The sequence below is a fragment of the Moschus berezovskii genome, chromosome 9 (assembly GCF_049115385.1).
Source record: "Moschus berezovskii isolate FMDL1 chromosome 9, NW_MosBer_1.0, whole genome shotgun sequence".
Taxonomy (NCBI): domain Eukaryota; kingdom Metazoa; phylum Chordata; class Mammalia; order Artiodactyla; family Moschidae; genus Moschus; species Moschus berezovskii.
The window spans coordinates 97515973-97578145 of NC_142468.1; the positions used below are offsets into that span (position 1 = coordinate 97515973).

General features: G+C 44.9%; 2 protein-coding genes and 2 pseudogenes across 4 annotated transcripts in view; 2 read left to right on the forward strand and 2 right to left on the reverse strand.

Annotated features, from left to right (window-relative positions):
* Positions 1–6158: 6158 nt before the first annotated feature.
* OR6J1 (olfactory receptor family 6 subfamily J member 1) lies at positions 6159–7039 on the forward strand (annotated as a pseudogene).
* Positions 7040–12377: 5338 nt separating this feature from the next.
* On the reverse strand, positions 12378–14555 carry LOC129562525 (elongation factor 1-beta pseudogene; annotated as a pseudogene).
* A 9445-nt stretch (positions 14556–24000) lies between these two features.
* On the reverse strand, positions 24001–35361 carry ABHD4 (abhydrolase domain containing 4, N-acyl phospholipase B). 2 transcript variants are annotated; one of them, XM_055436445.2, is made up of 7 exons: positions 35282–35361; positions 31760–31848; positions 30037–30409; positions 29736–29890; positions 27870–27981; positions 25148–25334; positions 24001–24343 (listed from the first exon to the last, which is right to left on the reverse strand). In XM_055436445.2, exons 1-7 carry the CDS (start codon positions 35341–35343, stop codon positions 24254–24256), a joined length of 1068 nt encoding a protein of 355 aa, XP_055292420.1. In that variant the 5' UTR covers positions 35344–35361; the 3' UTR covers positions 24001–24253. The 2 variants fall into 2 exon arrangements, with proteins under 2 accessions (XP_055292420.1, XP_055292421.1); XM_055436446.2 differs by having other exon boundaries at positions 35172–35306.
* A 17044-nt stretch (positions 35362–52405) lies between these two features.
* The window catches only part of DAD1 (defender against cell death 1), a 22723-nt gene continuing 12955 nt past the window's right edge, over positions 52406–62173 (forward strand). The window contains exon 1 of one of the 2 annotated variants that reach the window (XR_016038297.1): positions 52406–52723. Coding sequence is in view for 1 of the 2 variants with exons in the window: in XM_055436292.2 (XP_055292267.1) it covers positions 52513–52723 (211 nt within the window). In the remaining variant the exon portion in view is untranslated. The remainder of the gene's footprint in view (positions 52724–62173) is intronic. The other variant, XM_055436292.2, reaches the window with a different exon arrangement.

A 62173-nucleotide genomic window follows, 5' to 3' on the forward strand; every position in this document is an offset into this window, starting at 1 on the left:
AAGCTAGTTGACAGAAGGGTCATGTGTACATATGTGAGAGGATGAAATGTTATATGGCAACAAAAACAAGTCGCATGCGGCACTCCTGAACCTTACAAATGCAAGGTTAAGCAGAAGATGCCAGATGTAGGGCAATACCTACTACATGGATCCATTTATATGAATTTCAGAAACAGGCGAAACTAACCCATGATGTTAGGAACCAGGATAAAGGTTACCTTTAGAATGTAGGGAAGGAGCTAGAGAGGGTCTTCTGGGGTGTTAGTATTGTTCTGTCTCTTGACCTGGGTGGTGGTTACAGGCATGTGTTCAGTTCATAACAATTCATGGAGCTTGTGATTTGTGTGCTTGTCTGTGTATGTATTATATTAAAGTTTTAAATGTGAAAAATGCTTGAGCTCTACACTGTAGATTCCTGATTCCAAGTGCAAGGAAAGTATGTCTAGGTAGGGAGAACCCAGTGTAGGTGAGAGCAGGGGGGCACAAGAACTGAGCTCTGGAAATGAGGTGTGTGGAGAAGGCATTCCAGTTGGGCTAGCAGTGGGCAGAGTGAAGAAAGTGGTTAGATTGAAGTAAAAGGCCTGTACCAGAGTGTGTAAGGTGGGAGCTGAGGCTGGGAGGTAATTCTGGGAAAGGCTGTGGGTGGGGCTTTGAGTACCTAGCTGAGCAGCTTGGTTTCTTCTTTTGGATGGTGGAAGATCGTGGATGATTTGGCGGATTGATAGCAGAACTTTAGGATGCTGGAAAGGAGGGGAGTCCAGAGCACTGGGTGGGAGGGGTGGACACAGTTGTCACGATGGGACTGGAGGGGGTGGACGAGGGCTCTGAACTCTGAGACTCTCTGAGATGTGTCTGGTGGCGTTGACTTTGGCTCGTGTGCCAACTCCAGTTCTTGCTAGTGTAGACGTGTTTGGGTTTGCATCCTTTCCTAAGTGGGCTTCAGGGGCATCAGGCTGAGGCTTGGTGTCCAGGGACAGCTTGGTGAATTGCGCCCCTGAGGACTCCCCTCAGGATGATTGGATCCTTCTCGGAAAGTGTGTGCTCTCACCTGAGCCAAGCCTGCCCGCCCCACCTCAGTGAGAGCAACCATGGGATCCTTATGTGAGACCCTTGCATTGTATTGCCCCTCTCAGCCTTTATTGTGCAAGTAGTAGAAGCCTCCATATGACAGTGCCCAAGCCTGAGGCTTCCTTGAGGGCAGGACATGCTGGAAACTGGCCAGTGTGCCTCATTTAGGCTAATGTGAGTATTGCTGAGCCCCCTCTGTAGAATGCAGACAGTGGAAGACAGTTCATTCCAGGAACCGCAGGCACAAAGGGTTCAGCAAAATTCTCATCTTCCATTGAGAAGAACCATCTTCCATTGTCTTCATTCTTTGTAGACAACCAGATATGCTGTCCAAGGAGAAAACAATAGATTAAAGCAGAACTGTGATCTGATGAGATGTATTCCAGGGCCAGAAGTGATAGTGTTTCAAGGTGGAATGATTACTATCTCATAAAAACACTCCTTGGAAGAAAAGCTATGACAAACCTAGACAGCATACTAAAAACCAGACACATTACTTTGCCAACAAAAGTCTATATCGTCAAAGCTATGGTTTTTCCAGTAGTCATGTATGGATGTGAGAGTTGGATCATAAAGAAGGCTGAGCGCTGAAGAATTGATGCTTTTTAACTCTGGTGTTGGAGAATACTCTTGAGAGTCCCTTGGACAGCAAGGAGATCAAACCAGTCAATCCTAAAGGAAATCAACCCTGAATATTCATTAGAAGGACTGAAGCTGAAACTTCAATACTTTGGCCACCTGATGTGAAGAGCCGACTCATCTGAAAAGACCTTGATGCTGGGAAAGATTGAGGACAAGAGAAGAAGGGGGAGGCAAAGGATGAGATGGTTAGATAGCATCACTGACTCAATGGACATGAGGGACAGGGAAGCCTGGCACGCTGCAGTTCATGGAGTTGCCAAGAGTTGGACATGACTTAGCAACTGAAACAACAATAGCAAAAAAGACAAGGAAAACAGGAATTGTTCTTTGTCAATATTACAGGGTAGCAGAGCTTCTTGAAAGAACAGCAACATTTGATTATGGTATGTTTATGATTTAAAAGACGCTTACTCCTTGGAAGGAAAGTTATGACCAACCTAGACAGCATATTAAAAAGCAGAGACATTACTTTGCCAACCAAGGTCTGTCTAGTCAAGGCTATGGTTTTTCCAGTGGTCATGTATGGATGACAGAGTTGGACTGTGAAGAAAGCTGATTGCCGAAGAATTGATGCTTTTGAACTGTGGTGTTGGAGAAGACTCTTCAGAGTCCCTTGGACTGCAAGGAGATCCAACCAATCCATTCTAAGGGAGATCAATCCTGGGTGTTCATTGGAAGGACTGACGCTAAAGCTGAAACTGCAATACTTTGGCCACCTCATGCGACAAGTTGACTCACTGGAAAAGACTCTGATGCTGGAAGGGATTGGGGGCAGGAGGAGAAGGGGATGACGGAGAATGAGATGGCTGGATGGCATCACCGACTCGATGGACATGGGTTTGAGTGAATTCCAGGAGCTGGTGATGGACAGGGAGGCCTGGCGTGCTGTGATTCATGGGGTTGCAAAGAGTCAGACATGACTGAGTGACTGAACTGAAGGCACTTCATGGGAATTATCTTTTTTTCCATTTTGAGCTTCTCAACCAGGCTGTGAAAAAGATAGGGAAAAGAGCCCTGCTTATCATATGAGGATTTATGTGCAGATGTCTGGAAAGGTGAGATGATTTGTCCAGTCTCAAAGGTGGTAAGAAGTAGAATTTGAAACCAGGTCTTTTGGCTCCAGGTCCAGATTCTTCTCAGTACACTAGCTGACAGGATTCAGCTGTCCTGCAGTAATCCTAGGAGACGTTTAGCCCTGGGAACACTTGGACTAGCAGTATCTGAAAACAACTGATGGGAAGGTGGTATGTGTTGGGTTGAGGGGACAGAGGAGAAGAAAATGAGAGAAGCAGGATAATGATTGCTGCCCATCAGGTGAGTGCAGTGTTCCTTTTCTTGGGACTGGGATATGGGCATTGAGAGGGCTGGAGAGGGAGCAAGGAAGATGGCAGCATGAGAGGGGGCAAACCACCGTCCGGCAGCTTGCTGGTGAGGCTACCCCCTGACTCCTTAGCCGGGTCAAATGTATAGACAGCATGGGAGGCACCAGTTGGCCAGTGGATGGCCCAGCTGGACTGATGGCTACTTACTGGAATAGATGAGCCCAGTATTGGAATGGATGCCACTCCCTGTAACTTCATAAAGAATATAAAAATCCAACAGACTAAACCTTCCAGCTGTCTACACCATGTTCATGCTCATTAGAGACAACTTTACAGCCAGGACAGAAGTCCAGATGAGTGGAAAATGAAAGCGTTAGTCGCTCAGTCGTATCAGACTCTTTGCAACCCCATGGACTGTAGCCCACTAGGCTCCTCTGTCCATGGGATTTCCCAGGCAGGAATACTAGAGTGGGTTGCTGTTTCCTTCTCCAGAGGATCTTCCCAACCCAAGGATGGAAACTAGCTCTCCTGTATTGCAGGCAGAGTGTTTACCACTTGAGGCACCAGGGAGGGGTTCATTTCACCTGTTAGGTACTACTGGTCTGATGTGGAGCTCACTGTGGCTTTCGATCAAGGTTATTACTATAGAAGGTTCTGCTGCTGCTGCTAAGTTGCTTCAGTCGTGTCCGACTTTGTACAACCTCATAGACGGCAACCCACCAGGCTCCCCTGTCCCTGGGATTCTCCAGGCAAGAACACTGGAGTGGGTTGCCATTTCCTTCTCCAATGTGTGAAAGTGAAAAGTGCAAGTGAAGTCGCTCAGTCGTGTCTGACTAGTAGCAACCCCATGGACTGCAGCCTACCAGGCTCCTCTGTCCATGGGATTTTCTAGGCAAGAGTACTGGAATGGCTTGCCATTGCCTTCTCCGATAGAAGGTTCTAGGTGGCTGCAAAACCTGGATGAGCAGATCTGAGCTTAGAGGTAGCATGAATTAGCTGAATGCAGAACAACCATCTGGCTTTTCTGGATTGCCTAAAGTGCAGAAGATCCTATTACAATCTGATGCATGTATCTTTGTCTTCATTAAACTTTTTCTTTTTTCTAATTTGGCCATGCCCATGTGGCACGTGGGCCCTGAGCTCCCTGAACAGGGTTCCAGGACTAGAGATTGAACCCAAGTCCCCTGCATTGCAAGATGGATTCCTAAACACTGGACCACTTCCCTTCCTACTGAAGGGGAGTCCCCTTCAATAACATTTTTTAAAAATTAAAAAAAAAAGATTTTATATGGATTCACCATCTCTTCAACATTTTTTTTTAAATCGTATTTCTATTGTTTTTCAATATGTGTGTGTGTTAGTCACTCAGTCGTGTCCAACTCTTTGTGACCCCATGGACTATATATAGCTCACCAGGCTCCTCTGTCCATGGGATTCTCCAGGCAAGGATACTGGAGTGGGTTGCCATTTCCTTCTCCAGGGGATCTTCCTGACCCAGGGATTGAACCCGGGTTTCCTGCATAGCAGGCAGACTCTTTACCAATATAGGGGGTATAAGAATAGTATCTTGTTACTGTCTTAATTTGAACATCCCTAATTACTAATGACATCAAGCATCTTTTGGTACATTATTCTGTATTTCCTCCTTCTGAAGTGTAATTCAGGTCAAATGTTTTGTCTACTTTTTATTAGATGGCTTATCTATTTTTTATGGCTTTGTAAAAATCAATATATTGATTCTATATTATTCATACTAAACATTTGTGCATTATCTCTGTCACAAATATGTTCTCCCTGTTTGTGGTTTGCCTTTAACTTTACTTTGGGGTCATTTAATAAACAGGAACTCTTAACTGAATTTTATATATATATACATACACATATACATACATACATACATATATATATATATATATATATATATATATATATATATATTTTGGCCACATGCTATGCGATTTGTGGTATCTTAGTTCCTCAGGAGTGAGAGCTCAGACTGTCAGGAAATTCCCAAAAAACTCTCAATTGTAATGTAGCTTAATTTATCAATGTTTTCTTTTTTATTTAGAAATTTTCTGTTCTTTAGTAAACTCTTTTGTATGCTAGGGCCCAAAACAATATTCTTCTCTCTTTTCTTCTGAAAGTTTTGATTTTTACTTTTAACTTTTTTGTCCATCTAAAATGGATGTTAATGTCTGATATGAGGTAGGGAATCCAATTTTACTTTTTCCCCATACAGACACTCAGCAATACCAGCTTCCGTTCATCTCTGACGTAGAGCACTGTGCCATATTTGTGTGGGGTTGCTTCTTGGTTCATTTTGCTCTGCTGGTCTTTTTGCGTCTATTCGAGTCATGACCACCTTGCCTTAATCATTCTTGTTTGATGTCCTGTTATCTGCCTGGGCAAGTCCTCCCTGCCATCTTCTTTAGCAGTGTCTTGACTATTCTAGAATCTTTGCTGATTTACATTTTGCTCCCCACATGGGATCATAATGTTATTACTGGTTGGTAACTTGCTTAAAAAAAACCAACCTTAATAAATATTGTGAATATTTTGGAATTACATAATGCTGTAAAATATAATTTTAATAACTACATGATATATTATTATTTAGATATTCTATAATTTACTCATTTCATCCCCCATTCTTGATATTGAAGTTGTTGCCAAATTTTCCTTGTTATAAGCAGTTTTGTGGTGAATATTCCTGCCTATTCATGGTAAAATATTCATGCCTATTTTCTCAAGATGGAAGTAGGATGTCTAAGGATTTGCTCAATTTTAAGGTTTTTTGATAGAAATTACTATGTTGTTTTTTAGGAAGTTCATATGAACTGTGTGATAGTGAGGTCTCAGGGCAGGCACCCTCACTAAAAAGGAACATTATCATTCCCAAAACAAAAAGCAAAAAGAACCCTCACGTTTTCCAGCTCCACGGGCAAATAATTTAAAACCAGGTTAAATTTGGTTTACAAATCTAATCTGGATTAGCGCATTCTGTGTATTTTTCTAGTGGACAGCCCTGGGATTTCGAACAGTGAACACGTACCTAAATATCATTTCCCTTTGTCCCATTAGAGGAACTGAGCTGGTGGATGGCCCATGGAGAAGCAGAGTGCCCCGATGGAGTTTATCTTGCTGGGATTTCCTCTCAGCTGGCAGGTGGAGCTGCTGTTCCTGGTGCTCCTGCTGCCCACATGCCTGCTGACGCTCCTGGGAAACCTGCTCATCATCTCCGTGGTGCTGTCCTACGCCTGCCTCCACACCTCCATGAACTTCTTCCCGCGCAACCTCTCCATCCTGGACATCCTCTTCACCTCTGTCATGTCCTCAAAGCACTGGCCAACTTAGTATCCGGTGATAAGACCATCTCCTTTGCTGGCTGTATCACCCCGTCCTATTTCTACTTCTGGGCACGGTAGAGATTCTCCTGCCGACAGTCATGTCCTATAAACTGCTGCGCCACCATCTGCTACCCGCTGTGGTACAGCAGCATCATGAGCCCCCTGCCTGCATCAGGACAGTTGTGTTCTCTTGGGTGGGAGGCTTTGTATCTGTGCTCTTTTCAACCATCCTCATCTCCCAGCTGCCCTTCTGTGACTCCACCATCTTTGACCACTTCTTCTGTGACAGTGGACTCTGCTGGCCCCAGCCTGTGCAGACGCCACCGCCACTGAGCTGATGGATTTTATGCTTTCCTCCACGGTCATCCTCTGCTGCATAGTCCTCGTGGCCTTTTCCTATATGTACATCATCCTGACGATAGTAAGCGTCCCTTCTGCAAGTGGAAGAAAGAAGGCCTTCAAACCTGTGCTTCCACTTGACCATAGCTGTGGTTTCCAGCAGCATCATGGTGTTTATCTATGTGACCCCCTCCCAGAAAGAATATCTGGAGGTCAACACGGTCCCTTCCAGTCCTGAGCAGTGTTATGACTCCATTCCTCAGCCCCTTCATATATACTCTGAGGAGTGATGCAGTGTTGAGGGTCCTCAGGGATGTGTGACTGGGTTTGAGCAGGTTTGGAAGGGGATGAGGACAGCGCTGAGGAGAGGCGTGTCCTCCATCAGTGAGCACAGAGGAGAGGGATAGTTCCTCCTCCCCTTCACTACCAGGTACCCATTGTGAAAACTCCCAGTATTAAAAAAGAGGAATTTTTTAGGAAAGAAAAAGAAAGGGACTTCCCAGGTGATCCAGTGGTTAAGACTCTGTGCTTCCACTGCAAGGGGAGTGGGTATGATCTCTGGTCCAGGAATTAAGATCCCATATTCCATGCGGCATGGCCAAAAAGCAAAAATTAAAGGAATAAATGAAAAGAGAGGACTTGCCTTAGCAAAAGAGTGAGCTAGCTGAGGGATCCTGAGTGGTCTATAGCAGAAAGAAGTTGAGCTTGGAGTCAGGGACTTGGACTCTGGCCTTGGTTCTAACTCTAACTGTGGCCACAAGTGTGTCACCGTGTCATCTGCCACTCTGGCCCTCAGTGCTCTCCTCTTAAGTGCATCAGGGCTGGACTTGATAATATCTAAGTTCTGACAACACTAAATATTCCAAGAATTGCAGAAGGGTCTACAGCCTGTGTGTGTCTGGTGAAGTCCCAACATATTTGACCCCCTTTCCTCATGGATCCTGAATACAAGTCTTCTATCAACTTGATGCAACATCTTTCCTAGTTCTTTATCCATGGATGCCCTTTCCTTCTGTTTTCTCTAGGAATCTTTCTAGGAATGATCTTCATTATTCTCCAGGCCACTGTCATATCCTGTGACCCACTGTCTTCCCTCAGTGGAGATTTGTAATGACTGTGGTGGATAAATGTAGTCCACGTTATTTAATAACACTGCTTTCTGTACTGGAACACGTTCATAACATCCAACATGCTTGCATTCTTATGTGAGACATGCCCTGTTCCCTCAGCTTCCAAGGACTGACCCACGGATGGATAATTTGACTAAAGTCACAATCCATTGCCTGGCCAGTGATCTATGACCTGTGTGGCTTGGCTAGGACAGATAAATTGTACAAACAAATGTTTCTTTTTTGAGAGTTTGAACTAAGAGATGTAGTGATTTTACCAGACAATGGTGATGTTCCTTTTGGAAGCTCAAGTAGACTTGGTGCCTGGAGTGGCCATTTGGGGCAGGTACAAGCTGATGAGTAATTACTTTGGTGGGGGCAGGGGTTCCTACATCTCTTCTTTTTTGTGTGTGTGTGATTGAAATGTAGTTGATTTACAATTTGTGTTAGTTTCAAGTGTATACCAAAGTGATTCAGTTACACATATTCATGTATATTCACATATGTGTATATATGATTATATATTCTTTTTCAGACACTTTCCATTATAAGTTATTGCAACAAGCTGATGAGTAATGAGGATCCCAGTCTGCCCATCACAGAGAATAATAGAGAACATAGAAAACAGAGAAGAGATGGATGAAAGTCAACTCAGTTGCAGAGACATAAGAGTGGAGGGCCCTCCTCTGTAATGACTTCCCAGGTCAAGATGCTGACAGTTTTATTTCCTATTCCTGGATTTGATGAGGTTGCCAGTACCCATATATCAAACCCCTCTTTATTGAGCACTTTTGAGAAGGTCATTATTTCTCATGACTAAAAACAGTTTGACTAAAGCTCTCTCTCTGCACCAAGTGTAACCCGTCCCCCTTTCTGAGGAATTAGAAAGATGTCTATTTCTAACTAAATTTTTTGAATTCTTGGTGCCCAAACACTGCCTGAGATATTTGACTGGCACCATGTAGGTCTATGGATCAGGTCAGTGCAAGCCAGATTATTTTCAATGTCACCAGAAACACTAAAGTTTACATTCCTGTCCTTCTTGACCTCTAGCACTGTGGTATCCACCTTGCCTGAATTAGTTCAGTTCAGTTCAGTTCAGTCACTTAGTCGTGTCCGACTCTTTGCGACCCCATGAACCACAGCACGCCAGGCCTCCCTGTCCATCACCAACTCCCGGAGTTCACTCAAACTCGTGTCCATCGAGTCGGTGATGCCATCCAGCCATCTCATTCTCTGCCGTCCCTGTCTCCTCCTACCCCCAATACCTCCTAGCATCAGACTCTTTTCCAGTGAGTCAACTCGTCGCATGAGGTGGCCAAAGTATTGCAGTTTCAGCTTTAGCATCAGTCCTTCCAATGAACACCCAGGATTGATCTCCTTTGGAATAGACTGGTTGGATCTCCTTGCAGTCCAAGGGACTCTCAAGAGTCTTCTCCAGCACCACACTTCAAAAGCATCAATTCTTCGGCGCTCAGCTTTCTTCACAGTCCAACTCTCACATCCATACATGACCATGGGAAAAACCATAGCCTTGACTGGACAGACCTTGGTTGGCAAAGTAATGTCTCTGCTTTTTAATATGCTATCTAGGCTGGTCATAACTTTCCTTCCAAGGAGTAAGCGTCTTTTAATTTCATGGCTGCTATCAGCATCCGAAGTGATTTTGGAGCCCCCCCAAAAATAAAGTCTGACACTGTTTCCACTGTTTCCCCATCTATTTCCCATGCAGTGATGGGACTAGATGCCATGATCTTTGTTTTCTGAATGTTGAGCTTCAAGCCAACCTTTTCACTCTCCTCTTTCACTTTCATCAAGAGGCCTTTGAGTTCCTCTTCACTTTCTGCCATAAGGGTGGTGTCATCTGCATATCTGAGGGTACTGATATTTCTCCCAGCAATCTTGATTCCAGCTTGTGCTTCTTCCAGCCCAGCGTTCCTCATGATGTACTCTGCATATAAGTTAAATAAGCAGGGTGACAATATACAACCTTGACATACTCCTTTTCCTATTTGGAACCAGTCTGTTGTTCCATGTCCAGTTCTAACTGTTGCTTCCTGGCCTGCATACAGGTTTCTCAAGAGGCAGGTCAGGTGGTCTGGTATTCCCATCTCTTTCAGAATGTTCCACAGTTTATTGTGATCCACACAGTCAAAGGCTTTGGCATAGTCAATGAAGCAGAAATAGATGTTTTTCTGGAATTCTCTTGCTTTCTCCATGATCCAGCGGATGTTGGCAATTTGATCTCTGGTGCCTCTGCCTTTTCTAAAACCTGCTTGAACATCTGGAAGTTCACGATTCACATATTGCTGAAGCCTGGCTTGGAGAATTTTGAGCATGACTTTACTAGTGTGTGATATGAGTGCAATTGTGCGGTAGTTTGAGCATTCTTTGGCATTGCCTTTCTTTGGGATTGGAATGAAGACTGACCTTTTCCAGTCCTGTGGCCACTGCTGAGTTTTCCAAATTTGCTGGCATATTGAGTGCAGCACTTTCACAGCATCATCTTTCAGGATTTTAAATAGCTCAATTGGAATTCCATCACCTCCACTAGCTTTGTTCGTAGTGATGCTCTCTAAGGCCCACTTGACTTCAGATTCCAAGATGTCTGGTTCTAGGTGAGTGATCACACCATCATGATTATTTTCATCGTGAAGATCTTTTTTGTACAGTTCTTCTGTGTTTTCTTGCCACCTCTTCTTAATATCTTCTGCTTCTGTTAGGTCCATATCATTTCTGTCCTTTATGGAGCCCATCTTTGCATGAAATGTTCCCTTGATATCTTTAATTTTCTTGAAGAGATCTCTAGTTTTTCCTATTCTGTTGTTTTCCTCTAATTCTTTGCACTGATCGCTGAGGAAGGCTTTCTTATCTCTCCTTGCTATTCTTTGGAACTCTGCATTCAGATGCTTATATCTTTCCTTTTCTCCTTTGCTTTTCGATTCTCTTCTTTTCACAGCTATTTGTAAGGCCTCCTCAGACAGCCATTTTGCTTTTTTTGCATTTCTTTTCCATGGGGATGGTCTTGGTCCCTGTCTCCTGTACAATGTCACAAACCTCTGTCCAGAGTTCATCAGGCACTCTATCAGATCTAGACCCTTAAATCTATTTCTTACTTCCACTGTATAATCATAAGGGATTTGATTTAGGTCATATCTGAATGGTCTAATGGTTTTCCCTACTTTCTTCAATTTAAGTCTGAATTTGGCAATAAGGAGTTCATGATTTGAGCCACAGTCAGATCCTGGTCTTGTTTTTGCTAACTGTATAGAGCTTCTCCATCTTTGGCTGCAAAGAATATAATCAATCTGATTTTGATGTTGACCATCTGGTGATGTCCATGTGTAGAGTCTTCTCTTGTTTAATTAACACCTGTGCTTTTCATGGAACACACACCTAAGGCAACTCTGTAGAGTGCTGTGGAAACAAAGGCCACTCGAATGAGAATAGGGGCTATGGACTTCCCTGGTGATCCAGTGGTTACGGCTCTGTGCTTCTGATGCAGGGGGCCCAGGTTCCATCACTGGTCAGGGAACTAGAACGCAAATGGTGACAAATGGTGTGGTCAAAACCTCTTACATTTGTCACAGGTAATATCCTAATTTCATCTGGTAATTGCATAGCCATCTGTTAGCTAATTAGCTTTATCCAGAGGAAAATAAACTTCTCATATCTTTATAACAGAAGGTAGTTTGAGAGTGAGATGTCCTCCAAGCTAGGTTCCTATTCTCCCGTGGAGACTGGGAGAAAGAGTGCTATCTTTCTTGATTCTACTTCAAAGAGATGGTTCCAAGGTCCTGAAGAAAGACTTGCTGGGTCACAAATCTGGCCAGAGGCTGATTTAAAATTTAAAACTAAAGATTTATGTACATTTAAGATTTATATATAAAAATACTTTAATATTTATGTACCTTTCAAAGAACAGACAGAACTCACAAGTTTTCTAAAGTATATGTCTCAGAAAAGGGAAAGAGACAGCTCTTCTCTTATTTTCAACAGGGAGAATTCAGCCTTGTAGGTGAAAAATTGATCAGTCAATCTAATAAACGAATGGAAACTTTTATTTGAGCTGACTTTGAGGATTATAATCCAGGAGGAGCGTCTCAGAAAGCTCTGAGACTTGTTGAACCAGTAAGAAGTCAAGACACAGTCATATGAGTTTCTTGGCATATGACATATGACAGAGAGTTGTATATCAAATGACATATTATTGGCAGTTTATGTAATCCAGATCTAAACTTCATTATGGGCTTCCCTGGTGGCTCAGATGACAAAGAATCTGCCTGCAATGCGGGAGACCTGGGTTCAATCCCTGGATTGGGAAGATCCCCTGGAGAAAGGAATGGCAACCCACTCCAGAATTCTTGCCTGGGAAATCTCATGGACAGAGGAGTCTGGCAAACTACAGTCCATTGGGTTGCAGAGAGTCTGACACGACTGAGCTACTAACACGCGCGCGTGCGCGCGCACACACACACACACACACACACACACACACATGCTTCATCATGGTAGATCAAGTTACACCTTATAAGATCAAAAAGAAATGTTATCTTTTGGGGGTGTGACCTCCCTATATGGCAAGTGGGATCTTCCCTGAACAGTGATAGAACCCATGTACCCTGCATTGGGAACCCAGAGTCTTAACCACTGGACAACCAGGGAAGTCCAGAAATGCTATCTTTAAGATGTCCTGTTGATTCTAAGAGAATGTTGCTTTTTATATTTGAGCAGGTATTCCTGCCAACTGGGGAGGTTTGGTTGATGCATAATTCAGATAAAGAATGCACAATGGGGAAGAGAGGAGGCTAAAGGGCAGAGAAGAAATTTTTCTGTTTAAATTTTTCTTGTCTTGCTATAAAATATGAATTTTACCTCACAGCCTCTTACTTTACTTCTATTTGACCTTACATAGCCCTCTGGGAGTCCATTCCTGCAATGCTTTTTGCTTCTCCAAGCTTTGTCAACTATTAGGTAAATACCTGTGCTGGGCTAGGTGGGAATCAAAGTGAGCACACCTGATTCCTGTCTGATAATGACAGATGAATATAAATAAAAATGAGGATCACCTTTGACTAGAGAGCTTTTTTGTTTCTGATCTTTAATTTTTAACTATAAAAATACACATTCATTGTAAAATTTCAGCCAGTACTGAAAATAAACCATGAGAATTTTATCAGCCAATTCTACTCTTCAGCAGCAGACATTATTAATTAAGCAATTTGTGCTTTGAGACTGTGCACCTCAGATGGGTCTTGAACCCACATCTTTTAACTGAGATCATACACTTGGTCTTAGGACTTAATAAAGCTTAGGTTCTTGATGTCTTGTCACAGAAAGAATTCAGTTAGAGAGAGTGATAGGTAAGGAGTGGACTTAGGAGAAGCACATTCCACAGACAGAGTGGACTGTCAGAAGGTGAGAGGCCCTAAAACATGGGGTGGTTAGTTTGTATGCGTTGGGTGATTTCATAGGCTAATAAGTGGGAGATTTCCAGGAATTAGGCCACTGCCCACTTTTTGGCCTCTCATGATTGGCCTCAGAACTGTCATGACACTGGTGGGTGTGTCATTTAGCATGCTAATGAATTATAATGAATGTATAATGAGTCTCAAGGTCCACTGGAATTTGAATCTTCTTTCGTCTTGAGCTGCGTTGGTTCTAACCAGTTTTTTGGAATTTTTTTGGTCTTTCAAACTTTTATTTAAGGGCACTGAACCAGTCCATTCTAAAGGAGATCAGTCCTGGGTGTTCATCGGAAGGACTGATGTTGAAGCTGAAACTCCAATACTTTGGCCACCTGACATGAAGAGCTGACTCATTTGAAAAGACCCTGATTCTGGGAAAGATTGAGGGCAGGAGGAGAAGGGGACAACAGAGGATGAGATGGTTGGATGGCATCACTGACACAATGGACATGAGTTTGGGTGGACTCTGGGAGTTGGTGATGGACAGGGAGGCCTGGCGTGCTGCGGTTCATGGGGTCGCAAACAGTTGGACGTGACTGAGCGACTGAACTGAATTGAACTGATCCATGATGGATTTTAGATCTTGTTGAATGCAGCCACGTCCATAGACTGTACATACTTGTTGAAAGCGGTGATCTGCTCCTCCAGCATGTCTGTTCCAAGTTTGTCGTCTTCAACTACACATTGTATTTGAAGTTTTTTAATGCCATACCCAACCGGAACTAGTTTAAAAGAGCCCCAGACCAAGCCGTCTGCTTGAATGCTTCTGACGCATTCCTCTAGTTTTGTCATATCAGTCTCATCATCCCAAGGTTTCATGTCTAATAAGATGGAAGACTTGGAGACAAGAGCTGGTTTTCTGACTTTCTTTGACTCATACTGGGCAAGGTGTTCTTCTCTTAGCCTCTTGGCTTCTTCACTTTCCTCCTCCTCCTCAGATCCAAAGAGATCAATGTCATCATCATCTTTACTATCTGTAGCTCCTCTTTCCACATTAACAGGACCATACTTGCCCAAAGCCTTCTTCACTCCTGGCAGGCTGGCCTTTTCCTTCTCTTAAGATTTGATATGATTATACCAATGCAGGGCATGGCCCGAGTCGGCAGGTGATGGGCCAGAGATGGCTTCAAATACTGCCACATCTGCTTGTGATGGCACATACCCCTCGATGGAACTCTTGTCCTCCAAGTAGTCGTTGAGCACCTGGAGGCCAGCAGGGCTTTTCAAGTCTCCAAAACCCATGGCGATGGCTAATCTAGAACTGGGAGGCAGCGGAGGAAAACAGGTGAGCAACCGGTCAACCCCAAGCGCTAACAGGAAAAAAGGTGGTTCTAACCAGTTTTTGTCATGTCCTACCACTGTGCCTTTCTTTTAAAGCTTGTTCCCTGCCCCTTTCCTTCCTGTTTCACTTGTAGAACATGCACATATTTATTTACACAAACTTTTATTTTACAAACCTGGGATGACATTATATGAATTGTCTGCATATTGATATTCTAAAATGTCATTCCATGTCAATACCAACAAAACTACACAATTTACTTTAAGATGTCACATTTATAAACTATGGACACTGAGATTTCTAGAATATTGTTAATGGTGCTAAAATTTATTAGCATAAATTCCTACTCTTAGTTGTTGTTTAGTCACTAAGTTGTGTCCAACTCCTTTGCAACCCCATGGACTGTAGCCTGTCAGGCTTCTCTGTCCGTGGGATTTCCCAGGCAAAAACACTGGAGTGGGTTGCCATTTCTTCTCCAGGGGATCTTCCTAACCCAGCGATTGAACCTGCATCTCTTGCATTGCAGGCAGGAATTTTTACTGCTGAGCCACTAGGGAAGCCCTGGTTATCTTGTAATAGAATACAAAAGTTTCTTCCTTATTACAGGGTGACTGCATTTTTATACTCTATATTTATTGATATAGAAAAAATACATGTATACATGCATACGTGTTTAAAAATGTTTAATGCGGTTATTTCTAAATAGTGTAATTATGGATGATTTTTAAAAAGTATTTTAATTAATTACTGTATTTATTTATTTTTGGCTGCACTGGGTCTTTGCGGCTGCTCTTGAGCTTTCTCTAGTTGTGGCGAGTGGGGGCTACTCTCTAGTTGCGGTTCGTGGGCTTCTCATAGTGGTAGCTTCTCTTGTTGTGGTTCAGTTCAGTTCAGTCACTCAGTCGTGTCCGAATCTCCGCGACCCCATGAATCACAGCACGCCAGGCCTCCCTGTCCCTCACCAACTCTCGAAGTTCACTCAAACTCATGTCCACAGAGTCGGTGATGCCATCCAGCCATCTCATTCTCTGTCGTCCCCTTCTCCTCCCGCCCCCAACCTTTCCCAGCATCAGAGTCTTTTCCAGTGAGTCAACTCGTCGCATGAGGTGGCCAAAGTATTGCAGTTTCAGCTTTAGCATCAGTCCTTCCAATGAACACACAGGACTGATCTTCTTTAGAATGAACTGGTTGGATCTCCTTGCAGTCCAAGGGACTCTCAAGAGTCTTCTCCAACACCGCAATTCAAAAGCATCAATTCTTCGGCGATCAGCTTTCCTCACAGTCCAACTCTCACATCCATACGTGACCACGGGAAAAACCATAGCCTTGACTAGACGGACCTTTGTTGGCAAAGTAATGTCTCTGCTTTTTAATATGCTATCTAGGTTGGTCATAACTTTCCTTCCAAGGAGTAAGCGGTACTCGGCCTTTATGTGCATGGGCTGCAGTACAGTAGTTGCACTCACAGGCTTAGTTGCTCCAAGGCATGTGGAATCTTCCCGGACCACCGATATAACTGATGTCCCCTGTATTGGCAGGCAGAATCCCATCCACTGGACCACCTGAATGATTTTTTAAAAGTCCCGCTTCTCCTTATTTCTTTAAAATGAAAATGTTTTGTTCACACAAAAAAGGAAACATTTCCCAGAACTGAACTTCTGCTCAGGTCAGAGTCCAGTGGAACTGTCGCATCTACCTAGGAACGCAAGGAATGAGTCCTAACATTGCATTAGTTTTTTTGGCAGCCTCATCCTTTACCCGGAGAAGGCGATGGCAAGCCACTCCAGTACTCTTGCCTAGAAAATCCCATGGATGGAGGAGCCTGGTAGGCTGCAGTCCATGGGGTCACTCAGTTGGACATGACTGAGCGACCTCACTTTCACTTTTCACTTTCACGCATTGGAGAAGGAAATGGCAACCCACTCCAGTGTTCTTGCCTGGAGAATCCCAGGGACAGGGGAGCCTGGTGGGCTGCCGTCTATGAGGTCGCACAGAGTCGGACACGACTGAAGCGACTTAGCAGCAGCAGCAGCATCCTTTACCACTTCAAATTGACTTTTCAGTCCACTAAAACCTTCACATTGGTTTAACATTTTCACATGAACTGTGTCCTTGCTTTACTTGTTTGGTTCATTTTTTAGTGTAAGAGATTTCTCATTTGTCCCTGCTCATAGTTTGATCACATCAGAAGACAACCAGTGCAGTTTTCTAATTGGTGAAGGCTGTTTTTTTTCCTCAGCAGGATCCTTTGGGGAAACACAATACTGGAGCTTCACACATGAGAACAAGCTGTCCCCTTTGAGCCCCTCAGGTAATTTTTCTTGGAACATTTTGAAATCTGACTTGAAATCTATAAAAGTTATGTCTGACCATCTTTCTTTGACATTCCAGGAAGTGACAAAGACAGAATAGAAACACTCAGACCCAGACCCAGAGAACAAAGGAGTGGTAGCCAGAGGGGACAGGGGTGAGGGAGCAGGTGAAACGGGTGAATGGGATTAAGACGCACAGACTCCTAGTTTTAAAATAAACAAGTCATGGGGATGTAACGTACAGCACAGGGACTAAGGTCGATAATATTGTAATAACTGTGCTGGTGACAGATGGTTACTAGGCTTATCATGGTGATAATTATATAATGTATAAAAATATCAACACTGTGTTGTATACCTGAAACTAGTATAATATATCAATTATAATTCAATGTGAAACATTCTAGGAAGTTAAATTGTCAATAGGGCAAGAATATACTAGGTGCTCTGCTTCCAGCAGAGGGAGACTTGGAGTTGATGCCCTGATTCTGGGACCTCTGGCACCTTAGCATCTTGCCTTGGAACAGTTTTGCAACCTGAATTTAAAAAGCATCATCACTCCATGTCTTCCTTTCATCTTAACATCTATTCTGTAACTCCTGCCAGGTATTATTTTCCTGTTATCCAAATGCTTTCACTTACAGTTTTGTGATTTCCTTTCGGACTTAAACACTAACTGTTGAATCTTTAATTAGATCTGCTTCCTCTGAACACTGTTATTTTTCCATGGTCATCCTCCAATCATGAGTTCTATATCAACTGTTTGTCTTCTTTGAAAAGATTCAAGTTCCTGTCCCATTCTGGTCTTCTCTGATGAAGCACTTCCAGGCTTTAGGATTTTATTAAAATTAACTAATTACAGGGGAAAAATCCCTTGAAATTGATAAAAAAGAAATGATATTCCCTCTTATTCCAAACAATTGTAGAATGTCATCATTTTTTTTCATAAAAGAACATAGCTTAATCTTTGTAGGGTTAGAAAGGATATAATTTCAGAATTAAAAAGTATTGAAAAAATATTTCATTTTAGACCAGAAATCCTTTGTCACTGTCCAGCTCCAGTCTGCAGACTCATGCAGGAAACCACTACTGTAATACCTGTTTGTTTGCTTGTTTGTTTTTAATTTATTTTTAAATTAAGGATAATTGCTTTACAGAATTTTGTTTTCTATCAAACCTCAACATGAATCGGACATGGTTATACATAAGTCCCCTCCCTCTTGAACCTTCCTCCCTTCTCCCTCCCCATCCCACTCCTCTAGGTTGATGCAGAGCCCCTGTTTGAGTTCCCTGAGACATACAGTAATTCCCACTGGTTATCTATTTTACACATGGTAATGTAAGCTTCCATGTTACTCTCTCCATACATCTCACCCTCTCCTCCCCTCTCCTTGTGTCCATAAGTCTGTTCTCTATGTCTGTTTCTCCATTTTAATATCAATTCATTTATTTGGTTCTCCCAGGTCTTAGTTTGGCTTCCCAGGTGGTCCAGTGGTAACGAATCTGCCTGTCAATGCAGGAGATATAAGAGACACAGGTTTGATCCTTGGGTTGGGAAGATCTCCTGGAGAAGGAAAGGGCAACCCACTCCAGAATTCTTGCCTGGAAAACTCGATGGGCAGAGGAGGCTGGTGGGCTACAGTCTATGGGTCACAAAGAGTCGGACATGACTGAGTGACTGAACACACACACACACACACACGTCTTAGTTGCAGCCCTCAGGCTGGGATCTTTAGTTGAGTCATGTGAACTCTTAGTTGCGGCATGTAGGATCTAGTTCCTTGACAGGGATTGAACCCTAGTCCCCTGCATTGGGAGCCCAGAGTCCTAGCCACTGGACCACCAAGGAAGTCCCTGTAATACATATTTAGGCAGGTTTATTTGGACACTTTTCTCTTTCCTTGAAAATTTTGGGAAGTACATGGCGCCCATTTTTTTAGTTACCATATAATTTACCAGAGGTCCATAAATCTTTGTTATAAGTCATAAGCCCTCCCCCAAATCCTGTTCTCTGGCCCCATGTCAATTATCAGGTGTCAGCCTTGTACTCTTTCTTTTCCAAAGTCAGACTCTTCACACAGAGATGCAAATACCATCCACAATCCTACGTCCTTCAGAGTTGTCTTTGTCCCAGGCTTCTTAAGGTTGTATAACTTATTATCACATGTATCAACTCAAATACGAGATTGCCCAATTATAACAGATTCCACATCAGGCCTCAGAACACACTGGAGGAAGGAGTATCATTAGCAAGGTCAGGTTTGCAGAGCGTTCCTCCTACCCCTTTACAGAATCACCAACCAACAGACTGGGGTCTTGTCTTCCTGGGCTGGAGGAGGGCTCTGTGCATCTGTTGGCATCAATGGAGCCTCCTTAATCTAGGAATTCATTATACTTACAAGTGTCAAGCTAGGATTGTCTTTCCTCCTCAACCCCAGTGAAGAGTGGTATTTAGTAGGATAAAGGTAAAGACTTCTCTGGTATAGCAATGGTGAACTTATGCTATGGAAAACAGTCAACATGAGCAAATGAAGAAATGGTCTGTCTTGAGCTATTTCCCCTGGATGGTGTTGGGACTGACCCTCAAAAATCTCAGGTGCCTCACTTGCTTCTTTCCTCTAGACCAGGACCCTGGGGACTTCCCCGGTGGTCTAGTGGTGAGAGTCTACCTTGCAATGCAGGGGATGTGGGCCTGATCCTTGGTCAGGGAACTAGGATCCCACATGCTGTGGGGCAACTAAGCCCATGCACTGCCATAACTGAAGAGAAGCCCATGTACTAAAATTAAGACCTGACACGGCAAATAAATATTTTAAAAAAGAGAGTTAGAGATCGACCAGGACCCTGGTAGAGAGGGTGGAGCTCAGAGGGAAAGGACCCTCTGGACCCCATCTAAGGAGGATTCAGTGTGAACTGATAGGCCACATGATGAGAAAAGTGACGTTTTGCACCAATTATTGCACATTATTATCAGTCAGCGGGATTATTTTCTATCTGGTTACAAACTGTACCTGCAGCTGTGGGCTTTCGGTATGACATGCCAGAGTGGAGAGAGGTATTCATCAAAATTTCACCACCCTTTTGGCAATGAAATCAGGCTGCATTTTTAGCACACATATTTTGGTGTCTATCCCTGAGGAGGAAGTTATATTTAGCACATTTCCTGCTAGCCACCGACCAGTGCAAGACCTTCTGAGTCTGGAGTTAGTCACAGTCCTAAATGTCTATCTGTGGAAGGTCTCCTTATAAACTGCTAGGCCTGTGAGGAGCCTGAATTTATAGCGTGAACTGTAACCACAAATCCTTAGATCCCACCAGGAAAGGTGCCGATTGGGTGGTATGTTCGTAGTGATTTCTTAGTCCCTGCTGTGGGAAGGTTAGGAAGGCCCCAATCAGATAGAGTGTGTGTGTGTGTACACGCTGGCATGCGTTCATGTGCTGGGTGTGGTAGTGTAAACAGGGCACTCTGAGTGACCTTCCTGAGACTTAAAAAAATTTTTTTTAACTGGAGTATCGTTGATTTACAATGTGTTACTTTCTGTTGTACAGCAAAGTCAATCAGTTATACATATACATGTATCCATTTTTTTTAGATTCTTTTCCCATACAGGTTATTACAGAGTATTGAGAAGAGTTTCCTGTATAACTAGTGTATAACTATACATTAGTCAATCTATTTTATATATCAATTACAATCTCCCAATTTATCCCCTCCCTCTTTTCTCCCCTGGTAGCCCTAAGTTTGTTTTCTACCTCTGTGACTCTATTTCTGTTTTGTAAATAGGTTCATTTGTACCCTCAGATCCTTCTTGTACCTGCTTCTGAGCAATGTGTTTGCACTGTGTTGGAAAATCAGGTCAGTATGTTATGCAGCCTCCCAAAGAGAAGTGGTTCTGGAGCAAACAGGGGATGGACTTTCAGGGCCATAGGACCCACTTCTCCATGTGGATCTTCTGTGTCAAGGGTCAGAGACACAAAATCCCTTAGATCAGTGCCTGCAGACAGTGGGCATCAGAATCTCCCAGGGCATGTGTTTAAATGCAGATGTCACAGTCTAACTCCGCACAGGTAGACTGAGTCAAACTCTGGGGTATACAGTCTGGGAATCTATATTTTAAAAAGTATCCCAAGTTGTTTTGTGATGTGAGCAGGTTTGCTGACTACTGTCTCACTTGGCCTTTTCTCCAAGGGGATGGTAGCAGCACTCTGTTGACATCAAGTCCTTTTGACTTTACGTCTTAAACATATCTTGCATCTTCTATGTGTCCACCAGTTCCTGGCCAAGTCCAAGCTCCCAGCATCTCTGGCCTGGACCACTGCAGTGGCCTCCAAGCTTCCCCTGCAGGGACTCATCCTCCACCAGTCAGTATTCCACATAGCAGCAGTGAGAGTGGTCATTTCCAGTCTCAGATTCTGTCACACTCCCCCAGATTCTGACCTTCACTTCGGTTATTTCTTCCCATTGCTTTTAGATGAACATGACATTCTTCTCACAGCCAGAGGCCCGGATCCCCACCCACCTCCCCAGCCTCATCTCCCAGCCATTGTCCCTGCTAATCCACAGACCCGCCCCACCCCCTTCACTGCCCTTCCTTCAGGCTCAGAGGTCATCACCTCTCCAGGTATGCCTTCCCAACCTCTCAGGGGCCACACTTCTCAGCTGCAGTTTTATACTGATTGCTGTAATCATCTGATTAAACACAAGTTTCCACGTAGAATGTAATTTCCCATGAAGGCAGGGACCATGTTTCTTCATTATCATAGCCCTAGTGCTTGGCACACAGTAAGCTCTAAATACCTGCCTTGGGAATTCTTTGGCAGTCCAGTGGTTAGGACTCGGCACTCCCACTGCCAGGGCCCCAGGTTTGATCCCTGGTCAGGGCATTAAGATTTCACAAGGAATGTGACGTGGCTGAAAAAAAAAAAAAAAATCCAATCCCCCTGTACTGGCCTCCATATGGCAGGTGCTGGCAATCAAGCAATCTTCAGTCACAGAGAAGATGCAGGTCCTGGGATGGACCTGAGCTTTGTAATTATACCCAAACTACATTATGTAATTAAATCATATACAGATTACTAATTTGTCCATTCATTCATTCATAATGGCACATGCAGTATTAAGTGCCATTTTGAGCTGCTGAATTCTGGGCCTAGCTGGAGTCAGCCAGCACAGCAGGCACTGCTGGTAATGATTTGAACACGTTTGGACACTTGGCACACCTCACTTCTCTTGGCTCAATCAAAATAAACATTTACTGAACAAGAACTAGGTGCCAGACATGCCCCTTCTTGCTTAAGCAGCTTGTGGTCTGGGGAGGAAAGACAGACATGACACAAGTGACTACAAGTGTAAGTTTTACAAAGGGGCATTTGAGTAAACCACGGAGACACAGAAGGGATGCAGGTCTCGTCTGGGGAGGGGTCAGTGGAAGGCTTCCCTGCATAATGCATAAGGAATATCTGAACTGAGGTTGAGGATGAGTGGTTTCCCTGGTGGCTCAGATGGTAAAGGATCTGCCTGTAATGCAGGAGACCCGGGTTCTATCCCTGGGTCTGGAAGATCCCCCGGAGAAGGGAATCGCAACCCACTCCAGTATTCTTGCCTGGAGAATCCCACAATAGAGGAGCCTGGCAGGCTGCAGTCTATGAGGTTGCAAAGAGCTGGACACCACTGAGTGGCTAACACTGAGGGCAAGCAGAAAAGGGCATAGGAAGCTATCCAGGTAGAGGCCAAGGTGAACTTCTGATGACGGCTATTTAATGGGCAAGTAGGGAGCACTCAGTTCAGCCTAATTCTCTTGTGAGTTGGGGCTTGGCCCACCCACCCCTCGTCTATCCTCTCAAGTGGTTGGCTGAGATGACCTGTGCTGACCTGGAGACTGGGCAGGGTCCAGAGGGCGGATGATGCACTAAACGGGTGGCGGGTAGCGGGGGGGCTTGTGCATGGGTACCTCTCAGGGCCCCCCCTCTGACTCAGACATCACAGGAGAGGCTGTGAATTCAGCACCACCCCCAGCACTCTTGTCAGAGCCATATTAAACATCATCACCATGAGCAGTTTTGATTCATTTCTTTATTAATATAGAAAAGGAGCCCAAGGCAGCTGGACCAGCAGTACAAAGCACCAGGAGTTAATACTATTCTGGTGAAAGGGCTGGCTTTACGAAAGTGAAGAAGTAGGGAGGAGCTACCCTAGTTCTGGGGCCAGGCCCTGCCTACTGCCCAGAACCAGCCCCCGGGAGAGAGTGACAGGTAGGCTGGGGACAGATGAGCTGGAGACCAGAAGGACAGGCAGCAGGGATGGAGCGCCAGGCAGTGAGAACCATCCTGTGGCTGATGAGGACAGGGAACTGCTGGCTGGAGGCTCCCCACTGGATCCTGGGCAGAGGTTCACATGAGCAGGCAAAAAAACCCTGCAGATACTAGAGGGGATGGGGATCCAGACATAGCTTGGGGTTGAAGGGCCTTCCCTTCTCTCCATCAGGGGTCACTGTTCTCAGTACTGTGGGTGGGGCTTCAGGGCCCAAGGCACAGAGGGGGGCCCAGAGGCCTCCCAGTGGGAGAAAGAAGGGGCAGGGAAGGAAGCACTTGAGTGTTCCCGGCTTAGGCAGCCAGGGTGAGACACAGAGCAGGAAAACAGAATCCCCGCACAAAGAGGCTGCACTGTGCAGCCAGGTGGGCTTATCCTCGGCCAGGACCAGCCCTGTGGCCTCGATGCCTGTCTCAAACCTTAGCAAACAGAGTCTGCGGGAGCCCTGAGCTGTTTCTCCATGGACCAGCCATGCCTTGCCCTGCCCTTTGCCTCCTCTGCTAATGAGAGCTTTGGATATGACCTCTTAGGTCACAGGAGCTCCAGGACCTGCTCTTGGTAATTAAGTGGGAACCAGCCCCTGAACAGAACTGGCATGGGCTGGGGGGCCAGGGGTGATGGAGGAGGAAGATGCCCTGCATGGAACTCCCCCCTTCCCCCGCCGACACACTCCAGACCTGGGCAGGCTGCTAAGAGCCTCTCCTTTGTCCGGGAGAAGCAGCTGCCCTCCCTTGGCACGGGGGGACGTGACTTGGTGCAACCCCTTCACAACCACCAGCCGGTGACACCAGCGTGGAGAGAATGGGGTGGCACTCTGCAACCCTTCATGCTCTTCCCTGGAGTGGGGAGCTCAAGGCCTCTGTGGCTTCTGCCTCCAGCCTTCAGTGGGGGTCACAGTGCTGTTTCTTCTTCTGTGGTCCTGCCCTGGGGACAGCCCGAGACTCCGCCTGGCTGGCACATGTTAGTCAGTGAGGAAAGGACAGAGGGGTAAGTAAGGAGACAGGAAGGTGAGAGCAACTCTCTGGCTTTCTCCTCGTCCTTCAGGAAGAGTGGCTCAGTCGACTGAGTCGCAGATCTCCTCCACCACCGCGTTGAAGATATGCGGCTGGTCTGCGTACACGTGGTGTGAGGCACCCTCGATCTCCTGTGGAGGGAGGACCCCGCCAGGGGCAGGAGGGCTCTTTATTCTAGGCACTGGAAAGCTGCCACACCATTTCTTTTTCTTGTAAACCTGCTTGCCTGCTGCCCATAAGCACTTGTTTTATCCAAGACAACTGTCCACCTTTCTCCCCATATCTTGGCACTTCCCAGTGGCAACCAGTGAGTCCCAGTGTCTCATCCTTACTTCTCCTACGGTCCCTGACTGTATCTTTTCTTCCACACTAGTCCCACCATGCTCATGTCATCCACAGGTTCGATACCCAGGGCCCATGAGGCACCAGCCTGAGTAAGCACGAAGTGAAAATCCTCCAGTCGTGTCTGACTCTTTGTGATCCCATGGACTATAGCCCACCAGGCTCCTCTGTCCATGGACTTCTCCAGGCAAGAATACTGGAGTGGGTAGCCATAAGTAAGCATACTCCTTAGCAAATGAAGGTGGAGGCAGGAGAATGGTGGGAAGGCTTCTTGGCAGCCTCTACTGTACCCAGCTCTGATTTGGAATGGGGATTACAGGGGAAGAGGGGCAGCATGCCTCCCATGCCTGACTACTGGACAGGAACCTGCCTTTTAGCTTGACTGGCTACACAGCAGTGAGGAACCCTGAATTATATTACAGAGAGCCAACCCTTTCAAATTCATGACCCTATCTCAACCTTTCCACTCCTCTTTCTCCCTGACTCTCCCATCACCCTTCGCTACCTGGGCTCATAGCTACACTGAGTCAATCATCCTGTGCTGCAGGTTGCAAGATTTCCACCTCAGCCTGTCTCCTCTGGTGGCCACCTACCAAGTCTCGGACGTAGGAATCCGGCCGCTGCAGCTTCACCTTTTTTCCCGTGCTGGTGTCTATCCAGGTGTTGGCCCCGTAGATCATGGTGATGGGCACGTCTTTTCGAATCAAGTGAATTCGCTCTAACATGGGGCGCCTGGCCCAGCCGAAGGACTCCATCATGGCTTTGAATGCCGTCTCCCCACTGGAAAAGCAAAATGGGGAGAGGCGATGAGTAAATGCCACAGCATAAAATGTCAATTTGTGGGTCTCTCGGAGGCTGGGGCAGTATTGTTGGCATCTTTTTGTTTACCTCAGAGCCCAGCACTAGGCTCATTAAATATTAGGAAGATTATGAGACAGGACTGAATCTCCAGAGGGTCCGAACACAGATGAGGGAGGAGGGACACACTTGTGAAAACCCCACGGCACTGAGGATTGTTCACTAGCACAGCAGGTTAATATGTATTTAACAGCTGTTGATGTGGCAGCCTGGGCGGAGGGTGGGCACATATGAACAAGACACATGAAGTGCCTGCCCTTCCGGAGTTCCCATTTTCCTCATCCTTCAGGCATTACATAATGAATTACAGGATTAACTTAACTTCACATTTCCCAAGAATTATGAAAGGGTAGTGGAGTTCGAGGAGAACACAGACTAGGGAGTTGGCTGGCTGGGGCTGGAGGAGAGGGTCAAAGGGTTCCTTGAGGTGGGCTCTGAAGGGCAAGAACTACAGAAGCACAGAGGGTTAACTGAGGCGACTGGGGAATGAGACGTTAGTCTTGCGAGGACCCAGGGGGAGTAGCAGTCTGTGCCACCTGAGCAGCAACGACGGCCAATCTAACCTACTTTGCTCCCTGGTCATTTCCTGAGGGAGAGCTTTCAGAGGCCGTGTCAGGAGGGGTCTGCAAGGCTGGAGGGGAAGCCAGCTGTCCGGATGGCTCTGTCACTTCTGTGGGAAGCAGGAAAGGTTGGGGAGACTGGCACCCAGCAGGCTCGGTCTGTTCAGGGGTTATGTCCCCAGTCTCCTTAGCATCCCTGACATGAAGGGGAGCCTGAGTTCTGCACAGGTCACCAGAAACAGAGTCCTTTCCTAAGACACTGCAGCACAGTGGAACAGTCATGGACTCTGGAGTCAGAGAGACATACCTGCAAATCCTGGTTCTACTTTCTTAGCAAGTTGTGGAACCAGAATACACCTTAGTTCTCTCATCTACAAACTGGAGAGAAATTATACCCACTTTTTGAGGTCATTATGAGGAAAATGAAAACATGCACAAAGCCCCTAAGTTTAGTGAAGTAGGTATCCCACCCCCCAGATATTATTCTTTCGCTGAATTATATGTTTTCCGAGGGAATGGTAACAGTTATCATGAACTCAAGATTGCAACTCAAAAAGACTCAGGGGCTTATAACACTGAGTGATGGTGTTTGCGGGAAGCGGCTGGTTATCACCAACATTGTCTCTGCTTCTTCCAGGGCCTGAGTGAGTTGTGTGGCTTAGATGGGAGGCCACTCGTTACACTGAAGTAGGACTGACACTGGGGAACACTTTGAGGAAAGGACTAGGGGTGGGCCGGCAAGGTCTCAGAGGGTATGAGACTGGCACCGAGCCCAGCTGAGAGGGGTCACGAGCAGAAAGCTGATTCGACTGTTGAACTGAGTTTCTAGACCGCTGTTTAAGCAGGGCCCTTCCATCAGTTGAGCTTCCGAGGAATGCTGGATGGACAGTTCCCACGCTGCCTGAAAGCAGTCTGAATTTGAGGTTAATGCTCAGACAGTGCTATTGGAATGCAAAGTCCCAGCTGCTTCACAGCTTCAGGCTGAACAGGCCTGAAATGAGGCAGGGCAATGCTGCTGCTCCCAGTGATCCTGGCTCGCCTGCGATGCCTCCCAGCAGCTTGGGGTGAAGTCTCCACAGAGGTGGTGCCTCGTGGTATCAGCAGCTCACATGGCACTGCCCAAGGGAAGATTACCTCCCTGACTCCGCCCTGGCTGGTGGCTGCCAAGACTGCGGATCACAGGGTACGGGCCAGGGGCCCACTGCCTGAGTTGTCACAAACATAAGCTTGTTGAGATTCTGGGGACATCCTCAATTCTCCAAAAGACAGAAAAGGCATTCCTATCCCAACAGTAAGTATTTCAAGGTGCACAAACATTAAATTTTAAAATGTATAATCTTTCCATCAGCAATTCTATTTGTAGGAATGTAGCCTAGAGGTACAGTCATACGTGTGCCAAGGAAGATATACAAGGAGGTTCTCTGAAGCAATATCACATGATATCTCAGACAGAAAATAACAAGAAAATGAGGGAATTACAGGTCTGGGACAGGAAAAGACTTGCTTCCTTTCTTTTCTTTCTTTTCCTTTACAAAATTACCATGTTCATAATACTTCTTCAGTTAAAAAAAAAAAAAAAGATCTTTGCAAATGTTTTCCAGACTCTTTGCCTGTCAGGCTGCTTATCTCCTGGGAAGAGTAAGGGTCTTCCTCTATAGAAACAGGTGGTATGTTTAATTCATCTATTATCTTCTCCATCCTTTTTTGCCTATCCCTGGGGAAGTCTCTGGAAATAAGCAAGCCTGCTAATGCCTATGTTCCCCTAAGTGGATGAGAGCTCTGTGGAAGAAAAAAATACAGCACAGACTGATCCTGGGATAGTTCTGGAGTTTTCCAGCAGCTGGAGTTTTAGCTCCAAACCCATCGACGTTGACCTGACTCCCAGAGCTGCCCTCACCTGGGATTCTGTGCATTGCAGTGGTAGATATACTCTGATATAGTATCATCATCAAAGAAGTCTGCAAACTTGCGCTTGAAGTCCGGTCGGAATCGCTGTACCAGGCCGGGCCCTAGGAGGAAACAGAACGTGGAGGGGCCACTTTGAGTGGGGAGGGAAGACCCCTGTCATTGTATGTTTTAACAACTTTAACCAAACATTATTTCTCTTAAGGGTTTGTTTGCTTTGTACACTTAAGGTTATAGTGACAGAGCATGTTAAGTCTTTTGGGAAGCTCCAGGTAACTACAAACAAGAGTCAGTTAGTTGCCAAAGAATTTGGACAGTCGAAGGTCACTGAGGAACTGGATTATTTGCAGCTCAATGAAATCCTAAGATCCTTTTCTCCAAGGATCACAAACCCCACAAGAGTCCATGGTTGAGATGCTTTGCTTTTAGGGTCTGAACTATGTTCTCTTTCTCCCTGAGACCATTTATGGCCTTTTAATCTTCTGAAGGTAGAGGATGAAAACAAGAGCCCTCTCAGGTTCAGGCCTGTAACAGAATACAAGTGATGAGATAAACCTAACGCTGGCATCTCAGACTCGGGGCACAGTTTTAGAGAAATCTGTTCCTTCCACCTTTCTTTAAATAGTCCATACACAAGCAGTGGGGCACTTGAAACACACTGTAAAAACTGGGCCTAGTGATCAGCTTCTGGCCTCCAGCTATCTTCTGGTCTGCTCTCTCTGTGAGAGGAGGGGTGAGAGGGAGGCATGGCAGGATCCCCTGGGCACTAGTTCTAGTTCTGACCTCTCCTGGCCTCCTCCATGGCTGCCAGCCACCTGCGCCTACCATACTAGCTCTGATGCATGGCCCTGGCCAGAGGCAAGTCCAGAAATGGGGACAGTGATTAGAACAGGGCTCCTGCCTGGAGGATTATGGGAGGTCTGCTGGAGTGCACAGTGCTGGGTACCCTAAGAAGACCAGTCCTCTGCCCACTTAGTACCCTTCGGCACCTGTGTCTCTTGTTTTCTTTCCTTTCTCCCCAGACTCCTACCTTCTGCTCAAATGCTCACTTTTCTCTTTTACCCAGAGGCATTCTGTTTCTCTTGAAGGGCCTAGAGAGACAACTCTTATTCAGCCACTAGCAATTAACCCCTAATAACTGGCTGCTGAACATTACTGTGTATATACAAGCCATCAGTGCAAGATAGAGTATCACCCACCTTTACCTAAAGGGAAGCTGCATTTACTTCATTAAAAGGCTCCTCTCCAGACAGGAAGGTGCCGGCAGTGTGAGGTCAGAAGGCTGGCGCCTATTAAATTTATGCACTCTGGCTGCCCCGCCTCCTTCCTCCCTTCACTCACAGGATTTGCTAAGAGCTACTGAGTGGTGATGTGGTGTCTGACTGGGGTAGGGCATGGTGTAGAGGGGCTTGCCTGCCTCTGTAGGTGATGCTGGAGACTCTGGTTCTGACCTCTCCTGGCAGCAGATGCTGGGTGAGCTGCAGAGATGGGATCCATAGTGACCACGCTGAAACACCAACAGCTGCCACAAACCCACACATGTAGCATAAAAACTCAGCAGAGGAAGAGTCACCTTGTAACCCCTTTCTGTCTCTCTGGGGGCACAGAGTAGAAGTTCTGCTCCATCTGTCTCTTGACTAGAAAAGCTTTTTCCATGCAGATGAAGGGGGGAAAAAAAACTTTCTGAAACTGCCGACCAAGACATTTGGTCCAGATTAACAGCTTTAAATAATAATGCTAGGCTTATTCCCACTTTTCATGAACAAAAGGGGATGGTGAGAGTCCAGACACAGGGGTGTTTCTAGAACAGGACAGCTGTGGTTGGAGGCGACAGTTTCTCTATCTGCAGGCTACTCACCCCAGGGTCCAGCGACTCGAAGAACAGCCAGTGGATTGGAACGCCCTAGGACAGAGGCCACAGCCTTGAGCCAGGTCGGGGGTGCACGGATCTGGCTGGGGTCAGTTGGTCGGAGGGGAAAGCCCCACGGATCCACCAGGATGAGGTGCTTAACTCTAAAGGAGGAAAAGGGAGAAGACAAGCTTTCTTGGCTTGAGGTACCAGAGCCCTTAAGTTGCCCAGGAAGAGAATAGCTGGAAATGAGTGATGGGAGATTCCCAGCAAGGCACTGTTGTGATGGAGACAGGTGGCTCCTCCTTACCTGTCAGGGTACTTGATCGAGTAGGAAGTGGCCAGGAATCCTCCCAGACTGTGCCCCAGGAGGATCATACTGGGGATTCCCATGCTCTCCCGCCATGTTTCTATTGAGGTCACAAACTCGTCCTCGGCCCCCTCTGGATCCCTCGGGAACGCTGGCCTCGAGCTTCGCCCGAAGCCTAGCAGATCGAAGGTGTGCAGTGTGCGGCGGGTGCTCAGTGAATCCATGTTGAGGATCCAGAGGCCCACGCCGCCCCCGAAGCCGTGCACCATCACCAGTGGGGTGCGGTCCCTGAGCTCAGGGCTCACTGTCACTGTCCAGATCTTGTTCTGGTTTGGAAGGGACACATATCGAGCCAGGAACTTGTTCTGCAGGCCTGGAGAGAGGGGGTCCAGGGCAGAGGGATAAGACTGTGTGCTGACCGTGTCATCTTTTTGCTTGGACTCCCACTTTTCAGCTCTCTCTCATCCACAAACCCTTCCTGGCCTCTCTCACCTTTCCTTTTACAACTCTCTGATCATACAGCCTAAGAGTTCAACTCCAAGTACAGTTTGTAGATGTCTAGTGTTAGTAGTCTTAATTGCTCAGTCACGTCTGACTCTTTGCCACCTCACAAACTGTAGCCTGCCAGGCTCCTCTGTCATTGGATTCTCCAGGCAAAAATACTGGAGTGGATTGCCATACTCTTCTCCAGAGGATCTTCCCGATGCAGGGATTGAACCCGGGTCTCCTGCATTGCAAGCAGATTCTCTACCATTTGAGCTACAGGAAAGATCCTTGTACATATCTTATTTGTAGGCATTAAGAGGGGCCAATGTATTCCTTGGGCTCCCTTTGGCTCCAGGGTGGAAGTGACCCACAGAGCTCTGGCATTCATCACTCTTGTACCTGTATATGCCTGGGGCTTGACCGAGGGAGAGTATCCTCACTGAGGGTATTTGGGAGGGTCAAGCCAGGTCCGTCTTAGGGAAAGATGAAGGTGGGCAGTGTTTGCTCTGCTGGCGTGAAGGCAGTCACACAACAGAGCTACCTGAGGTAAGTACTATGAATTTCAGACAAAGGCTTGAAAACTGACTGTTTTGAGGCTGTACTTACTCAGGCCCATAAGAGAGAGGGTAGCCATGGCTAGGGCAATAGGTGCAGGGCAGGAAAGATCATATGAGAAATATGGGAAGATGGGGCCCAAGGGTCTTGTTTGAGTTGATGGCTGCTGGTGCTCCTAGGGGGATGCCCTGACCCCCCAGAACATTGCCTAGAAGAGCTGGCCAGTGGGAATCCCCAACAACTCTGGTAACTGGATGAAGGGGAGGGTGGCTTATTGGGTAGAATACAAGGAACAGTATTATTAGAGAACATAGGATTGCTGGTCCATAGCTAGGAAGGTGGTAAATCTAAGTGTTTGTCTGATGAGAAAGGGAGAGATGGAAAAAGAATAAGAGAAGGAAGAAGTGAAGGTGTATTTGTACACATTGTGTGTTAATAGCTGGTACAGGGTTTGAGATAAAGTTGTGGGATGTGACAGAAACCAGCATGATGGACAGGGCAGGAGATGTTAAGGAACCGCTATCAGAGAATGTGCATCCTCTGCCCAAACTGCTTCCCTCCAATCATGGACATCCCTTCCTTCCACATCAAGCATTGTCAACCAGGAATCAGTGGGCTCAGTGGGTCAGGCTCTGGGAAGACCCTGTATCCTGGGAGGTGGTACAAGCCACCTTCTACTTACACTGGAGGATCCTGGCTTCTACATTCTTCAGTTGAGACATGGAAGTGGGGCGCCAAGTGGGCAGCCAGCTGCTCAGCCAGCCTTGAGGCCTGGACAGGAACACACAGGAACATTCACTAGCAATATTGCAAACACTGATACTCCCAGTCTTGCTGGAAGTTAAAAAAGAGTTATCAGGGTGCAAGGTGTTTCCCAGGCTCAGGAAACCTGCCCCTGTGGCAGTCACCAATTCCCTGGCTGCCTGATAAACTGTTACTCTTCTCTGGTAAATGGTTATTAGCAACAACACACCCTTTGTTTCAACAGATACACAGAATACTATGTGTACAGCACTTTACAGTTTATAAAGCCCTTTCACATTTTTTATCTCATTTGAGCTTTACAACTCCCCTTTGTTACTGGTTATTATAATGTTCAAGGAGGTTACAAGGGAGGAAAAAAAGCCAACTTTTAACAATGTTTCAGTTCTCCTTTGCCATCCCTAGGACTGTATGTTCCTTTAGAGTAGGACAAATTCCCATGCCACCTGCCCTCCTGGCAGAGTACCAGGGTTGGTGTATGCCTGCTTCCCAGCCCCTGGGAGTCCAGAGCACTGTGTCAGTGGCCAGTGGGGCTCTCAGGCAATCAGTCCAGCCTTGAATGATGTGTTGGGATAGGCAGGGAGTAGGAGGAGGGAGACCTGGGTTCAAGTTCAGCTTTGATTCCCTGATAAGACACATGTTGCCTCTGGCCTTGTTTCCAGATTATAAAATGAGTAGGAAGCTCACCACCAATGGCTTGCAGTAAAACAGGTAAGATAACCTATCTTGTTTTCTACTTTACACCCAGGGGACTTTAAGTCATTGCAGGGTACAGGTTGAAAGTACCAGGGTTAAAGTAATTTTTTTAAAAACCCTAGATTTATGTCATAGTAATGTCATTTATGAGCAGAACGGTGTTGGCCTGATAAATAACCTGTCTTTGAGCATCCAGATATGAAAGGAATCTCATAAGGTACCTGGGATAAAACAGATGCTCAATGAATTGCTTTTGTTATTCCTCTTCCATCCCATATTTCTCTTTTCCTGAACTCTGCCTGGATGAAGTGGATTTTAGGATGGACACTACAAGCTATAGGAAGGGCCTGTAAACATGAGAATAGTCAAGCAGGGGCATTCTGTGAAGGAGTGAGGGCAACTACTACTAATCCCCTCTCGCTATACACTGGACACCATGCTGCATCATTTGAAGTGCAGAATTTTAGATTAGGCTAGTTCTGTGATTGATGGGGTCGCAAAGAGTCGGACACGACTGAGCGACTGAACTGAACTGAACTGAGTTCCTTAGAAATCTAGTCCAGCCTCTTAATTTAACAGATGAGCAAAGTGATGCCCAAAGAGGCCATACATCTAGTTAGAAAAAGAAGCAGAACCAGGACCTGGATCTCAAATCCAGGTTTCAGGAATTCCCTGGTGGTCCAGTGGTTAGGACTTTGCTTTCACTGCTAAGAAACAAGGCCAAAAAACAACAAAAAAAGTCAAATCCAGGTTTCTCCTTGTGTTTCATCTGGACATTCCAGCCTCAGCTTTTTAAGGCCACACACAGATACTCAATATACAACCAGTTTTACACTTGCCTGCTTTCTGAAAGGACGTGTGACCTAAAGCCAGAGGTCAGAGTTCTAATCCTGGCATCACTACTCACCAGCAATGTGCCCTTAGCACATTATTTAGCCTTTCTCTGTCAGAGTTTACTCATCTTTAAAAGGGAGGTAATAATAGTATCTACTTCATAGGGTTGTCATAAAGATCGAATAAATTAAAGCAGAGAATAATGCCTAGCACAATACACACTCTCAGTAAATGTTCTTTTCATTGGCCAAATCATAAACTATCCATATTCTGTGCTTTTCAAGTAGCAAATCTCAGTTACTCAAATCTTAAGAGGTTTGAATTACTGAGGCTGCAGCTGAAAGTGGTCCATCAATGGCTTTAGCCAGATGAGAGCTGTTGGTGTCAATTCTATGAAGACTCAGAACCCTTCAAATAATCCACTGGGATTCCTTACAGGCTTGAAGTGTGGGCACCAAGAGCACAGAATGTTGCTGGTCTTAGGAGATAAACTTTCTCTCCATCCTACAGAGACTGTGACAAGTCAGAGCATGTCATCTGGACCGCACGTGGCCTCGTATCTGCCCAAAGCAGCACTCAGGAGGGATGCTGTCCCAAGGAACAGCATCATGGGCTGCTCTGCAGAGATCCTCAGATATCCCACCTCTCTTCTTCACTGAAAATGCTACCAGTAAAGTGCTGGAAATAGCACCTGGCACACTATCTGCTCAGTACCACTGGGGAGATGAGGAGGCCTGGGGTGGGGAACTGAGACAAGAAGCAAAGTGGCCCCTTAGCCACGAGCTTAACCTGACTGGGGTGGTCTCATCCCTTTAGGGTCAAGGGATCTTTACCCTGATGGTGGGTGAGGCAGAAGAGGTTCTGTGCTGTGTAAGAAGCCTGTTCTAGACCTCTGTGATCTTGGGGTCTAACTTCTTTGGACACTGGATTGTTCATTTGTAAAATGAAACTGCAGTGACTGAATATCAACTCTAATATTCTGTTTCCCTAAGTCATTGTAGGTATTATAAATTTCCTCTTGAAAGCATCATTTTGGAAGGTACCTCTCCTTGGCGGTGCCTTCAAGCCTGGGAAGCTACTACTGTCATAACGTTATTTAGTTTTGAAAGCAGCTCCAAAATGGGGGGAACACGGGATTCAGGAAAGGCCTAGTTCTGGTATAACCCCGGCTTGGGTGGAAGCTGAGTCATTCTCCAAGCAACTTTTCCTTGTTCCTATCAGACGGTGAACTGCTTGCCACACCACCTACAGGTGGCATCCCAAACTTGATGTCATTAAGATCGCGGTAACAAAATCCAAAAGCTCTAATTCTGAAACCGTAGCATTAAGGAGATTGTTAATGATGATTAAAAACTATCAACTAGGATTGCTGGCGACTAAGCGTCTCGCCGGGCGAAAGCTAAAGGAACTTGCAAGCCTATTAACCCAGACCAATCCCAGCCCAGGGGAGCCCTCTCTCCGCTTTCCAAGCCTTCGCGTCGCGGGGCTAAGCGATGCTCTTCCCACACCTCCGACTCGCGTCCGGGAGCAAACGCTGACTAGCAGCAGACCTGACTGCTACCCCCGCACCCGCGTCCACACACGCTTGCTTTGAGGGACCCGAGACATCACCACTAAATATAATCCCAGGGTGCAGGCACTAGAGGGGGCCGAGGAATGATCGCCGAGACTAAAGTGGAAAGTCAGAATCGCTGGGTTGCAGGCAAGCGTTTTCGTCCATCGTTCCCTCGGCTCTGCGGCTGCAACTCCCGGGCAAAAGCAAAGCAAGCAAACGCAGCCCCCAGCCCTCCCCGGAAGCCGACCTGAAAAGGAAAGGCGGGAAGATGTCTAAAACTGTTCCTCAGCCACAGACAGTCCCGGGTGCACGGCCCGAGAGAGAGGGAGAGAGAGAAAAGAGACAAGGTTAACTCACTGCTGCTCCAGATCATCGGCCATAGTAAACAAGCCCTGCCGGGTCGAGCTGAGCCAGCCCATCCCTCCACCTGACGCCAGCACCAGCTGACCCAGAAGAGCGTCGGATAACAAAGTGGGGCGTGGCCAGCGCCGCGGCCGGGGAGGCGGGGTCGCAGGACTCGCGCTGGGCCAGCCCGGACACGTGAGCTGTTTCTGAGCCCCTACTAAGCTAGGACCCGCAGCCCGGCCACACATCTGGGGACAGTGAGGGAGGTAAGCAGTACTGAAACTGCGAGTTCCTCCGTCAAACCTCCATTCTCTGATAATTAAAAGGTAACAGAATTACCCCTGCACGCTCCCACACACTCTTCCCTATTACAGACCCCAGTCCTCCCAGGTCCTCTCCTTAGCGTTCCTTCTAACCAGATGCTTAAGATGTTTGTGGACACAGTACCAGCGGTGGAACGCTCCTACGAAGGGCCTGGGAGCTGGTGGCCCAAGTAGACTGCTAGATTTTGTAAATGAAACTAGGACGCCTAGTTAAGGTTGAATTTCAGATAAACACCAACTACTTTTTTAGAGTAAGTCTGTCCTGTGCAATATTTGGGACATAACTGAGCATCCTATATTTTATCTGGCCACCCCAAACTTAAGCCACGCCTGCCAAGATGAACATTCCTCAGCCCCGGGGATGTCTTTGGCCCCAGCCTGGTTCTCAGGAACAAGGTGGCTCAACCCCAGGTCTCCATCAGTTTGGATGATCCCTGCCTCCCCTGCCCCCAGGAGGGAAGTTGAAGGACTAAACCTGGGTCGGTTTTAAGTAGCTGGAATGGGGGGCGGGGTTGGGGGGGGTGAGGTGGTGAGGGGAGAGAGGTCCTGATTGGTTTGCTCAGCAGAGGAGCCAAATCTTAAGGCTGGCTGGCTCCAGAACTTACCTGAACTGGATAACAAGGCCTGATGTCCCTGGAGTGGGCATCCTCTTGATAAGGTTAAAAACCGACTAGAAGTAGTGGAGGATGGGAGAATACTGATGGTAGGGTTTGTCAAGGTGGGTTTTTTTGGTTTGTTTTTTTAGGCTTTCTGCTGGACTCAGGAGAGTCTGAGATTTCTTTCATGTAACATAGTGTTAAACTGATCTGATTATCATAAGGGCAGGAAGTTCAAGAGAATGGGTATTTAATACACTATTGATACTGTCAGGCGAGTGTATGCTCCTTGGTTCTTTGTCTCGTCACACGAAAGACTCGGAGTGACGGACATTAAAGCCCCCTCGGCGTGTCACAGCTCTCGGGTCTTGGACAGACCGTGTTATAGCTCTTTTAGACAAATCAGTGTTACAGCTCTATTTATTTAGAAGATAGCAGGAAAATCCATCTTCGAGGCGTGAGGGCACGTCGGCCCAAAGACTCAAAGAGAAGAGCGCCCGAGCTCACGGGTGGTGGGGGGTGGAGGGGGGCGAGAGAGCTCCAGCCCTTTGGCTCCTCTTTTTGTTTTTTTTCTCCCCTTGGGCCGATCCTATGCAAATTGGGCTTAGTCAGGAGCGCTGTTCTACCTGAAGTCCTCACTCCGGTCCTCAGACCTTCCTTTGACCTTCCTTGGTTCTATTTTCGCGGGCTTTTCCCTTACTTGTCTTTTAGCCACTGCCATTTTGGACTCCTTTTCCCTATTCTATCTACCTAACAATACTATGTATGAAATAGGTTAAGGAGAACCTACTGTATAGCCCAAGGAACTCAGTGCTCTGTGGTGACCTAAGTGAGAAGGAAATCCAAAAAAGAGGGGACATATGTATACGTATAGCTGTTTCTCTTTGCTGTACAACAGAAACGAACACAACATTGTGAAGCAGAACGGAAAGGCTCCCCACTCCAGTATTCTGGCCTGGAGAATTCCATGGACTGTATGGTCCACGGGATCAAGCAAAGAGTGGAACAGGACTGAGCGACTTTCACTTTCACACTCCAATAAAAATTAATTAAAAAAAAAGAGAGAATGGGCATTTTTAGAGCTTAGGGGTCTGGGAATTTGCAAGGTGTGGGGCAAAGCAGTACTAACAAACCACAGAGTGGTCCCAAACCTCAGGGTGCATGACCATCATCTGGAGGGCTTGTTTAAAAATTCAGGTTTCCAGGACTTCCCTGGTAGTCAGTCCAGTGGTTAAGGCCATGCTTCCAATGCAGGGTTTGAACCCTGGTTGGGAAACTAAGATCCCACATGCCTGTGAGGTGCAGCCAAAAAAAAAAAGTTTCTAAAACCCTACCCTCTGAGATTCTAATTCATTAAGTTTGGTTTGATGCTAATAGCTGTATTTTTCAGAGAAGGCAATGGCAAACCACTCCAGTACTCTTGCCTAGAAAATCCCATGGATGGAGGAGCCTGGTAGGCTGCAGTCCGTGGGGTCGCTAAGGGTCGGACTCAACTGAGCGACTTCACTTTCACTTTTCACTTTCACACATTGGAGAAGGAAATGGCAACCCACTCCAGTGTTGTTGCCTGGAGAATCCCAGGGATGGGGGAGCCTGGTGGGCTTCCATCTATGGGGTCACACAGAGTTGGACACAACTGAAGTGACTTAGCAGCAGTAGCAGTAGCAGCTGTATTTTTAGGAAGCACTTCAGATGCTAAAGTTCAGTAGGACTCATTGGAAATTAGAAGATAATTTCTAGGGTCAGAATTCTGGGTGCAATTTTGGCTTTTCAGCTTATCTGCTACATGATTGTGAGTAAATTATATAGCATCTCTAAATTTTCTTCCTCTGTCTCCTATCTTGTTGTAAGAATTAACCAAGATAATTCAAACATTTAGTATATTTGTTTATGCTAAAAAGTAACTATTATTATTAACATACCTATTCAAAGCCCAGCATTATGTTAAGCGCTAAGAGCACCATTATCAAAAGTAAAGAAACAGGGACTTTCCTGGTAGTCCAGTGGCTAAGAATCATTTCACTGCAACAAAAGATCCTGCATGACACAACTGGAACCTAATGCAGCCAAATTAATTAATTATAAACACACACACAAACCAAGGTGTTATGAAAAGGGAATATTGCCTATAATTCCAATAATCAAAGAATGTTACCTGCCGTTCCGGTAAACAATGAATGTTGCCTGCCATCAGGTCATCAGCCAGAGTAAATGCTGGTTGCCCACTCAGCCTCCCCCCTCCCACCCCCTCACCGCCCCCCTCAATGGTGTGCCCTGAAGGGAATTCAGGATGGAGATAAACAGGAAGCTGTCTGTCCTAGATAGTTAAGATGCATATCTAAGGAATAATTCTTCTTATACGTAATCAAGGACTAAAATCACTAACTTGAGATATCTGGTTTTTGTGATTTCCATGTTCCACTACATGTCTCCACCCCCTGACACTCCCACCCCCATCCCCCATCCCCAGCAAAAACTGCAGTATATCCTGCTCCTCCCTTACTTCTTGGGAGCAGTTCCTCAAAGCAGTCTGAGAGGCTGTCTTCTGGGTTATAGTCCTCAGTAAGGTCCCCAAATAAAACTTAACTCTCAACTTTTAGTTTTTGCAATTTTTCTCTGACTGACAGTGTCAAGGGCTTTTGGAAGCTGTACCATACAGGATATTCCAGGCTACATCACTGTTAGACAGGTTAACAGAATCTCCCACTTTTCAGAAAACCTGTAAGATGTAGAACTTTTCAGGGTAAGAAGACCTGGCTGAGCGCCGAAGAATTGATGCTTTTGAACTGTGGTGTTGGAGAAGACTCTTGAGAGTCCCTTGGACTGCAAGGAAATCCAACCAGTCCATCCTAAAGGAGATCAGTCCTGGGTGTTCATTGGACAGACTGATGCTGAAGCTGAAACGCCAATACTTTGGCCACCTGATGCGAAGAACTGATTCATTTGAAAATACCCTGATGCTGGGAAAGATTGAAGGTGGGAGGAGAAGGAGATGACAGAGGATGAGATAGTTGGATGGCAACAGTGACTCAATAGACATGAGTTTGAGCAAGCTCTGGGAGTTGGTGATGGACAGGGAGGCCTGGCGTCCTGCAGTCCATGGGGTCGCAAAAAGTCAGACACAACTGAGTGACTAACTGAATTCAACTGATGACCTGGCTGGAATTGATATTAGACCTCATCTTTTGAGGCAGTGCAGAGGTGTTTGTATTTTGTCTTTGTGTGCCAAATCAGCTCTACTGTAGAGGTTGGGCATGAGTAGGAAACTTGAACATATGGAAAATGCCTTTTATAACTAAAGTTAAGAGATCTCTTAAGATGTCCCTGTTACTGAACTGAACTTGTGTCCACTCACTGTGCAGCAAAGCTAATTTGTTGACACTGGGTTTGGTGAAGGAAAGTATAGTGGTTATTGTAGGCCCCCAGCCAGAAGTACAAGTGGCTTCTGCTCAGAAGACCTGAACTCCCTGAAGGCTTTCATGAAAGGGTTATTATTTTTTCTTTTTTAAAAAACTTGTTTATTAAAAATTTTAAAAATCAATATATTTTAATAGATATTGTGACTTCCCTGGTGGCTCAGACAGTAAAGCGTCTGCCTACCATGCGGGAGACCCGGGTTCGATCCCTGGGTTGGGAAGATCCTCTGGACAAGGAAATGGCAACGCACTCCAGTACTCTTGCCTGGAAAATCCCATGGACAGAGGAGTGTGGTGGGCTATAGTCCATGGGGTTGCAAAAGAGTTGGACACGACTGAGCGACTTCATTTTTTTTTTTAATAGAAGTATAATTGATTTACAATGTTGCATTAATTTCTTCTGTACAACAAAGTGATTCAGTTATACACATACATACATTCTTAAAGGCAACATTTGAGGTGAGGGTTACAAGGTGCATGACTTTCTTCTGATTGGTTGGTGGTGAGCTAATAGGGTGGGGTTTCAGGAATTTTAATCATCAGCCTTCTGGTTCCAACCAGTCTGGGGTCTATGAGCTTGTGTTCAGCATGTAGTCACCATCCTCCACCTGGATTGGGGGGCGTTAGTTCCTGCAGAACACCTCAAACATAAATGTCAGAGCATTATGTATATTCTTTGGGGAGGAACCAGGGCTGCTTTAAATTGTCTCTTGCCTGCTTGTCCTTTGTTTCTGTGTTCCCTCATCTCCCTAATTAGTAACTGCTTGGGTCTGCTCTTTGGCACTCAGGGAAGGTCTAGGAGACCAAAGACTTTTTCTTAAAAATAATTTTATTTATTTACTTATTTTTGGCTGTGCTGGGTCTTCCTTGCTGCTCGGACTTTTCTCTAGTTGGGGCTACTCTTCGTTGCAGTGAACAGACTTCTCGTTGCCGTGGATCCTCTTGTTGTGGAGCGTAAGCTCTGGGCTTGCAGGCGTCAGTCGCTGTGGCTCATGGGTTCAGTAGCTGCAGTTCCAGGGCCCTAAAGCACAGGCTCAAGAGCTGTGGTACAAGGGCATGTGGGATCTTCCCAGATCGGGGATCAAACCCATGTCTTCTGCCTTGGCAGGTGGATTCTTTACCACTGAGCCACCAGGGAAGCCACAAAGCCTTTTTCTACAAACAAGAAACAGGGGACACACAGGAGCTTTTGTACCAGTGAGGGTCCTACAGGGCTCTGCTTGGTTTCATCCCCAGAGCTATCTCAGGGTTAGGCTGGATCTGTTAGAATTACAGATTGGAGAAGACTCTCAGGGCCTGCCCTAGGCAGGTCTCTGGGGAGAAACACAAGGTACTTGTTTCTCCCTAGCTTCAAGATAAAATACATTGTGTACAAGTGTATTTTTTACCTCTAACATACATGATATTAAGTATGATTTTATGTATGATTAAAGTAAAGAAAAGGAGAAAAGGAAAGATATAAGCATCTGAATGCAGAATTCCAAAGAATAGCAAGGAGAGATAAGAAAGCCTTCCTCAGTGATCAATGCAAAGAAATAGAGGAAAACAACAGAATAGGAAAGACTAGAGATCTCTCCAAGAAAATTAGAGATACCAAGGGAACATTTCATGCAAAGATGGGCTCAATAAAGGACAGAAATGATATGGACCTAACAGAAGCAGAAGATATTAAGAAGAGGTGGCAAGAATACACAGAAGAACCATACAAAAAAGAGCTTCATGACCCAGATAATCAAGATGGTGTGATCACTCACCTAAAGCCAGACATCCTGGAATGGGAAGTCAAGTGGGCCTTAGAAAGCATCACTACGAACAAAGCTAGTGGAGGTGATGGAATTCCAGTTGAGCTATTTCAAATCCTGAAAGATGATGCTGTGAAAGTGCTGCACTCAATATGCCAGCAAATTTGGAAAACTCAGCAGTGGCCAAAGGATTGGAAAAGGTCAATTTTCATTCCAATCCCAAAGAAAGGCAATGCCAAAGAATACTCAGACTACCGCACAATTGCACTCATCTCACATGCTAGTAAAGTCATGCTCAAAATTCTCCAAGCCAGGCTTCAGCAATATGTGAACCGTGAATTTCCAGATGTTCAAGCAGGTTTTAGAAAAGGCAGAGGAACCAGAGATCAAATTACCAACATCCGCTGGATCATGGAGAAAGCAAGAGAGTTCCAGAAAAACATCTATTTCTGCTTCATTGACTATGCCAAAGTCTTTGACTGTGTGGACCACAATAAACTGTGGAAAATTCTGAAAGAGATGGGAATACCAGGCCACCTGACCTGCCTCTTGAGAAACCTGTATGCAGGTCAGGAAGCAACAGTTAGAACTGGACATGGAACAACAGACTGGTTCCTAATAGGAAAAGGAGTACATCAAGGCTGTATATTGTCACCCTGCTTATTTAACTTATATGCAGAGTACAACATGAGGAACGCTGGGCTGGAAGAAGCACAAGCTGGAATCAAGATTGCCAGGAGAAATATCAATAACCTCAGATATGCAGATGACACTACCCTTATGGCAGAAAGTGAAGAAGAACTAAAGAGCCTCTTGATGAAAGTGAAAGAGGAGAATGCAAAAGTTGGCTTAAAACTCAACATTCAGAAAACAAAGATCATGGCATCTGGTCCCATCACTTCATGGCAAATAGATGGGGAAGTAGTGGAAACAGTGTCAGACTTTATTTTTCTGGGCTCCAAAATCACTGCAGATGCTGATTGCAGCCATGAAATTAAAAGACGCTTACTCCTTGGAAGGAAAGTTATGACCAACCTAGACAGCATATTAAAAAGCAGAAACATTACTTTGCCAACAAAGGTCCGTCTACTCAATGCTATGGTTTTTCCCGTGGTCATGTATGGATGTGAGAGTTGGACTGTGAAGAAAGCAGAGCGCTGAAGAATTGATGCTTTTGAACTGTAGTGTTGGAGAAGACTCTTAAGAGTCCTTTGGACTGCAAAGAGATCCAACGAGTCCATTCTAAAGGAGATCAGTCCTGGGTGTTCATTGGAAGGACTGATGCTAAAGCTGAAACTCCAATACTTTGGCCACCTCATGCGAAGGGTTGACTCATTGGAAAAGACTCTGATGCTGGGAGGGATTGGGGGCAGGAGGAGAAGGGGACGACAGAGGATGAGATGGCTGGATGGCATCACCAACTCGATGGACATGAGTTTGAGTGAACTCCGGGAGTTGGTGATAGACAGGGAGGCCTGGTGTGCTGCGATTCATGGGGTTGCAAAGAGTTGGACATGACTGAGCGACTGAACTGAACTGAAAGTATGAATATGATCTTTATGAATGGAAACTAATTTTTAACAAACCCTCTTTCCTGTGCCTGTAAATCACATTAAATTTTCCAGGTGGAACTGATGACCTGATAGCTTATGAATGCCAGGGGTAGACTGTTCTTTGGTTTGAAGTTGGTATCATTGCCTTTTGAATGAACTATGAATAAGGTTTGACCCTCAGATTAAACAAAGAAAGTGAGTAAAATAGCTTTAAAGTCACTCTCTCCAGTATGATAGCCATTAACCACATGTGGCTACTTGCTGTTGCTGCTGCTGCTAAGTCGCGTCAATCGTGTCCGACTGTGCGACCCCATAGACGGTAGCCCATCAGACTCCGCCGTCCCTGGGATTTTCCAGGCAAGAATACTGGAGTGGGTTGCCATTGCCTTCTCTGCATGTGGTTACTTAGATTTGAATTAATAAAAAATCAAAGTTCCTTAAGTCACATTAGCTACATTTCAAGCACCCAACAGCCACCCACATGTGTCTAGTGGCTACCGTATACTGCATGGCACATAGGCTTTTTTATCATCACAGAAAATTCTATTGGACAGCGTTGCTCAAGCAGTGATGATTTCAGTCCCATGTTATGAAGAGTGTTTGGCCCTTGTAAAGGACAATATGGTAAACTCTCTTATGGGTGTCAGGGAGGAAGCAAGATTGAGGGGTTCTTTTTATGGGAATCCCTAAGACTAGAAGGGAAGAAAATGAAAGAAGCCTGTAAAGTTACTCTGTTCCATTGGGGACTACAAGTTCAGTTATGTTAGGATGAAGGATATGGGCTTAGTGAAGCTATTTGCTGCTGTAGGGCTTCCATCAGAAACTTGATACTTGAGAAATTTGACTTTGTACTGTTTGCAATTAGATTCCTCAACATTTTTTTTAAAAGAAAATAATAACCTATTTATTTTATTAGAAAACAAAGTAAAAGAAAAGAAGATTCCTTTTTCTGTACTCAAACAACAAAACTTCTGACACCAAATGTGTGGATTTTCTCATCCTAGGCATTTTCCCAGTTCTCAGTCGACACCCGCTAGGTATTCCTAATATTACTCAGTTCTGGCGCTGACTGCCCTGACTTAGTGCAGGTTAAGAACTGGTTAAGAACCAGGTTAAGAACTCAGTCCCACAAGACTCTCCCCTCCTTCTACTTTAGATGCCAATCTCAAGTTCAGGTTTCGCCTGTGCCTCTGATCACTGGCTATAATTTGGAGGTTCCCAAGACCCCCTCCTAAGGTTTGATAACTTACTGCAATGGTTCACAGACCCAGGAAAACAATTTACTTACTAATGTTAAAGAAGAAACAACAGGGAATTCCCTGGTAGTCCAGTGGTCAGGACTTCGTGCTTTCACTGCCAAGGATGTGGGTTCCGTCCCTGCTTAGGGAACTAAAAAACAAAAACAAAACACAAAAACCAACCAAACAAAAAAAGCACAACAGGTCCAAAATGGAGTCACTTGTGCTAAAACCAGTTTCTAATTAGTCAATGCAGAATTTTCTGGTCAGGACCAATGATATGCTTTCCATCCTCCAAAGAAAGGTTAGGTAATTTGTCACAAAGACCCATTCTGTCTCCCATAGGTAGGTTATCTAAACCTGAAATAAATCTTTTTACTTATTTATTGCTTTTTTTGACTGTGCTGAAAGGCAAGCAGGATCTTAGTTCCCTGACCAGGGATCAAACCTCTGCCCCCTGCTGCAGAGGAAGCATGGAGTCTTTAAGCACTGGACTACCAGGGAAGTCCTGAAATAATCTTTTTTGTTTATGATTTTCCTGTCTTGTTTCTAAAAACCTCTTCCTTTCTGTAACTCTTTGGAGCTCTTCTCTACTAGTAAGTTGGGATGCTGCCTGATTCCTGAGTTGTTCAGTAAAGTCTGTTAGATCTTTAAAATTTACTTTGTTGAATTCTTGCTAACACTAGATTACTGGTTTATTATAAAAAGATACAATTTAGAAACAGCCGTAAGGAAGAGATGCACAGGGTGAGATACAGGGGAAAGGCACATAACTGCCTTTATCTTTTAGGCTGTGTCACCCTCCCAGCATCTAAATGTGATCAGCAACTCATAAGTTCTCAGAACCCCTTTGGTTAGAGTTTTTTATGGAGGCTTCATTACATAGGCATGATTGATTATATAATTGTCTACTGGTGATTGAATTCAGTCTCCAGCCCTTCTCCCCTCACTGCACCTTGAGAAGGAAATGAAAGTTCCAACCTTGGAATCATGTGGTTGGCTTCCCTGGCATCCAGCCTCCATCCTTAGGGACTTTCCAAAAGTCACTTCATTAATATAAACTCCGGTGTGGTGAAAGGGGCTTGTTATGAAAAACAAAAGACATTCCTTCCACCTTTATTGCGCTGGAGCTATTTTTTAGAAACGGGACAAAAACAAAGATAACAAAAAGATGCTCCTATTGCTTTTACCACTTAGGAAATAATGAGGGTTGAAAGCTCTGTGCCAGACCTGGAGATGAAGAACAAATATGTATTTCTTATTGTATCACACTGTCATACAAAGAAAGGGGGTTTTGGCCACACTCGGAGAAGGCAACGTCAACCCACTCCAGTACTCTTGCCTGGAAAATCCCATGGACGGAGGAGTCTGGAAGGCTGCAGTCCATGGGGTCGCTGAGGGTCGGACACGACTGAGCGACTTCACTTTCACTTTTCACTTTTATGCATTGGAGAAGGAAATAGCAACCCACTCGTGTTCTTGCCTGGAGAATCCCAGGGACCGGGGAGCCTGGTGGGCTGCCATCTATGGGGTTGCACAGAGTCGGACACGACTGAAGTGACTTAGCAGCAGCAGCAGCAGGCCAAAGTTTAAAGGGTGGAACTGTTCCATGCAGTAGCAGAGAGAAGAAAAAAAGGGATTTGAAGGAGAAAGTGAAAATAAAAGGGAAAAGAACTGGAAAATAGACTTTTTCACACTAAGATTGTCTTTAGAAGAGTCCTCTCCTTAGGAAGATATGTGTTTCTTTTGATAAAGAATGTCATTTCTTACCATAGTGAGATACACTGTACATTCATGGCTTTTGTTTATCAGGGGACCTTCTTGACCTTCCACTTTCCCATTGTTTTATGATGTTGAGTATTTAAGGGTAGCAGAATATGCCACCCCAAACTATGCCACTTTAGTATAGCATTATTTTGAGCTGAAGGCAACTGAGAAGACACAGATACAAGAAAAGTTCTGGACTTCCCTGGTGGTCCAGTGTTAAGAATTGCCTGCCAATGCAGGGGACACGGGTTTGATCCCTGATCCAGGAAGATTCTGCAGGCTGCTGGGTAACTAAGCCCGTGCTCCACAGCTACTGAGCCCACATGCCGTAACCACTGAAGTCTGAATGCCTAAAACCTCTGCTCCACAACAGGAGAAGCCACCTTAATAAGAAGTTCATGCACCAGAACTAGAGAGTGAGCCCCCGTTCACCACAACTAGCGAAAACCTGCGAGCAGCAGAGAAGACCTAGCACAGCCAAAACCAAAAATAATAATTAAAAATAAAGGTTCTCTGCCCTCCTCTTATTTGCCTAAAAGCAGGACAGAAAGGTGTTCCTGCTCCTCTCTCTACTGGGAAGGACAGAAAACTCTTGACCTTATCAACCCAGAGAGGGCACCAGAGGAATCTACATAACAGACGCTACTAACTGGCCCTTATTTTTCATATATTTACTTGCTCAACTTCATATATTTACTCACAACTTGCTTTGAATTTCTAAACTCAAAGTTGTTTTCCTCTATCTTGTTACTTCTCTGAAAGTTTATTGCTTTCATGGGTTAAGATACTACTGTTAAAAACAAGACAACATGCTCAAAATGGAGTCACTTATGCTAACTTAATTACAATTCCAGTGCTCCCAGAAATGGAATCTTAAACTAGACAATCAGGGATTGCCTGATCAGTACTGTGTGCATGTGTGCCTGCTTAGTCGCTTCAGTTATGTCTGACTCTTTGCAACCCTATGGACTGTAGCCTGCCAGGCTCCTCTGTCCATGGGATTCTCCAGGCAAGAATACTGGAGTAGCTTGCTGTACTATTAGGGAATCTGCCTGATAGATCCCTGCCATCCCCTAAAAGGATTTCCCTGGTGGTTCAGATGGTAAAGCATCTGCCTACGGGAGAACTGGGTTTGATCCCTGGGTCAGGAAGATCCTCTAAAGAAGGAAATGGCAACCCACTCCAGTACTCTTGCCTGGAAAAGCCTATGGATGGAGGAGCCTGGTAGGCTACAGTCCATGGGGTCGCGAAGAGTTGGACATGATTGAGCAACTTCACTTCATCCCCTAAAGGAAAATGACCTTGCTGTAACTAATCTGATTTTTGTCTAGTATAATTAACAGTTCTGTCTCCTTTCTGCCTATGAAAGTCTCTTATTTTAGATAACTCCTCAGAGCACCTTTATATCTTTTGGTTGGATGCTGCCTGACTCATAAATTATTGAAGAAAGCCAATAAAATCTTTACATTTGCTGAGTTGAATTTTGCTTTTTAACATTATATAAGCCCAAGTTCTGACCACCCTTTTGAGTCACTACTGACTGTTCCCCGTGCATGTGCATGCATCTGTTAAGAAACATGTTGGTTTTCCTCTTGTTAATCTGTCTTTCGTCAGTCTAATTACAGGCCCGATGAACCTGAGTAGAGGGAAATAGTTTTTCTTCTCTAACAGTGTTTCAGTAACAAAAGGTCTAAGTTCTACACTGATTTCAGCTTCAACTTATAAATTTGATTTGTGCTCTGAAAGCCGTAAGAGTTGCAGTCCCTCCAGTACCCATTATTTTGCATGCCCAAATATTGGGGCTCTGTGCTTTGCCCAACTTCTAATTATTCAGAGAAATAACAAAGTAGATATAGTTAATTACCTGGGTTAATGATAGTTAATAAGAACAAACATTTCCTTAATATTTACTTTGTGTCAAGTGCTGTGTTAGTTACTGTTAACATTATCTCATTTAATCCCCACAACCTTTGAACTAAAGAATGTCTCGCTTGTCATGTATCTCTAAAAGGACTGAGTCGTTAGTCACTGGGGTGGCTGACCTTCAACACACTCTGAAAGGAATCGAGGGCAGAGATTAGGAATGAGGCACTCTGTGCTTTGGGAAAACTGGCAGAACAGGCCTTCAGATGGATATTTTCAGGAGAAAATTTGAATCCAATTGAGACAGGAGGGAAGGAGGCAGGGCACAACCATTAAAAGAATGATACACAGGGGAATTTCCTGGTGGTCCATTGGTTAGAACTTGGTGCTTTCACTGCAGGGGCCCAGGTTCAACCCCTGATGGAGGAATTAAGATCCCACAAGCCATGTGGCCTGCCCCCTGTCCCCCCCCACCAAAAAAAAAATAGAGGATAGGACAAATACCATTTAGAACCAAGTAGGCCCAAGATGGTGGGAAATTCAAATTCCAGTAGACCTTGAGCCTCATTATAAGCTCACTGTAATACATGTACATGCTCAATGACATACCCACAGGCACCATGACAGTTCTGAGATTGGCCATAAAAGCTCCAAAAGTGAGTGGTAACCCAATTTCTAGAAACCCCAACTCCTTTCTCCAAATAGTTGGAATAATCTTCCCACTTGTTAGCCTATGAAATTACCCAGCCTATAAAAACTAACAACCATGGGGCTTCTCTCTTTCTGAGATGGCCCACGCTTTGTCTATGGAGTATGTAACTCCCTCAATAAACCTGCTTTCACTCTACTTCATCTAGTTCTTGAATTCTTTCCTGTAGGAAGCCAAGGACCCTCATTTTGTGGCTTATCCTGGGGTCTTGCCCAAGACTTGGGAAGTGACCATCCTCTCATGCCCCATTTTCCTGCAACACAACTTCTTGCATTTTCCCATACTTAGAAAAGCACTAAAATCATTCACTAAGGTTTCTGTGCCTTGTGACTAGCAGCAGCCCCTTCCAAGATGTGCCTGACAGCACTTACCCGCTCCCTTCTCCACAATCACAGACATGATCACCTCTCCCCTACCTCTTCAGAGCAGTTCCTCAGAGCTACCTGAGACACTGTCTCTTGGGCTATAGTCCTCAGTAAATCCCCAAATAAAACTGAAACTCACAGCTCTCACATTGGGCATTTTTACTTTAGTCAACAATCCAATAAGCCAGGTATTGTTCTTTCCATTCTGAACAAGAGGAAAATGAGGCTGTCAGACTAACTGACTTGTTCTGGATTAGAGAACCAGTCAACAGCAGGGCTTCCCTGGTGTCTCAGTGGTAAAGAATCTGCCTGCCAATGCAGGACACATGGGTTTGATCCCTGGGTCTGGAAGATTTTCTGGAGAAGGAAATGGCAACCCACTCCAGTATTCCTGTCTGGGAAATCCCAAGGACAGAGGAGCCTGGCAGGCTACAGTCCACAGGGTCGCAAAGAGTCGGACATGACTTAGCAACTAAACAACAACAAAACAGCAGAATCAAGGCTGAAATCCAGGATTGTCTGACTCTTGCGTATGTTCACTACTCAGGACATGACTTTTTACATAGAGATTCTGATTTAAAATACTGAAACTAACACTAGTATTAACAATTTCCCATTGAGAAATCAGTCAAAAAAATGTTTCAATGATTATAGAATCATAAACTGAACACAGAAGACTACTTCTTGCTGTTTTTAGTCCAGAAAGCTTTAGTTCATTATATTGGTGTTTGACTTTGCAGATCTCAGAAAAAGATGTATTCAGTGAGTGAATTTGATGTTTTTCATCTCTTCTGCTTTCCCCCTTTGGGAGTTCCTGTGGAGATGCTAATGATGATAGTAGACAAGGATCAAAGATAGACAAAACATAAGGGAGAGACTACTGGAAGGAGCCTGGGTGATTCCCCTCAGGAATCCACTCCTAAATGATTAAACAGCATCTGCCTAGTCTTTAAAGTTTGAAGTTGAATACTGGTGAGGAAGCTACTGTCCTACTTAGTGATGAGGCAGGGAGAAAGTTTCAACTTGTCAGAGAAACTGAGGCTTCTTGCCTTATATTGAAATTCAGAACTGGCATGGTTATGCACTTTTTTCTCAGCAATATAAGAGAGTTTAGATTGAAGTTCTGATAACAGTGTAAATCTCCATGAGTGTGAATATGAATATATCTTCAAATAGATTGTAAAGTTTTTTGAGGACAGGGATTACATCTCTTCTTTCTAGAACTAAGCAAGGTTTTGCTCACGACTGTTAATCAGTACATTTGTGATGCTCATTTGGTTCCAGTTTAAACACAAATAAAAAGTGAAAATGAATGAAGGAAACTTGCTGTTTTAGGAATTTTGCTTGAATGCCTAGGATAGTTCAGTTCAGTTCAGTTGCTCAGTCGTGTCTGACTCTTTGCGACCCCATGAATCACAGCACGCCAGGCCTCCCTGTCCATCACCAACTCCCGGAGTTCAAAGTTATTAAATGTAAGCTGTAAAAATACCTGGTTCATGTACTACTTGCAGCTCAGAGGGATAAAGACTAGGTCCAGAAGCTCAGATTCATATGAAATTAAAACGCAGAAAATGAGACATTACTTTGCCAACAAAGGTCTGTCTAGTCAAGGCTACGGTTTTCCCAGTGGTCATGTATGGATGTGAGAGTTGGACTGTGAAGAAAGCTGATCGCCGAAGAATTGATGCTTTTGAACTGTGGTGCTGGAGGAGACTCTTGAGAGTCCCTTGGACTGCAAGGAGATCCAACCAGTCCATTCTAAAGATCAACCCTGGGTATTCATTGGAAGGACTGATGCTAAAGTTGAAACTGCAATACTTTGGCCACCTCATGTGACGAGTTGACTCACTGGAAAAGACTCTGATGCTGGGAGGGATTGGGGGCAGGAGGAGAAGGGGACAACAGAGAATGAGATGGCTGGATGGCATCACCGACTGGATGGACATGAGTTTGAGTGAACTCTGGGAGTTGGTGATGGACAGGGAGGCCTGGCGTGCTGTGATTCATGGGGTCGCGGAGAGTTGGACACAACTGAGTGACTGAACTGAACTGAAGGTATATCTTATTTTTTATAAAAAGTTAAAATGCTAGATATGAATAGTTAATCTCACTTGTTAAAATACAAACCCTCAAACCTTTAGTTTCCTCTGAAAAATAAATTGGAGCGGGTAGGGTTTGAATCAGGCACCAGACAATGCTCTTACAGGCCTTTCAGAGCTGTCATTCTGGGATAGCACGACAGGTTCAAGATGATAGCTTGGGAATAGAAGGCTGCTAAACTTGATCATATACTCTTATGCAATTTAATGGACTTTCTCTCCGCCCCTGCCCATTACCAGCTCTTTTAAGACTATATCATATTTCCCTGAGGATACCTACAATCTAGCAAAACGACCTACAATTTAGCAAAATGGGGGCTGGAGGACGCGTCCAATAAATGTCTGCTGATTGAATGAACACCTGCGGGCCTAGGTTTTACCGTTCTTATTCCTAAGCGTCCTCAAGAGGTCAGCTCCCAAATTGAGTTCAGGGTCGGGTGGAGGTCGAGCTCCCCCACTTCCGCCCCGCACTTGCCTTCTCCAATAACCAAATCTAAACTGATGCATACGCAGTGACCGGCTCCGGTGGTTCTCACTGCGGGACAACTTGACTTCCTCTAATGATCTGGGACAGGCATCCGCAGTTAGTGCTCTTAACAGAATTAGGGCCGAGCGGGTACCGAAACCCAGGAAGAGCCAGACATTGACTTAGTTCAGTTCAGTCGCTCAGTCATGTCCGATTCTCCGCGACCCCATGAATCACAGCACGCCAGGCCTCCCGGTCCATCACCAACTCCCGGAGTTCACTCAAACTCATGTCCACAGAGTCGGTGATGCCATCCAGCCATCTCATTCTCTGTCGTCCCCTTCTCCTCCCGCCCCCAACCTTTCCCAGCATCAGAGTCTTTTACAGTGAGTCAACTCGTCGCATGAGGTGGCCAAAGTATTGCAGTTTCAGCTTTAGCGTCAGTCCTTTCAATGAACACCCAGGATTGATCTCCTTTAGAATGGACTGGTTGGATCTCCTTGCAGTCCAAGGGACTCTCAAGAGTCTTCTCCAACACCACAGTTCAAAAGCATCAATTCTTCGGCGATCAGCTTTCTTCACAGTCCAACTCTCACATCCATACATGACCACGGGAAAAACCATAGCCTTGACTAGACGGACCTTTGTTGGCAAAGTAATGTCTCTGCTAAAGCAGATCCAATTAAGACGCCCAAGAACCAAAGAAAGCCGGAACCCTCGGGTAGCCACGCTGTCCGCTGAAAAACCTATCCTCCTCTTCCTCCCACGCTACCCTGTTGCTAGAGCAACTGTGGGCGTCACTAACCTGACGGCGGAAACAGGATCTAAAGAGTACACGTCTCCAGCTCCGGGGCAGATCCGTTGCGCAGGCGCACTAGCTTTCTCTGGCTGTAGTTCTCACGCAGTAGGCGTATTCTGCGTCTGCGCATTACTTGTTTCGCGCTTTGGCCGGCCTATACGCCTGCGCAAAGTGGCAACTCGAGGAGGGCGGAGCTGGGATATTAGCTGTGCGCAGGCGCCAACGCTGTATCCGGTGTGGTGGTCTGGTCAGTTAGGAGTTTGAGGGTAGGCCGGCGGGAAGATTCAGCTTGTAACCGACTGTAGCCATGTCGGCGTCTGTGTTGTCGGTCATCTCGCGGTTTTTAGAAGAGTACTTGAGCGCCACTCCTCAGCGTTTGAAGTTGTTGGACGCGTACCTCCTGTATATACTGCTGACCGGAGCGCTGCAGTTCGGTTATTGTCTCCTCGTGGGGACCTTCCCCTTCAACTCCTTCCTCTCGGGCTTCATCTCTTGTGTGGGGAGCTTCATCCTAGCGGGTAATGATTCTATAAGTGATCTCGATAATAATGTGTTGCTTTGGTGCGTGCTTCTATTTCCACAGTACTCGGTTCTGTATCAGACCGCCGCCTTCTGAAGTTGTGAGCGGAATCTGCATTGCTGTGTTTTTGTGAGTGGGGAAACTGAGGCTCATTCAGGTTGTCGTACCTAACACCAAAAAGTCGCCGAAGAACTGGACTTAAATCAAGAAATACCTTCATTCTGCTCTTCAACCTGGTGATGCACTTCACTTCATATTGGTCCAGGGAAAATTGCATTTCGGCTTTAACTTAAGTTTAACACAGCTTTGAAGTCGGTAAACTTTTAAAATGGAAAACCCAACTTTGAAGCTGTTATTTTACTATCTGGAACTCAGCTTTCATTCTCCTAATTCTAATGTTGGTGTGATTCAATCAGAAGAATTTTATTTTTCCTTATGCCAGGTCTTTGGGTTTGAGGCTGCTGTGGCTTAAAATTGAATTGGCAGACCCCCTAACTTCCTCCCCAATGAGAAGTTGATGGCTTGTAATTGAAGAAAATGCCTGGTGAGAGGGAATAGTGGAGTTCTTGTGGGGGCTTGTGATTTCATAGCTGTTGGATACTAGGTAATTGGGTCTAAGAAATGAAAATTGCTTTAGAAAAAAGGATTCAGTACAATTCATAGTTGCTGTGGAAGGGTATTGGTTGCATTTCTTTTTATTTTTAAATTTTGTTTTTCTAAAACTTATTTTTAACTGGAGGTTAACTGCTTTACAGTGTTGTGTTGGTTTCTGCCGTACAACAGAGTGAATCAACCATAAGGATACCTGTATCCTCTCCCTCTTGAAACTCCCTCCCACTTCCACACCCCCATCCCCCATCTCTAGGTTGTCATATAGCCCTGGGTTGAGCTCCCTGAGGTACGCAGCAGCCTCCCACTAGCTATCTGGTTCACCCATAGTAATCTGTATGTTTCAGTGCTACTCTCTCAATTCATCCCACCCTTTTCTTCTATTGCTGTGTCCACAAGTCTGTTCTGTCTGCCTTTCTGTTCCTGCCCTGCATATAGGTTCATGAGTACCATTTCTCTAGATTCCATATATATGTGTCAATATATGATATTTGTTTTTTTGTTTCTACTGACTTCACTCTGTGTAACAGGCTCTAGGTTCATCCACCTCAGTTCAGCACCCTCAAATTTATTCCTTTTTATGGCTGAGTCTTACTCCTTGGAAGGAAAGTTATGACCAACCTAGACAGCATATTAAAAAGCAGAGATATTACTTTGCCAACAAAGGTCCGTCAAGTCAAGGCTATAGTTTCTCCAGTGGTCATATATGGATGTGAGAGTTGGATTGTGAAGAAAGCTGAGCGCCGAAGAATTGATGCTTTTGAACTGTGGTGCTGGAGAAGACTCTTGTGAGTCCCTTGGACTGCAAGGAGATCCAACCAGTCCATCCTAAAGGAGACCAGTCCTGGGTGTTCATTGGAAGGACTGATGGTAAAGCTGAAACTCCAATACTTTGGCCACCTCATGCGACGAGTTGACTCACTGGAAAAGACTCTGATGCTGAGAGGGATTGGGGGCAGGAGGAGAAGCGGATGACAGGATGAGATGGCTGGATGGAATCACTGACTTGATGCACATGAGTTTGAGTGAACTCTGGGAGTTGGTGATGGACAGGGAGGCCTGGCGTGCTGTGATTCATGGGGTCGCAAAGAGTCAGACACAACTGAGCGACTGAACTGAATACTCCATTGTATGCATGTACAGCTTCTTTATCCATTTATCTGTTGACAGACATCTCGGTTGCTTCCATGTCCTGACTGTTGTAAATAGTACTGCAGTAAGATTTGGAGTACATGTGTCTTTTTGAATTATGGTTTTCTCAGGGTGTATGCCCAGTAGTGGGATTCCTGGGTTATACGGTAGTTTTAGTCCTAGTTTTTAAAAGTAATCTCCATACTGTTCTCCATAGTGGCTGCCTCAGTTTATGTTCCCACCAACAGTGGAAGAGGGTTCTCTCTTCTCCATATCCTCTCCAGCATTTATCATTTGTATAATACATTTTTTGATGGTGGCCATTCTGACCAGTGTGAGGTGGTGATACCTCATTGTTTTGATTTGTTTAGATCATTTCTCTAATAATGAGCCATGTTGAGCATCTTTTCATGTGTTTATTGGCTGGAATTAGAAAAGGCAGAGGAACCACAGATCGAATTGCCAACATCCACTGGATCATTGAAAAAGCAAGAGAGTTCCAGAAAAACATCTGCTTTATTGGCTGCCAAAGCCTCTGACTGTGTGGATCACAATAAACTATAGAAAATTCTGACAGAGATGGGAATACCAGACCACCTCACCTGCCTTTTGAGAAATCTGTATGCAGGTCAGGAAGCAACAGTTAGAACTGGACATGGAACAACAGACTGGTTCCAAATCGGGAAAGGAGTACGTCAAGGCTGTATATTGTCACCCTGCTTATTTAACTTATGTGTAGAGTATATCATGAGAAACGCTGGGCTGGATGAAGCCCAAGCTGAAATCAAGATTGCCGGGAGAAATATCAATAACCTCAGATATGCAGATGACACTACCCTTATGGCAGAAAGTGAAGAAGAACTAAAGAGCCTCATGATGAAAGAGGATAGTGAAAAAGTTGGCTGAAAACTCAACATTCAGAAAACTGAGATCATGCATCTGGTCCCATCACTTCAGGACAAATAGATGGGGAAACAGTGGAAACAGTGACTGACTTTATTTTTGGGGGGGCTCTAAAATCACTGCAGATGGTGATTGCAGCCATGAAATTAAAAGGCGCTTGCTCCTTGGAAGAAAAGTTATGACCAACCTAGACAGCATATTAAAAAGCAGAGATATTACTTTACCAACAAAGGTTCATCTAGTCAAGGCTATCGTTTTTCCAGTGGTCATGTATGGATGTGAGAGTTGGACTATAAAGAAAGCTGAGTGCTGAAGAATTGATGCTTTTGGAGAAGACTCTTGAGAGTCCCTTGGACTGCAAGGAGATCCAACCAGTCCATCCTAAAGGAGACCAGTTCTGGGTGTTCATTGGAGGAACTGATGCTGAGGCTGAAACTCCAATACTTTGGCCACCTCATGTGAAGAGTTGAATAATTGTAAAAGACCCTGATGCTGGGAGGGATTGGAGGGCAGGAGAAGAAGGGGACAAAGAGGATGAGATGGCTGGATGGCATCACTGAGTCGATAGACATGAGTTTGTTGAACTCCGGGGGTTGGTGATGAACAGAGAGGCCTGGCGTGCTGCAGTCAATGGGATCCCAAAGAGTCGGACATGACTGAGCAACTGAACTGAACTGATACGTCTTTGGAGAAATGTTTGTTTAGGTCTTCTGCCCATGTTTTGGTTGCTTGTTTGTCTTTCTTACATTGAGCTGCCTGAGCTGCTTGTATATTTTGGAGATTAATTCTTTGTCAGTTGCTTTCTCCCATTCTGCAGGTTTTGTTTATAGTTTCCTTTGCTGTGCAAGCGTTTTTAAGTTTAATTCGGTCCCATTTGTCTATTTTTGTTTGCATTTCTTTTGACACCTTTGACCTTACTAAATCCACCACTGCCTTGTGTCTGTTTATTGTGCTTGGGTTTCTAACTTCCCCAAATTCTATCTATTGGAAGAGAAGGGAGGATGTCAGTTTGGCTGAGAAAGGGAATTGTAGGCGATTATGTGGAAGGATTAGGTAGTTCTGGGTGCTAGAACTTTGAGGGCCAGGCCAAGGAATTTTATCCTGGAGGAAATAGGAATGCATCTAAGCATTTAAAACATTAAAAAAATTTTTTTAGATTTGAGTGAAAGAGAGACTTAAAATTGGTGTTAATGTGTAGGATAAATTGGAGGGGAAGTTCTCTAATCTGGTTCCCTTAATTTCTTTTTGGTAGTCTGCTCTCTTCCATCCCTTCTGCATGTGTTATTTAGCATATGTTCTTTGGAAATTGACTAGTACATTGTATATCAGTACAGGATCCTGTCACATTTTTTTTTTTTTATAAAACCCTGATGTTATTTGGGCCCAATGAAAATGATCTGTTTTCTTCTATTCCCTCATGACTAGGGAGACTTACCCATGGTTTCAAGAAGGAACCAGAAGTAGAAAATTGCCATTGAGAAATCTTTTTTTTGTGTTTTTGGATCAACAGTTTACAGTGTAGAAGACTTCAATGATAGAATATTTTTCTTCTAGACAGATTTCAGACATCCTCAGCAGCTGACTGTTTATATTGTGGTTAGATATCTCTAGAAGAGGACACCTGTCCCCTTTTCAGAGTAGCATCCCAGTGTTGGCAGCCCTTCTAGTTTTTCCTTTTTTACTCAATTGAAATCCCTCTTTTTACTCCTTTAAATAAAGTGCTATTTAGGAGGGATGTGTGGAAAACATTAAGACTGTCCTTAAAATAAGTCTTTGATCTTGAAATCAGTTTTTAAGTAGTTTCACAGCTTTTGTCTATTCTGTTTTCTAATCTTTATGAAATATTTTTGGAATTAGCAAAGTTTTGTTTCCCCTAGTTTATAGATCCAAAACAGTTTGAATTTGAAAGGCAAGGAGGCCTAATTCAGAGTGTTTTCTTTCTCATGGCAGCTCTTTGGCCGTGAGGACTGGAGTCCAGTGTTTCTTTGGGAATTATCTATTAGATTCCTAGGCCCATAGCTGTTATCAAAGAGATTGGGAGTTTGGCAGCATTATGCCTGACAGTCCTGTTTCTAAATCTCATATCCATTGCTAGCTGTCTTCTGTCACTCAGGTTCTCAATATCTGCCATCTGGACTACTGTAATCTTCCTTATTGATCTCCCAGCCTCTTGTCTCCCTCCAGTCCCTCTTGTGCTATGTTTGCAGGCTTGATTTGACTTGCAGATCTAACTGTTCTACTCCCCACAGAAAATTTGTCTGTATCCAAAGAGAAATTTAAAATATTTTTTAATGGTGTAGAGGCTCTTTGATGATCTGGCTCTGGCCACATTGCGAGCTTCATCTCTTGTCTCCGCCTCCTCTGTACTTTATATTCCAGTATTGTTATGTTACTTATTATTCCCTGGACATGCCAAGGTGTATTAAGCTATTTTGCCTTTGTTTGATTGCCTGGAAAATTCTTTCACTTCTTAGACAGCTCGAGTGCTGCTTCCCTTTGAGCACTGGCTCTTGAGATTTAGGTCTTCCTCCCATGTTCTGTAGGTGTGTAATGCTCTGTTCATCCATCAGTGCTTAATACTGGATGTTCAGTTGTGAACACGCCTCTCAAAAGTTAAGGAATGTTGACCATTTATGTGTCAGGTTTCCTGGCAGGGAACTGAGAATTTAACTATGGAACATGCAGATGTGGTCTCTACTCCCACAGGGTTTATAATCTGGTGGGAGACGCAGGCAAGTACGTGGATATGGTGCTGTGATGGAGAAGTATTGGTGAGAATAGTGGTCCTGTAACACTTCCCTAATGTGTTTGCTTTTCCAAGAGATGCTTCGTCATTTCTCTCTGCACTCTCACCTGTCTTTTCTCTTTTCTTTTATTCTCAGTTGATCTTGCTTTGTTTTTTGCTTTCCCTTTCCCAGCAAGGAATCATAGCAGCTCACCTCCACTTGTTCCCCTGCTCTCTGACTTCCTTCCTGTGATGGTGGGTGATATGTCCCTTTCCTATCAGGCCACCTCCTCCACTTGTGAAGAGCATCTTGGTGCCCCTTGCTCACTCAAGGGCTCAGCTTCTGTAATCATCCCTCCATTCTGTACCATTAATTTCCCTGCAGTGGATCATTCCCATCATACACATATGCTCGAATTAGTCATCCAGTTAAAACATTAATTTGACTCCAGATACCCCTCTAGCTACTGTTGCATTTCTTTTCCATCATCACGGAATTCCTTGAAAAAACAGTCAAGTCGAGTTGTCTGGTTGTTTCTGCTTTCTCACTTTCCATCTGCTCTTAGCCCGTTCCTGGTGGTGGTCCTTCCCCTCCGCTGCAGGGAACCCGCTCTCCATCGTGCCAGATCTAACGGCCACACCTCACCTCGCCCGAGTGCTCAGCAGCAGTTAGCAGTCGACATAGCTGGCTGCTCCCTTCTGAGTGAATGAAGTACTTTCTTCTCAGAACTGTTACAGCATGGCACTCTCCTGGTGGTTCTCTCTTACCTCATTGGTTTTTCTTTCCTACTGTTTGTGCGAGGTGTTTCTCGGTCTGAGGGTGTGGTTTAAGACCCATCCTCTATTTCTTTCCTTAGGTGAATTTAAATAATATCTTTATAACTGCAACTACCACATTAATATTTTCAGTTTTAACGTGTTCCCTGAATTCCAAATTAGTAAGTCCAGTTGCCCACTGGACATCTTCACTTGATGTTTAACACACAACTCCAAATTGAACCTTCCGGCCCAATCATCTTTTTCTTTGCCAGTCAGAATATAGTGTCAACGTTGGTTAAATTGTCGAAGCTAAAAATTTAGGAGGTTTTCTTGATGCCTTGATTTCTCTTATCTCCCACATCCATTACATCAGCAAGCCCTTCTTTTCCAAAACACAGCAAGTATCTCTCCACTTCTGTCCATTTTACTACCATTGCCCAAGCTCTTTGGCTCCTCCGTGACTCTTTTGTTTCTTTAACACTGCAAACTATTCTCTATATTGTAGTTCTACCATCCTTAAAAAATGTAAATCAGATTATTTTACTCATCGGCTCAAAACCTAGAAATATTACTGCATTGCTCTTAGAACTACATCCAGACCCTTTACTGAAGCTTACAAAGCCCCACTGGATTTGGCCCTTGTCACCCTCTTGCCGTTGATTGCTACGGTCTGGTCAGTCTGACATGTTGTACCTAGAGCTTGTCAACGTTGTTCTTGCTGGCTGGAACACTCTGCCCCTAGATCTTTCCATAGTTGGCTCCTATCAAATTTTGGTCTTAAAATAGCACCTTGTTAGATCTTCTGTTACCACCAAATAAGAGATAGCTCCCCAGTCACTCTTCTGTTACCTTGTTTTCTTTATAGCACATATCTCTACCTCATGTTTCCTTATTTGTTTTCTCGTTTACTAGGGTTCTCTTCATTGAAGTGTAAGTTCTTCGGGAGCCAGACTATTGTCTTATTCTCTGCCAAAATCCTAGCACACTGCATGGCACATAGTAGATGCTCAGTAAATATGTTGCTGAATAAATGAACATTTAAGGAGATAAATTAGAACCACTAAAATGGAGCAGGCTGCCTCAGGAGGTAGTACATTTCCATTTTTGGAAGTGCTCAGGGAGGGATTGAGGATATTTGTAGGGGGGATTTTCTTGAACAGAGGGCTTCAATGATGACTCAGACAGTAAAGAATCTACCTGCAATGCAAGAGATGCGGGTTTGATCCCTGGGTTGGGAAGATCCCTTGGAGAAGGGAATGGCAACCCACTCCAGTATTCTTTTTGCCTGGAGAATTCTATGGACTACAAAGTGTTGGGCATGACTGAGAGCTAACACTTCTTGAACAGGTGTTCTTTGCCTTTTTTTTCACCCCCGCATGTGGGGGATATGTTGCCTCTGTGATAACACAGGCTCTGGATGGTTTGTAATTCTCCACCTGGGGATGACTTATCAGATTCCGGAAATGGTTAAGTATATTTTGAAACGATTCCCGGCTGATTCATGCAGCCCTGTTGGCATGCCCATCCCCAGCATCTCTTGGGCATTTTTGTTGGTCTCTATAACATTCAGGGTCCTTTGCATCTCTGCAAGATTCTGACTCTTATGTTGTTATTGCAGTAACTTCGGTTACTGTGATTGTGTAAATGGTAACATCAGTTCATTTCCTTATCCACCTTCATGTGGAGTTTCTCTTTCCTTTTGTCCCCCATCTCAAGCGCTACTCTACTCCCACCTTTCACCCCAGTAAAAAAAAAGGTGAAAAGTGAAGTCGCTCAATCGTGTCCGACTCTTTGTGACCTCATGGACTGTAGCCCACCACGCTCCTCCGTCCATGGGATTTTCCAGGCAAGAGTACTGGAGTGGGTCGCCATTTCCTTCTCCAGAGGATCTACCTGACCGTGGAGTGGGTTGCCATTTCCTTCTAGCCGCTGTTAATTGTGTTTGGTATCTCTTTCTCCAGGTTTTTTCCTACATTCCAAGAAAAATGAGAAAATATATTTACTTTAAGAGAAATAGGAAATAGTATAGAATTTTTGGCTTTTCTTCAATTAATATATTTTAGATGTCTTTATTATCAACCTATTGGGAATTCACCTCATTCTTTTGAATAATTGCATGGGGTTTTATTGCCTGTCTATAGTGTAATCTATTTAAATAATCCCTTGATGTCATTTGGACTGTTTTCACTTTTTTTTCAGCTTTAGGTACATGCTGTTAGAATGTCCTTGTTCTGTAAGATAAATTGTTTAGTTCAAAGGTGGCAACATTTTAAGTGTTAATAGATGTTCCTAGTTGCTCTGGCAAATGGATGAACCAAGCTATGCTTGCCCCAGCAGATTTTAATTGGCCACCCTAGTTTCAGTCAGTGTCCTTCATGTTTTGAAGAGTCCAGGTTCCTGAAAACATCAGGGGTGTTTCCATGTTTAAGCATAATGACAACTCTGTTGCCATAGTGATGGACTCTTGAGAACTAGTCTAGTAGTTTTCTGACCTTTGGGTTAGATCTTAGTTCGTTGCCTTCTCTTGGTTAGTGGTAAAATGGATGCTCAGTTCAGTCACTCAGTTGTGTCCGACTCTTTCTGACCCCATGGACTGCAGCATGCCAGGCCTCCCTGTCTATCACCAACTCCTGGAGTTTATTCAGACTCCTGTCCATTGAGTCGGTGATGCCATCCAACCCTCTCATCCTTTGTCATCTCCTTCTCCTCCTGCCTTCAATCTTTCGCAGCATCAGGGCCTTTTCCAGTGAGTCAGCTCTTCACATCAGGTGGCCAAAGTATTGGAGTTTCAGCTTCAGCATCAGTCCTTCCAATGAATATTCAGGACTGATTTCCTTTAGGAAGGACTGGTTGGATCTCCTTGCAGTCCAAGGGACTCTCAAGAGTCTTCTCCAACACCACAGTTTAAAAGCATCAATTCTTCGGTGCAGCTTTCTTTATAGTCCATCTCTCACATCCGTACACGACTACTGGAAAAACCATAGCCTTGACTAGACTTACCTTTGTTGGCAAAGTAATGTCTTTGCTTTTTAATATGCTGTATAGGTTGGTCATAGCTTTTCTTCCAAGGAGCAAGCGCCTTTTAATTTCATGGCTGCAATCACCATCTGCAGTGATTTTGGAGCCTTGAAAAATAAAGTCAGCCACTGTTTCCACTGTTTCCCCATCTATTTGCCATGAAGTGATGGGACCAGATGCTAGCCTGAAGTAAATTTAAGTTCTGTAATCATTTGTCACAGGTATAAAGATATTTTGGAAAAGTGTGTCCCTAGAACTTTTTTTTATGTCAAATGGTCACTGTGGCTACAGTATCAGGTTGGA

Excerpts from the sequence above, each read along its gene's own strand:
- ABHD4 (XM_055436445.2), bottom strand. The coding sequence starts at position 35,343 with ATGGGCTGGCTCAGCTCGACCCGGCAGGGCTTGTTTACTATGGCCGAT. Across the intron at positions 27,982-29,735 it reads TCGAGTCGCTGGACCCTGGG|GGCCCGGCCTGGTACAGCGA; the intron begins GTGAGTAGCCTG and ends GTTTCCTCCTAG. Across the intron at positions 24,344-25,147 it reads ATTCCTACGTCCGAGACTTG|GAGATCGAGGGTGCCTCACA; the intron begins GTAGGTGGCCAC and ends CTCCCTCCACAG.